General features: G+C 41.9%; 2 protein-coding genes and 2 long non-coding RNA genes across 8 annotated transcripts in view; 2 read left to right on the top strand and 2 right to left on the bottom strand.

The window, feature by feature from the left end:
* Window positions 1-13,369, bottom strand: part of LOC132101184 (ubiquitin-conjugating enzyme E2 Q2-like) — a 16,923-nt gene extending 3,554 nt beyond the window's left edge. Inside the window, exons 1-6 of one of the 4 annotated variants that reach the window (XM_059505903.1) lie at window positions 12,915-13,369; window positions 11,117-11,221; window positions 9,660-9,782; window positions 8,547-8,603; window positions 8,298-8,450; window positions 890-974 (exon numbers count right to left, since the gene is read on the bottom strand). In XM_059505903.1, coding sequence (XP_059361886.1) covers window positions 890-974; window positions 8,298-8,450; window positions 8,547-8,603; window positions 9,660-9,782; window positions 11,117-11,221; window positions 12,915-13,070 — 679 coding nt within the window. In that variant the 5' untranslated portion in view covers window positions 13,071-13,369. The remainder of the gene's footprint in view (window positions 1-889; window positions 975-8,297; window positions 8,451-8,546; window positions 8,604-9,659; window positions 9,783-11,116; window positions 11,222-12,914) is intronic. The other 3 variants (XM_059505905.1, XM_059505904.1, XM_059505906.1) reach the window with 3 other exon arrangements.
* Window positions 13,370-40,694: 27,325 nt separating this feature from the next.
* Window positions 40,695-41,268, bottom strand: LOC132101843 (uncharacterized). Its single transcript, XR_009423216.1, has 4 exons — window positions 41,180-41,268; window positions 41,016-41,098; window positions 40,865-40,956; window positions 40,695-40,779 (listed from the first exon to the last, which is right to left on the bottom strand). It is a non-coding gene; the product is annotated as an uncharacterized LOC132101843 (long non-coding RNA).
* A 1,821-nt stretch (window positions 41,269-43,089) lies between these two features.
* LOC132101842 (uncharacterized) lies at window positions 43,090-44,545 on the top strand. Of its 2 annotated transcripts, XR_009423215.1 has the most exons (6): window positions 43,090-43,208; window positions 43,242-43,512; window positions 43,589-43,776; window positions 43,850-44,112; window positions 44,186-44,380; window positions 44,473-44,545. It is a non-coding gene; the product is annotated as an uncharacterized LOC132101842 (long non-coding RNA). The 2 variants fall into 2 exon arrangements; XR_009423214.1 differs by having other exon boundaries at window positions 43,109-43,512.
* Window positions 44,546-52,250: 7,705 nt separating this feature from the next.
* Window positions 52,251-67,198, top strand: LOC132101841 (neuronal acetylcholine receptor subunit beta-4-like). Its single transcript, XM_059507057.1, has 6 exons — window positions 52,251-52,368; window positions 63,696-63,841; window positions 64,304-64,348; window positions 64,552-64,661; window positions 65,214-66,228; window positions 67,017-67,198. Exons 1-6 carry the CDS (start codon window positions 52,275-52,277, stop codon window positions 67,161-67,163), a joined length of 1,557 nt encoding a protein of 518 aa, XP_059363040.1. The 5' UTR covers window positions 52,251-52,274; the 3' UTR covers window positions 67,164-67,198.
* Window positions 67,199-72,089: the final 4,891 nt, after the last annotated feature.

The following is a 72,089-nucleotide window of genomic DNA, read 5'->3' as shown; positions in this document are numbered from 1 at the left end:
ATCCACTCCAAAACACCGGTAAATTCTGTGACGTCAATAACCTCTAAACATCTGCGCTCGTATTTTAAACATGGAGGGTAATACGTGTTCAGTATTTCTTTTGATGGTTTCATTTTTGTTTCAAACTTTAGTATTCATGCAACTGCTTTTGTTACAGAGACATCGTAATAGACGACGGGTTTAAATAATTATACTCACCATTAATAAAACACCTGATGCTGTCGGGAGCTGACCAATTCAGTGAAAATCGTCTTGAAAGGAGTAACAGCACAATGAAGGTGCGACTGTAAATTGCAGTCTGTAAGATGCACACATCTTGCACTCTCCGCACAAAATATTCGATATAGCGCACATGTATCTGTGTTTAACGTTAAAACATTGTTACATGCTTGAACTGTTTTATATCTTTAGATTTTATTTTAGACAATTCGTGATGATTTGAGAAGGCTAAACTGATCAAACATAGATCAACTCTCTCTCTCTGTGCTGGCCGCTTGTTGCTTTAAAAACAAAACTTATAGGCCTTTAATGATCAAAAACTGCTCAAACATACAAAACTGAACTATTTTAATAGCTGAAACAGTAGTATAAGCTGTTTTGGGAGAATTGGGAAAAAAGACGGGCTGAACATCTTCAAGTGAGTTGCGGGGCAAACCGAAAGTTGATGCCACTTCTCCACTGCTCCGACTTCTCGTTTGTACCCTATGTGGTTTTCCCTAGTTAAAAACTAAAATAAGTTGAAAAACGTAGTTATTTCTTTTTCTCATACCGCTAAATTGCCGGAACGAATTTACCGGTATTTTTGAAAAGATCCTGCTCACAGTCCTGAACTCGTTACGGCAATTTACCGGTAATTTTCCGGAAAGTCTGTAAGTGTGAAAGGGCTCACCGTTCTTATAGCTCTGAGAGCGGTAGATCTCCCGGAGCTCCTTCATGAGGCGATCTGACGCCTGAACAGATCCAGACACAGCGCCCTACAGGACCCGACAGAACACACCCCGTCAGTCACAACACACAACTCTACATATAAATAAAACACACAATGTGTGAACATGCATTTCAATAAAACCCCTCACAGTTCCTCATTCTCGTCTGAAACACTGTTTCAAATCATTAATAATCGTGTTCCCCGTCAAAATTGACTTGCCTTTTAAAAACTGCTCTCATTATGCCATATTTTCACCAAATCTGTTCTTTAATCATCTGATCAACTTTGATCTGAGCTTACACACTTCAGTTTTTAGTGAAAAAGCATTTCACAAGCTAGGACCACGCCACAAACAAACTAAGGAACTGGGGAAGAGTAGAAAGAGGATGAAGGGGTCGAGGGAATGGGATGATGGTCAGGTTGATCAGGGCATCTTGAATTGAGGGCTCAGAGAGACTCAGGGTGGGGGTACCGTCTCTAGCGTACATTTAGGCCAGACAATGAGGACCCCCAAAGATGGGAAGATCTTAGTCAAGCGTGAGCTCAGAATGCCCGATCATACAGAGAGGACACAGAGGCTGATTAGTTCAGGCGTTAAATGGTTAACGCGGGTTCTTGTTTACGTAAGCCTTTAGAAGTATGAATGTGTGAGAATGAGAGAAGCTGGGCAAATCGCAGCCAGAGGTTATTCGAAGGAATAGATGATCCCCCAAGTAGGTTTAAATGCACATGGGGATCTGAAGAAGGAATGACTGTAAGATGTTAAGTTGTAGATGGACGGTGGGTCAGTTGATGGGAAAAGAAGCTTTGGGACAGATCCAGGCGGAGTGGTATCCTGGAGATCATGCTTGGAGCAAGGCAATTAAGAATGGCTTCTTGGAAAGCCTATTTGGTGTTTGGTATGTGGTGTGACCGGCGAGAGACGCATTTATTCCGGAGCCAAGTCTAACTTCTGAAATGGGAAATGAGACGAAGAGCCGGTTTAGGAGATTAAGGAGTCGTGGTATAGGATTGCTTGGAGGAGGAATTGTTGTTGAGTAGATTAAGTGGCCTAAGCATGAATTGGATAACTGCCAAACATAGTCATCCCTTGTTTATGGTTTCAATTTCTACTGCATAGTCTAAGCGGATGAGCAGATTCGGACTATTCATACCCCCAAATATGGCTGTTATGACTATGGGATACATTTCATAATGCTGTGGCAACTGCTCTTGACTGTGGATTGTAGAAACTGAATTCTGGATGCTCTTCAGAATCGACCCGGCAGCCACCATATTTACTGCTGCTAGCGCCGGTGGGCTGCTGTTGTAGCTGTATGATCGTTTCGCCTGAGGCGCCGGTGGCAGCGCTGTTGTAGCTGTATGATCGTTTCACCCGAGGCGCCGGTGGTGGTGCTGTTGTAGCTGTATGATCGTTTCGCCTGAGGCGCCGGTGGCGGTGCTGTTGTAGCCGTATGATCGTTTCGCCTGAGGCGCTGGTGGCGGTGCTGTTGTAGCCGTATGATCGTTTCACCTGAGGCGCCGGTGGCGGTGCTGTTGTAGCCGTGTGATCGTTTCACCTGAGGCGCCGGTGGCGGTGCTGTTGTAGCTGTATGATCGTTTCACCTGAGGCGCCGGTGGTGGTGCTGTTGTAGCTGTGTGATCGTTTCACCTGAGGCGCCGGTGGCGGTGCTGTTGTAGCTGTATGATCGTTTCACCTGAGGCGCCGGTGGTGGTGCTGTTGTAGCTGTGTGATCGTTTCACCTGAGGCGCCGGTGGCGGTGCTGTTGTAGCCGTGTGATCGTTTCACCTGAGGCGCCGGTGGCGGTGCTGTTGTAGCTGTATGATCGTTTCACCTGAGGCGCCGGTGGTGGTGCTGTTGTAGCTGTGTGATCGTTTCACCCGAGGCGCCGGTGGTGGTGCTGTTGTAGCTGTATGATCGTTTCACCCGAGGCGCCGGTGGTGGTGCTGTTGTAGCTGTGTGATCGTTTCACCTGAGGCGCCGGTGGCGGTGCTGTTGTAGCCGTGTGATCGTTTCACCTGAGGCGCCGGTGGCGGTGCTGTTGTAGCTGTATGATCGTTTCACCTGAGGCGCCGGTGGTGGTGCTGTTGTAGCTGTGTGATCGTTTCACCTGAGGCGCCGGTGGCGGTGCTGTTGTAGCCGTGTGATCGTTTCACCTGAGGCGCCGGTGGCGGTGCTGTTGTAGCTGTATGATCGTTTCACCTGAGGCGCCGGTGGTGGTGCTGTTGTAGCTGTGTGATCGTTTCACCCGAGGCGCCGGTGGTGGTGCTGTTGTAGCTGTATGATCGTTTCACCCGAGGCGCCGGTGGTGGTGCTGTTGTAGCCGTGTGATCGTTTCACCTGAGGCGCCGGTGGCGGTGCTGTTGTAGCCGTGTGATCGTTTCACCTGAGGCGCCGGTGGCGGTGCTGTTGTAGCCGTGTGATCGTTTCACCTGAGGCGCCGGTGGCGGCGCTGTTGTAGCCGTGTGATCGTTTCACCTGAGGCGCCGGTGGTGGTGCTGTTGTAGCCGTGTGATCGTTTCACCTGAGGCGCCGGTGGCGGTGCTGTTGTAGCCGTGTGATCGTTTCACCTGAGGCGCCGGTGGCGGCGCTGTTGTAGCCGTGTGATCGTTTCACCTGAGGCGCCGGTGGCGGCGCTGTTGTAGCCGTGTGATCGTTTCGCCTGAGGCGCCGGTGGCGGCGCTGTTGTAGCCGTGTGATCGTTTCACCTGAGGCGCCGGTGGTGGTGCTGTTGTAGCCGTGTGATCGTTTCACCTGAGGCGCCGGTGGCGGTGCTGTTGTAGCCGTGTGATCGTTTCACCTGAGGCGCCGGTGGCGGCGCTGTTGTAGCCGTGTGATCGTTTCACCTGAGGCGCCGGTGGCGGTGCTGTTGTAGCCGTGTGATCGTTTCGCCTGAGGCGCCGGTGGCGGTGCTGTTGTAGCCGTATGATCGTTTCGCCTGAGGCGCCGGTGGCGGTGCTGTTGTAGCCGTGTGATCGTTTCACCTGAGGCGCCGGTGGCGGTGCTGTTGTAGCCGTGTGATCGTTTCACCTGAGGCGCCGGTGGCGGTGCTGTTGTAGCCGTGTGATCGTTTCACCTGAGGCGCCGGTGGCGGTGCTGTTGTAGCCGTGTGATCGTTTCACCTGAGGCGCCGGTGGCGGTGCTGTTGTAGCCGTATGATCGTTTCGCCTGAGGCGCCGGTGGCGGTGCTGTTGTAGCCGTATGATCGTTTCGCCTGAGGCGCCGGTGGCGGTGCTGTTGTAGCCGTGTGATCGTTTCACCTGAGGCGCCGGTGGCGGTGCTGTTGTAGCTGTATGATCGTTTCACCTGAGGCGCCGGTGGCGGTGCTGTTGTAGCCGTATGATCGTTTCACCTGAGGCGCCGGTGGCGGTGCTGTTGTAGCTGTATGATCGTTTCACCTGAGGCGCCGGTGGCGGCGCTGTTGTAGCCGTGTGATCGTTTCACCTGAGGCGCCGGTGGCGGTGCTGTTGTAGCCGTGTGATCGTTTCACCTGAGGCGCCGGTGGCGGTGCTGTTGTAGCTGTATGATCGTTTCGCCTGAGGCGCCGGTGGCGGCGCTGTTGTAGCTGTATGATCGTTTCGCCTGAGGCGCCGGTGGCGGTGCTGTTGTAGCTGTGTGATCGTTTCACCTGAGGCGCCGGTGGCGGTGCTGTTGTAGCCATATGATCGTTTCACCTGAGGCGCCGGTGGCGGTGCTGTTGTAGCCGTGTGATCGTTTCGCCTGAGGCGCCGGTGGCGGTGCTGTTGTAGCTGTATGATCGTTTCGCCTGAGGCGCCGGTGGCGGTGCTGTTGTAGCCGTGTGATCGTTTCACCTGAGGCGCCGGTGGCGGTGCTGTTGTAGCCGTGTGATCGTTTCACCTGAGGCGCCGGTGGCGGTGCTGTTGTAGCCGTGTGATCGTTTCACCTGAGGCGCCGGTGGCGGTGCTGTTGTAGCCGTGTGATCGTTTCGCCTGAGGCGCTGGTGGCGGTGCTGTTGTAGCTGTATGGTCGTTTCACCTGAGGCGCCGGTGGCGGTGCTGTTGTAGCTGTGTGATCGTTTCACCTGAGGCGCCGGTGGCGGTGCTGTTGTAGCCGTATGATCGTTTCGCCTGAGGCGCCGGTGGCGGCGCTGTTGTAGCTGAATGATCGTTTCACCTGAGGCGCCGGTGGCGGTGCTGTTGTAGCTGTATGATCGTTTCGCCTGAGGCGCCGGTGGCGGCGCTGTTGTAGCTGTATGATCGTTTCGCCTGAGGCGCCGGTGGCGGCGCTGTTGTAGCTGAATGATCGTTTCGCCTGAGGCGCCGGTGGCGGTGCTGTTGTAGCCGTGTGATCGTTTCACTTGAGGCGCCGGTGGCGGTGCTGTTGTAGCTGAATGATCGTTTCGCCTGAGGCGCCGGTGGCGGTGCTGTTGTAGCTGAATGATCGTTTCACCTGAGGCGCCGGTGGCGGTGCTGTTGTAGCTGAATGATCGTTTCACCTGAGGCGCCGGTGCTGTTGTAGCTGTATGATCGTTTCGCCTGAGGCGCCGGTGGCGGCGCTGTTGTAGCTGTATGATCGTTTCACCTGAGGCGCCGGTGGCGGTGCTGTTGTAGCTGAATGATCGTTTCACCTGAGGCGCCGGTGGCGGTGCTGTTGTAGCTGAATGATCGTTTCACCTGAGGCGCCGGTGCTGTTGTAGCTGTATGATCGTTTCGCCTGAGGCGCCGGTGGCGGCGCTGTTGTAGCTGAATGATCGTTTCACCTGAGGCGCCGGTGCTGTTGTAGCTGTATGATCGTTTCGCCTGAGGCGCCGGTGGCGGCGCTGTTGTAGCTGTATGATCGTTTCGCCTGAGGCGCCGGTGGCGGTGCTGTTGTAGCTGAATGATCGTTTCACCTGAGGCGCCGGTGCTGTTGTAGCTGTATGATCGTTTCACCTGAGGCGCCGGTGGCGGCGCTGTTGTAGCTGTATGATCGTTTCGCCTGAGGCGCCGGTGGCGGCGCTGTTGTAGCTGTATGATCGTTTCACCTGAGGCGCCGGTGGCGGTGCTGTTGTAGCTGTATGATCGTTTCGCCTGAGGCGCCGGTGGCGGCGCTGTTGTAGCTGTATGATCGTTTCGCCTGAGGCGCCGGTGGCGGCGCTGTTGTAGCTGTATGATCGTTTCACCTGAGGCGCCGGTGGCGGTGCTGTTGTAGCCGTGTGATCGTTTCACTTGAGGCGCCGGTGGCGGTGCTGTTGTAGCCGTGTGATCGTTTCGCCTGAGGCGCCGGTGGCGGTGCTGTTGTAGCTGAATGATCGTTTCGCCTGAGGCGCTGGTGGCGGTTCTGTTGTAGCCGTGTGATCGTTTCACCTGAGGCACCGGTGCTGTTGTAGCCGTATGATCGTTTCGCCTGAGGCGCCGGTGGCGGTGCTGTTGTAGCCGTATGATCGTTTCGCCTGAGGCGCCGGTGGCGGTGCTGTTGTAGCTGTATGATCGTTTCGCCTGAGGCGCCGGTGCTGTTGTAGCCGTATGATCGTTTCACCTGAGGCGCCGGTGGCGGTGCTGTTGTAGCCGTATGATCGTTTCGCCTGAGGCGCCGGTGGCGGTGCTGTTGTAGCTGTATGATCGTTTCGCCTGAGGCGCCGGTGCTGTTGTAGCCGTATGATCGTTTCGCCTGAGGCGCCGGTGGCGGTGCTGTTGTAGCCGTATGATCGTTTCGCCTGAGGCGCCGGTGGCGGTGCTGTTGTAGCTGTATGATCGTTTCGCCTGAGGCGCCGGTGCTGTTGTAGCCGTATGATCGTGAATGGGCATCTGGAATTTAGAAGTAGCTGTAGAGAATTATTAGAAAACATGGAGCCGTATTGCTGATTGTTGTCTATTTACTTATTAAGCCATACCAGCATATGAGGCTATATGTCATGGCAAAAATCAGTTAATACATAAAATCAATCCGTGCACAAGTCTTTAATACATTCAAGTCAAGGGGGGAACAATTTAGACTGTTCAATTTGACCAGCCTGCGTGTCTTTGGGCTGTGAGCCGTATTGCTGTAATCAGCTGAAAGGAAGGGGATAGGAACATCATTGGATGTTGGAATGAAAGGATGTTTGTGAGTGGAGTTTTATGAACGAAATGTGAGCATAGAGAAGAGAGATCAGGTTGAATGAGTGCAGGTGGAATCACGTCTTGCCTGCCGCTAGGGGGCGCTGCGGTTTGATGCTTTGGAGGAGAATTCCCGTGACATCACGTGTGACGGAGAGTGGAGTTGCCGGAAGTGCTGAGCGCTCGAAGTTTTGCATGACAGAAGTTTTATTGAAACGAAATATATTTTAAATAACTGTTTGTCATCCGTGCAATTGAATTGGGTACCTTGGATTTAAGAGCGTGTTGAAGGCGACTCGTGGTTCAGTTGTCCTCGGCTCTGGATTCTAGAAGACGTGCAATGAGAGCCCTGAGGAAGCGTTAGAGAGCGGCCGTGACGGGAGCGAGAATTCAGTTCCTGCGTCCACCACGCAAATGATGGCGAACTCGGCCCGCGGATCTCACTGACGGAGAGCAAGGAGGTTGGGCTCAGAATCCGCCTGAGATGAGCCAGTGAGTGGGCGCTCGAGGCCCAGAAGGTGTGCGATCGAACGCGACCGCTCTGAAAGAGACTGTGATCGGGATGATGAGAGGTGATCGTCGAGTGTCGTCAGTGACATTGAATCAAACAGCGTGCCGTTCAGACCAGGCAAGTACACCTGTCCTGCGAGAGAACGAGACTAGCAGTGCGGTGGGACGTGGCCCGGTATATAATGAGGATCTTAGAAGTCAGGTGATTGTTTGGGCGTGCCCCAGCTTCGAACTTTAGTTAATACCAATTAACTCCATTTGTGGATAAATTTAGCAATGTTGACTCAAACACTGAGACACATGAGGCCTACGATCAATCAGCTCTAAAAACAAAGACATAACCTGCGCTAACTGAAAGAAAACAATTCATTAAAAAAGATCAAATCCAATATTTGGTGATAATATAGCACAATACGAGATAAACAAGCAATTTGTTGTGATTTTTGTCCCTAGGAAAATAGTTTTCATAATTGAATTTATTTAAAGAAAGAGCAATCTGTGCAGTAAACCACTTAAAAAAAAAGCAGCATTTTTAATGTTTATTTTCCCCCTGCTGTACCAGAACCACAACGAACCGTGACTTTAAAATCAAGGTATGTATTGAACCGTCAGGTTTTTTATGCATTTAATGTCCCTACAGAAAATTGTTATGCAACAAACAAACACTTTAGATTGAAAACAGCTAAATCCACCAGAAGTAGTCTGTATTCCTGAACACATCATTTCAAACTGAACCTCTGCACAATCCTCATCTCATCAGACCGAGACAAGCGCCTGTATCTGACCCCATCACACCCCAAACAGAAGGAAAGTCTCTTACCGAGTGAGCACTTACGTTCAAGTGGTCCTGCCGCTGGTTCCTGCGGATCTTCTCCAGGACGGCCAGGTTCTCCTTCTCAATCCCATCATCCTCAGACTTCTTCCCATCCACCGGCTCCTCCTTCATCTCGTAGTGCTCCAGATCGATGTCCTGCTGACACACACACACACACACACACACACACAGGTAAAGACAGACGCTCTGCAGCTCACAGAAGACATGAATGAGGTGAGGGGAACAGACACGCACCTCTCCCATCTCCTCTTCCTCCTCCTCCTCTGAAGTCACCTCGTCTGTCGTCCCATGCTACGAGAGAAAACATCAGTGTTAAACCACACACACACACACACACACACACACACACACACACACACACACACACACACACACACACAAGCCCACCCTGTTTACTGATGATACGTCACGCAAAAGAACAATGATGTATGACATTTAGCTTTGGTGCCAATATAAAGGATGCACATATGGAAACCTCACATCCTGACCCTGCTCCACATTTTACAGAATGCACTGTTTCATGTACTTACAGTGATTTCATTATGTGTGTGTGTGTGTGTGTGTGTGTGTGTGTGTGTGTGTGTGTGTTTGAGTGTGTGTGTTTGAGTGTGTGTGTGTGTGTGTTTGAGTGTGTGTGTGTGTGTGTGTGTTTGAGTGTGTGTGTGTGTGTGTGTGTTTGAGTGTTTGAGTGTGTGTTTGAGTGTGTGTGTGTGTGTGTGTGTGTGTGTGTTTGAGTGTGTGTGTGTGTGTTTGAGTGTGTGTTTGAGTGTTTGAGTGTGTGTGTTTGAGTGTGTGTGTGTGTGTGTGTGTGTGTTTGAGTGTGTGTGTGTGTGTGTGTGTGTGTGTTTGAGTGTGTGTGTGTGTGTGTGTGTGTGTTTGAGTGTGTGTGTGTGTGTGTGTTTGAGTGTGTGTGTGTGTGTGTGTGTTTGAGTGTTTGAGTGTGTGTTTGAGTGTGTGTGTTTGAGTGTGTGTTTGAGTGTTTGAGTGTGTGTGTTTGAGTGTGTGTGTGTTTGAGTGGCTGCAGCAACTAGTTTAGTACCAGTGCACAAACTTTATCCTACCATATATTCTGCAGTACAAGTGTTTTTAGTCATCTTGAATGTTAGGATGAGACCTAAATAATGCATTTAACATAAAGCATTTCATTTTTTATGTTTTTAAATGCTTTCACTTCAGCAATAATCTGCTCTTATGTGTCTTATTTAAAGAGACCAACCATAGGTCTGTTCTCCAAAGCGTTCATGAATTAAAACGGTGTTGTAACAAGCATTCATAAATAAGTGTTCTGTTTCCAGTTAATTCATTTATACCCCAAAAATAATCAAAAATGAAGTTGCAGCGGTTCACCTTCCTGTCCTGGTTGTGTGGTCCTGCAGGAAGAGGCTGGTCCAGCATCTCCACATCCGGGTGCTGAGGAAGATTATAGAGGCGACACAGATCACAGATCAGCCTCTTCAGCTGCTGCAGGAGCTGCACCACACACACACACACACACACACACACACCAGACCATTACACAGAGCAGGGGCTGATCAAATTCCACTTGCATGTGATGAACATCTGACAGAAAATGAAGAAGTCTTTAAGGGAAGAGTCAGTGGCTCTGACTGGATCCTGACATCTCTACTTAAATATACCCAATTAGATTTTATACTTTTATATTTATAATGTTAGTTAAGATTTCTGTTTCAAATAAATGCTGTTCTTTTGAACTTCCTGTTCATCTGTGAATCCTGAGAAATAAAATGCATCACCGTTTCCACAGAAATATCGAGCAGCACAACTGTGTTCAACACTGATAATAATCAGAAATGTTTCTTAAGCAGTAAAAAAAAAAGCTTGTTTTTAAAAAGAGAAACCTGGAGAACAGATGAAAAGATCTTGTTTGTTGACAATAAAACTCTAGAGAGTAGATCCCTTTTCGTTTAGGCCCCCTGTGAAACACACCTGATTTCCCCTAAATTCATTTTAATATTTTTTCTGAATTTGGGGATTCCTTATGATTTCATGCAAATTTGTATAAATGAATAAATATAACTTTCAAAATCTTTTAAATTGTAATTAAAATGTTAAATCACATGTGTGTGCGTGCCAAATAATTTCGGAATTAAAACATGGATAAAAAAAAAAAAGCCCAAGGTAGCATCATATTAATAAAAAATAAATAAATAACATTTTATATATATATATATATATATATATATATATATCATTTTGAGTAGCAGAAGTAGTATATTTTAGGCTATTACTATTTTCAAATGCAATGCAAACAAGTTACCATATTTTTCGGACTATAAGTCGCACCTGAGTATAAGTTGCATCAGTCCAAAAATACGTCATGACGAGGAAAAATAACATAAGTCGCATTTATTTAGAACCAAGAGAAAACATTACCGTCTCCAGCCGCGAGAGGGCGCTCTATGTCTTCAGTGTAGACTACAGGAGCACTGAGCAGCATAGAGCGCCCTCTGGTGGCTGGAGACGGTAATGTTTTCTCTTGATTCATGTCAAATTAATTTTGATAAATAAGTCGCACCTGACTATAAGTCGCAGGACCAGACAAACTATGAAAAAAAGTGTGACTTATAGTCCGGAAAATACGGTATATTACACAAGATTTCTTACATGAATACATATGATAAAAAAATTCTAAAACTTTCGCCGGAAAAGTGATACTTAACTCCTTAAGTGAGTTTTCTCCACACATAGAAATCCAACATGTTTGAGCTCATCATTGTGAGAACTATATCTCCGTGCTCCTCACTATAATGCGGTGTAAGGTGTTGAGGGTGAAGAAGAGTTACCAGTGTGCTGCCCCTCCTGACCTCCTCCAGCCGCTCCAGCACTGCGGTCAGACTCGGGTCATCAGACTCCACGAACCAGATGGGCGGCGTCAGCGGGTACGACTCCTGAAACACCAGAGATGACCCCTCAGTGACCTCAGAGCACCGGACCGGACCAATGGCCTCAAGACATGCTTAAAGTCACAGTCACCCAAACATGAAAAACTCCTCCACTTTCATCCTTCGTGAAGCATTCGCTATGTCTTCTTCAATGTGCTCTTACTGACATATTCAGATCTATACAAACTGATCTGATTCTGAGCTCCGGCCGGACTCTGGTCTGGAAGAACGTGTTAGGAAAGGGCTACTTACCACGGTCTGATGTTTAGTAGTATACTATATCAGAACAGAAGTAAATATGATTTTAAGTTTCAAGACTTGGTTTATTTGGAGTGTACATTCTCTGATCTTGTTCATAGCTGGCACACAAAAACTTGCATCATTAAAGAAACGCCAGTTCGCCCAAAAGTAGAAATTTGCTGGAAATGTAGGCCTGCCCGCCCTCAAAACAGATTTGGAGAAACGTAACATTTATTTAATTGCTCACCAATGGATCCTCTGCAGTGAATGGGTGCCAATAGAAAACATTATTATGTATTTCAGACAACGGCAACTGTTAGAAGTTAAAATCATCTTAATGCTGGATGTGTTTCATCTTTTATCTTCTCCAGATGTTAACTGATGGACTGGAGTGCTGTGGATTATTGTGATGTTTTTATCAGACTCTCATTCTGACGGCACCCATTCACTGCAGAGCATCCATTGATGAGACACATTTCTACAAACCTGATGAAGAAACAAACTCATTCTGATCTCTGATAATCTGAGAGAGGTGAACTGTTCGTTTAACTATTTGTTGTTAAATTGGACAGCATGCACGTCCAAAACCAAGTGTGCTTCAGTAACATATACATCACATTATATATAGTAATGTTATATAACATCAAATAAAGCAATACAATAATACATCTGACAGAAGGAAAATACAATATGCAACATAACTGAGACTTAACATTTTCCAAATTATACTTCACCTACAGAACTAGACTGAGAGACCATGTAAAGGCTTTGCAGGTGTTTTGAGTTAATTAGCTGATTAGAGTGTGGCACCAGGTGTCTTCAATATTGAACCTTTTCACATTATTCTAATTTTCTAAGATACTGAATTTGGGATTTTCCTTAGTTTTCAGTTATAAACATCAAAATTAATAGAAATGCACATTTGAAATATATCAGTCTGTGTGTACTGAATGAATATAATATACAAGTTTCACTTTTTGAATGGAATTAGTTAAATAAATCAACTTTTTGATGATATTCTAATTATATGACCAGCACCTGTACATCTGTTTTTAAAGTCTAAGCTGAGGGTCCCTGGATCGTATGCAGTCTAAATAGTGTGCACACTAGGTTTGCAATGTGACGTCAGCGTCGCTCTCACGCAACAGAAAATGGCATCCGGAAATTAAGACAACAAACACGAAACAAGACAACACAACTGGGTCAGTAATGGACACTACTGAGTGCGCACTACTTTATATCCAACTCACCCCCCACAGACTGACCCTGTCAGTGACATTAACTGTGAACAGATCGAGTCAGCTCAGAGATGAGTAACGTTAGTGATCAGGTGAACACTTCTCCTGCTGACTCCAAACCTAGTGTGCTGCCTAGTGAGGGACTGACACGCGGCCCGAGCGCAGGTGTGTATCAGACAGTCCTGTGTTTCGAGGGGCTCTTATGGGGTGTGTGTGTGTACCGTGAGGTTGCAGTGGATGATCAGCAGCTGGTCTCCGATGTTAAACTGGCAGCTCAGCTCGTCCGGTTTCCAGTCGAGGATCCTGAAGCGCTCGTGGTTCGGATCAAAAATAGACTCCAGAAACTTCAGCTCGGCCTTCAGTCCCGAAACCGACATCTTCCTCCACTCATCTCCGAGAGAAGAGAAACCGGAGAGAGAGAGATGGACAAAAGAAGAAGAATAAGAGGTGCGCACTTGCGATCTGTTCCTCTGTTTTCTGGATGTCAACGCAGAAATAAAGCTCTTAGTTTAGCGAACGCGGCTCCCGTGAGCTCCTCTGGTCTCTGCTGCACTGATATGTCGAGTCAAAGCGCAGATCTCGGGTTATTGTGTCATAAATGTGGATGTGAGCGCAGGATGTGCGTGTACGGCTGAGCGGAAGCTGTTTTTCTCTGGGGTTTAAAGATGGAGGCGCACGTGGAGGACCCGCTGTCCCAGCATGCACCTCGCCCGCGAGATCACGTCACACCGCATAGACTGTATAAAATTAGTGTCCGTGACGTTACGCATAGGTTTCCGAAGATAATTTTTGACATAGACATATAAACATAGATATATAAACCATAGACAGTAAAAGAAATGGACACAGCGACCCCATTGGAACTCAATTGAGACAAGTGAAGCCCATTTTTAGCATTTTTTAGCACTTCTGTTTCTGACGCGCAGACTCAAACTAAGCTTGATGACGTCAGCAACCTGTCTGACAGATGTAAATCTTCTAGTAGCTGTGCCTGAAAACTGCCATCGTTAATCTTGCAGAGACGGCGAGCTTGAGCGGGGAGTTCTTTGGCGCGAGTGAGCAGGAGTAATTATTCTGATTAATTATTTTGTATAGTATTTTAAAATGTAACGCCAGTACGCCATATTAAGTTAATTGCCTGCGAGCTTCTCCTCCTGTCTGTACGGTAATGCGAAAGAGAGTCGAGTGGTTATGACGCAATCGTTAGCCTATTTTTACAAAAACTGTTTCTACGGGGCCATAATGTAACATAAAAGGTAATGGAGCACTTTATACATTGTCGTGTCTCTTTAGAAATAAATAATGGACAAACGGAGTCTTTAAACGCCTCAGATGTAAAGTTATTCGCTGTCAAAGTGACGCCAAAATGAATGGGAGTCAATGGGAATGCTAACACAAGTGAAGTTCTGCTACAAGATGGCGGCACACTTCCGGTCGACTTCCTTGCCGCCTGATATAAACATAGACATATGGTTTTTTAAACCAAAAGTGGGCGGAGCGGGCCATCGCCATCTTGGCAGCACGTCACCGCACGGCGAAAAGGCGGGAGCTATTTGCTGAAGCCACGCCCACCTAGCGCGACGGCGGTGACAGCAGTGGCACTCCACCTGTCACTCAAGTGGCCACACCCTTAATTATGCAGAACTTTAAGGCTTAATATATTTTATATATATTATATATTGTTATAAAATAATTCAGCCCCCTCACAGTTGTCATGAAGGGTAAAATTAGCTATATAGACCAAAATAATTTTTGCACCAGGCTGTAAACATGTTTTTTCCTGCTGTAAAGTTGGGCATTTTAACATGGGGAGTCTATGGGATTGACTCCCTTTTGCAGCCAGCCTTAAGCGGCCAGTCGATGAATTGCAGTTTAAGTCACTTCCGTGTGGGCTGCAGACCTGGAGCCGGAGAGAGCGGGAGGTTGCCGCTCGGTCACATGCGAAGTTGAAACTTTAGGCTTGTTTGAGATGTGCCTTGCCTCGCCTGAAATGTAAGCGAGAGTAGGCGGCTGCAGTAAAGGGGTCAAAAAGACCTTTGAAGTCGGACATTTCCGTAACCTTGCTGTTTTGTCGCCTGCAAACGTCAGCAATGGAGAAGATCGCGTTCGCGTGTTTTATCGCAGACGAAGTGGATGTAATCGAAATACCACTGCTTTGTCATCATGTACATCAATTCCTTTGTTCTGCTAAACACAAAAGAGGAAATTTAGAAGAATGTTTGCAAACAAGCAGGTTTCTGCCACCATTCCACGTCCATAGTATTTTGTTAATTCACACAAACATACAATGGAATAAAGTGAAAATTACAACAATGAAGAATTCTAATTAAGAGAAAAATAAAATAAACACATGTCCTAATTCTTAACTTCACTTGACTTGTTTTGGTTTCGTTTAGTTCGCATGTAAATATAAATAAATAAATGGGTAATCTAATTCTTAGAATGAAGAGAACGTTCTCAGCCAATGAGCATGAGGCTGTGTCATCAGTCAGTCATTTCCCATCATGCTTTTGAATAGTGCAGTCGGTGGAGAGCAGCTGCGCTCGACTGCTCAATCCGACACAGCTTTGAATCGACATATCAGATTTGGCACTAAGTGCTTCCAAACACACTGCCCCAGCAGCGGACCGTTCTATGACGCTAATCTCGCCGACATTACAGAAAACCTGAGTTAGACGGCAAAAGCCTCTCGTCATCAATCCCCTAACAACACTTCTGCTGTTCGTCAGGGACTGTGCCTTCCACCAGAGAGTGCTGTTGGACCGCTATTGCACATCCAACCCTCTCACTGCAGTACCCACGCTCTAACATTGACTGTCCCGCCGTGAGCTTTCTGGACATTATAATGCACATTAAAATGGGAACGCTGCAGCCGCAGGCGGAGGCTTTGAAACCACGAACGTTTTCTGGGCCGCAGGGGAGCACTTGCCTGGCATTTTCACTATGGGTTTACGCACAATTCATCACGGATACACCATTCAGTCTCGAAAAGGCCCGCGTCTTTGCCCTGGAAATCTTCCCACGGTTGTTAACCAAAGGAAATCACGGTGCTGCGGCAGGAGATGTCATCTATGCTGGGAAAAGGGGCTATAGAAGTACACCCCTCTCAGATGGAGTCAGGTATATTCTATTCTGTCTCAGATTCAACCAAACAACTGGTTTGTCACGATCAAGCTGAAGGATGCATATTTTCATATTCAGATCATCAAGAGACACAGGAAGTTCCTCAGATTCGCTTTAGAGGGCAAAGCATATCAATACCTTGTTCTTCCCTTCGGCTTATCCTTGGCTCCTCAAACATTATTGAAATGCATGGACGCAGTTCTGGCTCCGTTGTGGCTCCAGGGCGTTCGTGTTTTGAATTACTTTGACGATTGGCTGGTGTTAGCACAATCGCAGACTCAAGCACACTCTCACTGGTATCTTGTGCTGAATCATTTAAACAGCCTGGGCTTATGCACAAATTTCCAGAAGACTGTTTTAATTCCCTCTCAACAGATAACCTTTCTGGGAATAGGCTTGGGATTCTCGCGCGATGATCTCTCCCACGTGTTCAGTCTCTCTCGTAATGCCTGCGCCTATGCGACTATGAGTTTGTGCTTCAGACTTTTGGGTCTAACGGCAGCAGCATCCCCTGTAATCCATCTGGGCTTGCTTCACATGCGCCCATTTCATGCACACAATTACTATTGCGTTCCCTGGATTTGCTAAATTGTGCGCACGATTTATAAATCGAGTGAACGAAATAGTAAACCCTGAATCAACAAACAGAACTAACAAATATTGCTACAAGTGTGACTGCATCATATAATAATTGCTGTTAATAATGTTCATCGTCTGGCTGAATACGTTTTGTATTAATTTTTCTGAAAAATCCTGTCATATGCACACAAACTGACAGTCACCACTTATAAGCTACAACTAAATATTGTAGAAACGTAATTTTCTGTAAAGTTGCTTTGTAATGATTTGTATAGTAATCGTGTGCACATTTTAGTACAGTGAGGGAACGCATTAGTAAATCGTGCACACAATTTAGCCTACTATTTTTTTCCTTCATGTCATGTGTGGGGCTCTGTACAGCGGCGCTGACTGTTAATGCATTTAGAGATCAAAGACCGAGGTTAAATTATATAATTTTTTTTTTTGAGTGCACAAGAGGACTGTGAATGGAAGTTTTTAAATTGTTTATACAGTTAAATCTGCAGGTGAGGTTAGATTTGAATAAACCGGTCTGTGAGAGCCACACACATCCTGTGAGCAGACAAGCACAAGTATGTGTGTGTGAGTGTGTGTGTGTGTGTGTGTGTGTGTGTGAGTGTGAGTGTGAGTGAGTGTGTGTGTGTGTGTGTGTGTGTGTGTGTGTGAGTGTGAGTGAGTGAGTGAGTGTGTGTGTGTGTGTGTGTGTGAGTGAGTGTGAGTGAGTGAGTGAGTGTGAGTGTGAGTGTCTGTGTGTGTGTGTGTGTGTGTTTGTGAGTGTGAGTGTCTGTGTGTGTGTGTGTGTGTGTCTGTGTGTCTGTGTGTGTGTGTGTGTGTGTGTGTGTGTCTGTGTGTGTGTGTGTGTGTGTGTGTGTCTGTGTGTGTGTGTGTGTGTGTGTGTGTGTGTGTGTGTGTGTGTGTGTGTGAGTGTGAGTGAGTGTGAGTGAGTGTTTGTGTGTGTGTGTGTGTGTGTGTGTGTGTGAGTGTGAGTGAGTGTGAGTGAGTGTTTGTGTGTGCGTAGCACCAAACTCTCTGGTGACCACCTAAGTTTAGCTTTATAAATAATTACAATGAAATAATAACAAATATCTCAGCACGGTTCATCGCTGATATTTTGGAGATCATTTGATGTCAGTTCTAAAATGTTCCACTAGCTGGTGCTAGACACCACATCAACCATTTTTCAGCACTATCAGAGTCACTTAGCTGCAAAAATATTGTAAACTCATAAATAAATTAAATAAACTGTCCTTTAAATTAAATTAGCAATAAATAAACAATTCTGGTGGTGTGACTGTAGACAAGACAGAAAACTACACACCTTAATACATAGATAGATAGATAGATAGATAGATGGATAGATGGATAGATAGATAGATCAATCATTTGCTCCAACGCACTCGTTCAAAACACCGATTTGTTCAGAAATGAGTGAATTCAGCATTTGTCCATCTGTCTCTGTCAGTCACAGCTTAAGCATCAGACTACACACACTCACAGAGCAGGTGCTGCTGAGGACCACAGACACTGAGGCATGCTGTCACAATATGCAGTTAGTTGTCACAATGTGAATTTACAATTCATAAGCATTTTATAAGGTTTCAGAATCAGAATAATAATATTGGTAATACTTTATTTTAAGGTGTCCTTGTTACACGTTACATGTTCTTACTATTATAATACAGAGGTGTAAAAAGTACTCAAAATTTTGTGAAGTGAAAGTACAAATATCTGGTCAAAAACATACTTGAGTAAAAGTAAAAAAGTACAATTTTAAATTGTACTCAAGTATTAAAAAAGTAGAAGTACTTTTTTTTCTGACAGACAATACAGAAGAATGGTTAAAAGGAGAGAATTAAAAAATGCAATGGCACAGGTCAAACATGTATATTTAGTTCAACAACAACAATCAAAATGAAACCCAGCGGAACACCAAAAAAAATCCTCATGCCATCCTATATGACTTTCATTTATCAGATGAACACATATGTTTTAGAAAAAAAAAATCTTTATATAATGAAAGTGTATGGGACATCCAAAAATGACACTTCAAAAGCTATACACAAAGAGAATATGACAGTAACTCATGCAACCCCTGTTAATGAATCACTGTCTTCATAAGTGAAACAAATACCGATTATTTCTTCTTAAGTGAAGAAAAATTCAAATACCAATATTTTAATCTTGACCATCATGTTCACTTTGTGTGGTTTCTGAAGTGGTCCTGTCCCCTTGCATTATATGGACTAAAAATCTTTGCTTGTGTTCATGTGAAGAAAGAAAGTCATAAACATCTGGGATGACCGAGCTTCAGTAAATGGTGAGACAATTTCCCTCTGAAGAGCAAGATGTGATGGAGAGGCTAGAAATACATTCCAGACAGAATACAAGAATGTGTTGAATTAATGAGGAGAATCTTAGAATTAAAACATGCAACGTCAACGTTTTTAAAGGCCACTTTATTTGTGTTGTCTATTCAACGTCACTGTCTAAAAGAACAATACTATTTTAAATGTTTATTTGTTAAGAGTTTTTTTCTTAGCAAATATTGATAAATAATTTTGTGACTAATTAGATTAATTAATAAGAAAATAATGCAATTATTAAGATTAAAAAAATATTCACTGACACTCCTAATTCCTACTTAATGTTTCATATAATGACATATTGCAAATACAATACAACCCCCCCAAGCGTCATCCTGGTCCTATGGTAATGGTAATTGGTAATATGAGAGAAGAAATACGGGGTGGGTGGGGAGTGACCCTTGACAGATCTGTGAACGCTGCCCAGATCCAAGAAAGGTCGTCAGCGTTGACGTTCGCTGCTCCAGCCCGATGATGAACAATGAAGTGGAGGTCCTGGAGTGCAAAGAACCAAGGGGTCACCCTGGCATTGGTGTCCTTAGTGCGATCCATCCAATGAAGGGATGCGTGGTCAGTGACCAGGGTGCACTTCTGGCCAAGGAGGTAGTAGCCCAGCTCTAGGACTACCCACTTAATGGCCTGGGCCTCCTTTTCCACCACGGCATAGTTTCTCTCGGCCGGGGTCAGCTTCCTGCTAATATAAATGACAGGATCTTCCTCATCTTCCTGGATCTGTGACAGGACGGCTCCCAGTCCCATGTTGGAGGCATCGGTCTGCAGCAAGAAGGGGCAGCTAAAGTCCGGGGCTCTGAGGTGAGGGCCCTCTTCAACCTCTGGAAGGCTTCTTCCGCTCCTGGTGTCTACTGTATCTTTTCTGGCTGCCCCTTCCTAGTCAGGTCTGTGTGGGAGGCGGCTAAAGAGAAGAAGTCATCCCTAAAGAGGGAGGAAGCAGCGATAGTATGTCGGCAACCCTAAAAAGACACGTACCGCCTCCACCATGTTCTCCTGTGGGCAAATGAGAACCGGTCCAACTTGGAAACCCATGAACTTTGCCTCTGAGAGTGCAAGGTGGCATTTGCGAGGGTTGGCGGTGAGTCCAGCCCTCCGGACCTCCATGCTGCAGGATGGTGGTCTGCCCAGGAAGAGAGGACAACACATCTGAGAACAGACCGACCAGGTGCTACAGCTCCCCCTTCTGGGCAGCCGAGAGGTGGGGGTTGACGTTCCAACCAAGTGATCAGAGGTAGCGATGGCTCTGAGCTGGTCTCTAGTCCCAACCCACTTCTGCAAAAGGTTGATGTGGTAGAGCTGCTCGGCTCTCCTCCTTCCTGGCTGACGCACATGGTAAGTCACCAGCCCAATCTTTTCCAGCACCTTGTAGGGACTTACCAAGTGGCCAGGAACTTGCACACAGCATTGGGGACTAGGACCATGACTCGATCTCCAGACTGGAACTCCCTGAGTTGGGCTGCTCAGTTGTAGTGGCGCTGTTTAGCCTGCTGTGCTTTACTTAAGTGTTCCCGGACTAACAGCATGACAGCATTTGATAATACCTAGAATATCAAAATCAACTGCGGGTGGCAGATCCTTTTCCTATTTAGCTCCTAAACTCTGGAATAACCTACCTAACATTGTTCGGGAGGCAGACACACTCTTGCAGTTTAAATCTAGATTAAAGACCCATCTCTTTAACCTGGCTTACACATAACATACTAATATGCTTTTAATATCCAAATCTGTTAAAGGATTTTTAGGCTGCATTAATTAGGTAAACTGGAACCGGGAACACTTCCCATAACACCCTATGTACTTGCTACATCATTAGAAGAATGGCATCTACGCTAATAATAGTCTGTTTCTCTCTTGTTCCGAGGTCACCGTGGCCACCAGATCCAGTCTGTGTCCAGATCAGAGGGTCACTGCAGTCACCCGGATCCAGTACGTATCCAGACCAGATGGTGGATCAGCACCTAGAAAGCACCTCTACATCCCTGAAAGACAGCGGAGACCAGGACAACTAGAGCCCCAGATACAGATCCCCTGTAAAGACCTTGTCTCAGAGGAGCACCATGACAAGACCACAGGAAACAGATGATTCTTCTGCACAATCTGACTTTGCTGCAGCCTGGAATTGAACTACTGGTTTCGTCTGGTCAGAGGAGAACTGGCCCCCCAACTGAGCCTGGTTTCTCCCAAGGTTTTTTTCTCCATTCTGTCACCGATGGAGTTTCGGTTCCTTGCCGCTGTCGCCTCTGGCTTGCTTAGTTGGGGTCACTTCATCTACAGCGATATCGTTGACTTGATTGCAAATAAATGCACAGACACTATTTAACTGAACAGAGATGACATCACTGAATTCAATGATGAACTGCCTTTAACTATCATTTTGCATTATTGACACTGTTTTCCTAATGAATGTTGTTCAGTTGCTTTGACGCAATGTATTTTGTTTAAAGCGCTATATAAATAAAGGTGACTTGACTTGACTTGACCCGTTCGATCCTTTCACTCATTTGCTTCACGTGTTCAATCACCGACCGATGGGCTGCTGGCCTCCCCCACATCCAGGAGGTCGCAGGGTTGCCGGCCAAAGAGGAGCTTGAAGGGGGTGAAGCCAGTTGAGGCCTGGGGAACTTCGTGGATCGCAAAGAGGACGTAGGGCATCAGAAGGTCCCAGTCGTGTTTGTCCTCCGCAAACACCCATCTCAGCATCTGCTTCAGAGTCTGAATCTGAAACTCGTCTGGAGAGCAGGAAGAGTTCCTTGGGATCTGCCTCTGGGTACTGGGTGGAATACTCGCTGGAGAAAACTGAAGATAAATAGTCTATTAATTGTGTAGTATAATTTATAGTCAAATTTTTAGTAGAATTAATATAGTCCAGTTATTCCTTACACGTCCAGCACAAAAAAACAAAAGGTTTCAGCGAGTGAGGCTCATTTTGCATAATAAAAAGAAAAGCAATAGCGAGTCTGTCTGTGTGCTGTATAAAACAGAATAATGTCTATTCACTTCCAAGAAGAACATGGGCTGTCATCACATGCATACATATATATATATACATGAAGATCACATATGTATATATGTACATACAATATATACATATGCATTTGACAAGGAATAAGACAGACATTATTTGCACATTTACTGTATGTTTGTTGAAACTTTTTCTTACTCTTGAGCACTGTTGCAATGGTGAAATGGAAATCGGTCACAGATTATTGTTGTACTTCACAGGCTACAAGAGCTGCTACATTAATTCATATATTCTAGTGTTTGGGTTTGGTTTGGACACATTGTGCATTTTGGTGACATTTAAAGGAGCCAAGACCTTCCAGAGTTTTGGACGCTGATGAAATTGGTTCTTCAGACCTCAATGAAGTATAATATGAAGGTTGACCTTCTTTGATATTATTCTCCCATTCTCCATTCTCACTGACCTCACGTCTCTTTTATATATGTGTTGTATGTATATAAGTTATAAAAACATTCCTGGGACTCTTGTGGTTCAAATGTCACATGCTTTTCTAATGAATTTGACATGAAGCCCTGTGCATTTGAATGTTCTGTTCATGATCCACCAACACGTCTCGGCTCCATGATTGTGCAGTCTCAAAACCCTTGGTGATTATATATCAATATGGCTTTAAAATAGAAATATTGATATATAATATAATCATATTTTTATAATCAATATTGTTAATCCTAGAATTTAATTATTATTATTATTATTTTTTACTTTTATTTGTAAAAGCTAGTATTTGTAATGATTATATTTTAGAGTACAGCTGTAAAATTACAATATGTATATATTTATGGATGTCTTAATTTCTTTATTAAATATAAAATTTAACTTTTATTTTGGGGGGAAACTGCATGAAGCAGCCTTTTTGCAATTTGATTATTTTTGTATTGCAATGTAGATTTATTCTTAATTTATAGATAATTTAGTTTAATTTAAATTCACTGTGTGTGTGTGTGTGTGTGTGTGTGTGTGTGTTTTGTGTCTGTTTTTTAAGCAACCCAGTAGAATGAGGGGAATCATTTAGCAGAGGATTAGACGAATGAGCTTCTTGAGCGAAATGTTCGAAGCAGTTTGACCTTGACCTTTAGGGAATGATGTCATGACCTCTTCAAAAGAACACAGGGCAGTTTAATTCCATATACACGTGACATTTCACATGGCTGATAACTGTGTACGGTGCAATCTCACATCATTTAAAAGATCCCAGTCATTATGATATTAAGGTTCACTTTTGCGTGCTGATTTGCAGAAGTGCAGCAAAGTGAACGAAGCGCTAAAGCAACACAGAAAGTGTGAGAGAAAAGAGCATGCAACTCAAAAGACACGTCCTGGCGTACAGAAAGAGCATCTTCTTTACGATGTCAGCTGAATATATGGCATCTCCTTTAATAAAGAGGCAGATTGGATTGCCGTCAGTGAGTTATGTGTGATTGTGGCATCCTCCGACCGTTCAGACAGCATGGGTAATTAAAACACAGCCTTGCAGCCTCATTCATCCTACAGCCTTTGATGATCACACTTTTGAAGAAGTCTGAAGATTACTGGAATGTTTTATTAGTTTTTCTACTTCTAAATTTTAAAGTTCATTCATTGTGTTACTTTTTGTGAAATTTACTTGCAATATATGTGTAAAATATTTTACAGTCCTTCTACTGCACAATCACACTTAATTAGAATTTATTTGCAATTATTTTACTAGCAATTTCAAAGTGAAATTTGTTTCTACATCAATGTTTTTTTCCTCAGAATACTCAATATTTTTCTGTACACATTTTCTGGTATTATATTTCCATCATCATTATCTTCGGATGATCATCCTGATGCAGTGTTTTCACTGACGTCTCACAGACTGATTTGTCAGTGATGAACGAGTGATGTATTTCAGTCTTTATTATCTCAGCTAAAAGTCTTTCTGAAATGAACTTCTAATATCTTGCAGCTGTGCAGTACTTTGTCATATTTTTAGTAATCTCTCTTGCAGACTCAGTTTTTTCATTGCTGTTTGTCATTCTGGAAACAACCATTCCCAATAACACTACAAGAACGATCCAGTTTTTTGCTATTTATTTACAAAAATTTACATTTTAGTAATCTGTGTTAATATGATTTCTGAGGTTAGCTTTAAAAATAAAGAAACTAGAAATTTGCTTAGCTGTAAAAACTGATATAATCAGTAACTCACGGCATGTTTTTGCATTAAACACATCAATGTTTTAAGTTAAGCAATTTCAGCCTTTTATAAGTTATATGAAATTCAACTGGATTTTTTTTGAAGGGAGTTTACAGCTTTTTGCAACTGCTTACATTTTCAAAACTTTGCTTTAGACACAAATCCAAGAATTGCACACAAAATGCAAAATGTCTCACATCTCTTGCAAAAATGAAAATATCCCAAACACATCTCAAAAGCAAACGTTTGCAAACACCTTTGCCATACTATTACAGTTTTTTACGATTGCTTACACACTCAAATTTAAAATAACACACAGCTAGTGAAACCTTACACTTGAGGAGCAAAACCTCAGCCCAGATCTGCACAACTATAAGCACATTCTCAGACTCACACTTTTTTGCAAAACACTAAACACACTTCTCTACATTAGACACAGAAATCTAACATAATGTCACTTCTTTGCCATTTCAAGAAACTACTTTCCAAAATACAACACATATGAACCTATTGATCTATAAAGGTAAATCAGTAGCTAAACTCGAGAGGTTGAAGATCTGAATGTGAGAACTTGTCATATTAATATTTGTATTTGTAAGTTAAAATTTACACTCACAGCTCTGATGTGAAAAGCTGAATCTTTCAATTTGCACACACAGACAATGATCAAAACACCCGTGTTTTGAATTGGAAGTTGTAGATTAATAGTCACAAATGTGTAGAATGACATTCACACAAAGAAAATGACATACACACATGTTTACGACATATTTACTTTTGCACTTTACTTCAGTTTCGCTGCACAACGTCAAGTCGGCACTTACAACCTCTCAGATCTGGAAGTACAAGTTCAAATCCTAGCACTCTGACTTTTGCTACTCTTTTTGCGGTATTCTGTTGCAAAACTCACTTGTGCACTTGTATATGCAGATGTGAGAGAGCAGAGCTGGGGGCGGGGCTTTGGTGCGAATGAAGACATTTTATTGGTCGATGCCCGACCAATGAACAACGCCAATTGTTTTCACTGAATATCCTTAGCTTTGACAGGATTTTAAGACATTGCATTCATTTTGCCATTCAGGTATTATCTAGTAGACAAATAATGCAACATATTTTATATGTATATCCCACTGCATATCACTCTACCAGAGTTGCAATATAATGCTGTTTTTATTATTTTTATGTTTTATAAAAATAATTTTAACATCTTCATTGGGTTAAATTCCTAATTTGCTTGTCAGTAATGAATCTTTTTAAATGCAACATTATTATTATTAATTTTTTTTAAAAATAAAAATCGAGTGTTTAATGATGTCTAAATGTACATTAAACAGTAAAACCTAAAAAATAAGCACTTATGACCAGAAATACTGTTTTGAGCAACTAGTAAAGCTAAATACATGTATTTATTAAACATCAACAAGGCCATCTAGTGTTTAAGCAATGGAATTGCATATGAATATTATCTTTCTGGCCACCAAATGCCTCTAATTTAAAGCGTGCCTCTTTGCACTGGAATTTAAACCTAAATACTACAGTTATTGTAGTATAAATAATAACCATATTACAAAATGTTATATTTCAAATGGTCATTCATGGATCATAATTATTGCGCATATTATTTAGTACCATGATCTCTTCAAATTAACTAAACAGGACTGAGTTAACATGTAGTACAGTTATTTTATTGGTTAAAAGTTACACTTAATTGTTTAGTCACATTTAACTGCCAAGGAGGAGTATGAGAACATAATGCTGTTCCATTTTCCAGTATAAATTGCTATTATAACGCATAGTCATGAGTCAACGTAGTTATCCATGTATAATCAATGCACTTTATGTGTTACAAATTACTAGAAATCGCTGCAAATATAATGAAACTGCTGTCTGTCCCAATTAATACATTTCAAGCATATTGACAAAACGTTTAGTTTAGTACTATTGATAGCTCCATGAACCACGTGACCGCGTGGCGGTGAGATTAAAGCATGTTCTGGTACAGCGAGTTTACTCTGCAATATGCAGTGCAGTGGGATATACATATAAAATATGTTGCATTATTTGTCTACTAGATAATACCTGAATGGCAAAATGAATGCAGTGTCTTAAAATCCTGTCAAAGCTAAGGATATTCAGTGAAAACAATTGGCGTTGTTCATTGGTCGGGCATCGACCAATAAAATGTCTTCACTCGCACCAAAGCCCCGCCCCCAGCTCTGCTCTCTCACATCTGCATATACAAGTGCACAAGTGAGTTTTGCAACAGAATACGGCAAAAAGAGTAGCAAAAGTCAGAGCGCTAGGGTTTGAACTTGTACTTCCAGATCTGAGAGGTTGTAAGTGCCGACTTGACGTTGTGCAGCGAAACTGAAGTAAAGTGCAAAAGTAAATATGTCATAAACATGTGTGTATGTCATTTTCTTTGTGTGAATGTCATTCTACACATTTGTGACTATTAATCTACAACTTCCAATTCAAAACACGGGTGTTTTGATCATTGTCTGTGTGTGCAAATTGAAAGATTCAGCTTTTCACATCAGAGCCATGAGTGTAAATTTCAACTTACAAATACAAATATTAATATGACAAGTTCTCACATTCAGATCTTCAACCTCTCGAGTTTAGCTACTGATTTACCTCCATATTGATCAGACACGGCCATCAGGTATGCAGACACAATAATTTAAACATTTGAAAAGAAACTAAAAATAAAATATGGAGTTTTATTATGCAATTAAATCAAATATTAAAATAATAATGCAATTACAATCACAATGATCAAAAGAGAATATGCAACATTGAATTGAATTGAATTGAATTAATCTTTATTTCGAACAATTCATAAAATTATAATAATAAAAAAAAAATTGACAGCAATTCATAAGAAATATCCATATAAATAAACAAACATGTATAACATAATAATATAATAATCAACCTGTTCGAAAAGGGATAGTTAGAAGCCCTAGGATTATCAAGACCTACCCCCAGTAACTACCCAAACCAATTCACAATCTAACAAGAAAAATCAACATAACATTTTAAATAATACAACAAAAAAATCTTAATATTAAGATGAAGAAAAAAGCATATACAAAAACCATTATCAAGCATTCTTTCCCACCATAATGAATTATCATTCACCCTCTCCATTTCTATACTTATCAAGCATAAAACTTTTGTACCTTTTTCTAAATTGCAACATATTAACACTTTGTTTGATTGAACTGCTCAGACCATTCCACAAAAGCACCCCACAAATCGAAACACACATACTTTTGAGTTTTGTCCGAGTCCTATGTTGACTCAAATTTAAATCCCCTCTCAAGTTATAACCCCCAACCCTATCTGTAAATAACTGTTGTATGTTTTTAGGTAACTGTTTATTTATTGCTTTATAGATTAATTGAGCAGTCTTAAGTTTAACGAGATCTTTTAACTTTAAAGTGTGCAATTTTAAATATAGTAAATTAGTATGCTCAAGATAACCTACCTTGTTTACTATTCTAATTGCTCTTTTTTGTAATGTACTTAATGTTTGTAAGGTGGTTTTGTAGGTGTTACCCCATACTTCAACACAATAATTTAAATAAGGCAACACAAGTGAACAATACAAAATAAAAAGTGCTTTTTTACTCAATACATGCCTTGCTTTCCCCATTACTCTAATACTCTGCGCTACTTTTGTTCTAACATATTTGATGTGTGGTTTCCAACAAATTTTATGATCAAGAATCACACCCACAAATTTGTTTTCATAGACTCTTTCTATTTTATCATTATTAATCATAACTTTTACTTGTGTGTCAGTTTTACGATTACCAAAAAGCATAAATTTGGTTTTATCTAGATTTAACGATAATTTGTTTAAGTCAAACCATATTTTTAATTTATTAATTTCTGATGTGACCCCCTCCAAAAGCTGCTTCAGATTTTGCCCTGAACAGAAAATATTAGTGTCATCAGCAAAAATCACAAATTTTAAACTGTTAGTCACACTACATATGTCATTTATGTACATAATAAATAATTTTGGACCCAATATTGACCCCTGTGGTACTCCACAGGTGATACCCAAACAATCTGATCTGAACTCCCCCATTTGAACAAATTGTAGTCTGTTACTTATGTAACTTTTCATCCAATCTAATGCAATTCCTCTGATACCATACTTTTCCAGTTTATTGATTAACAAACTATGATCAATTGTATCGAAAGCTTTTTTTAAATCAATAAATACTCCCCCTGCATATTGTTTGTTATCTATAGCACTGGTAATGTCTTCAATTAACTCCATAATTGCCATTGATGTAGATCTGTTTGACCTGAATCCATATTGACTATCAACCAATAATTCATGCTTCTCAATAAAATTATCCAATCTGATTACATACAATTTTTCTAATATTTTGGAGAACTGAGAGAGTAAAGACAATGGCCTATAATTTGTGAATTTATTTTTCACTCCAGATTTATGAAGTGGAATGATTTTAGCAATTTTCATTTTGCTTGGGAATACACCTGTTTTGAAAGACAAATTATAAATATGAGTTAACGGTTTAACAATTGCACCAATGATTTCCTTAATTAAAACCATATCAATATCGTTCACGTCTGTTGACTTTTTATTCTTACAATTATTTACAATATCAATAATCTCAATTTCCTCAGCTGGTTTCAAAAACATAGAGTAAGGGTTACTGTCTAAATAATCCACTGCCTTCACCTCACCTTCAGTCAGTGGATTTTTTATTACATCGGCCAGTTTTGCTCCCACACATACAAAGAAATTGTTAAACCCATTGGCCGCATCTTTCATATTGTTTAAAGTCCTCTCATTATCTATAAAATACGGAGGGTATTTATTATTCATTGGTCCATTCCTTATGATATTATTTAGCACTTTCCATATACCCTTGATATCATTTTTATTATCATTTAATATTTTATTATAATAATCTTTCTTCCCCTCCTTGAACTGCCACCTTAACGTGGTGGAGGGGTTTGAGTACCCGAATGACCCTAGGAGCTATGTTGTCCGGGGCTATATGCCCCTGGTAGGGTCTCCCAAGGCAAACAGGTCCTAGGCGACGGGTCAGACTAAGAGCAGTTCAGAACCCCCTTATGAGAAGACTAAATCTAAGGACCGTGACGTCGCCCGGTATGGCGCAGCCGGGGCCCCACCCTGGAGCCAGGCCCGGGGTTGGGGCTCGTATGCGAGCGCCTGGTGGCCGGGCCTCTCCCCACGGGGTCCGGCCGGGCTCAGCCTGAAGGAGCGACGTGGGGCCGCCTTCCCGTGGGCTCACCACCTACAGGAGGGACCGTAAGGGGCCGGTGCTTAGACAATCGGGCGGCAGTCGAAGGTGGGGGCCTCGACAGCCCGATCCCTGGACACGGAAACTAGCTCTAGGGACGTGGAACGTCACCTCACTGGCGGGGAAGGAGCCCGAGATTGTGCGTGAGGTTGAGAGGTTCCGACTAGCGATAGTCGGGCTCACCTCTACGCACAGCTTGGGCTCTGGAACCACACTCCTCGAGAGAGGATGGACTCTTCACCACTCTGGAGTTGCCCATGGTGAGAGGCGGTGGGCTGGTGTGGGTTTGCTTATAGCCCCCCAGCTCAGCTGCCATGTGTTGGAGTTTACCCCGGTGAACGAGAGGGTCGCTTCCCTGCGCCTTCGGGTCGGGGATAGGTCTCTCACTGTCGTTTGTGCCTACGGGCCGAACGGCAGTGCAGAGTACCCGGCCTTCTTGGAGTCTCTGGGAGGGGTGCTGGAAAGTGCTCCGACTGGGGACTCCGTCGTTTTACTGGGGGACTTCAACGCCCACGTGGGCAACGACAGTGACACCTGGAGGGGCGTGATTGGGAGGAACGGCCCCTCTGATCTGAACCCGAGCGGTGTTCAGTTATTGGACTTCTGTGCTAGTTACAGCTTGTCCATAACGAACACCATGTTCAAGCATAAGGGTGTCCATCAGTACACGTGGCACCAGGACACCCTAGGCCGTAGGTCGATGATCGACTTTGTGGTCGTTTCATCCGACCTCCGGCCGTATGTCTTGGACACTCGGGTGAAGAGAGGGGCGGAGCTGTCAACCGATCACCACCTGGTGGTGAGTTGGATCCGATGGCGGGGGAGGAAGCTGGACAGACTCGGCAGACCCAAACGTACTGTGAGGGTCTGCTGGGAACGTTTGGCCGAGTCTCCTGTCAGAGAGATCTTCAACTCCCACCTCCGGCAGAGCTTCGACCGGATCCCGAGGGAGGCTGGAGATATTGAGTCCGAGTGGACCATGTTCTCCACCTCCATTGTCGAAGCGGCCGCTCGGAGCTGTGGCCGTAAGGTTTCCGGTGCCTGTCGAGGTGGCAATCCCCGAACCCGGTGGTGGACACCGGAAGTAAGGGATGCCGTCAAGCTGAAGAAGGAGTCCTATCGGGCCTGGTTGGCTTGTGGGACTCCTGAGGCAGCTGACAGGTACCGGCAGGCCAAGCGGACTACAGCCCGGGTGGTTGTGGAGGCAAAAACTCGGGCCTGGGAGGAGTTCGGTGAGGCCATGGAGAAGGACTATCGGTCCGCCTCGAAGAGATTCTGGCAGACCGTCCGGCGCCTCAGGAGAGGGAAGCAGTGCCCTACCAATGCTGTTTACAGTAAAGGTGGGGAGCTGTTGACCTCAACTGGGGATGTCGTTGGACGGTGGAAGGAATACTTCGAGGATCTCCTCAATCCCGCTGTCACGTCTTCCATTGAGGAAGCAGAGGCTGAGGGCTCAGATGTGGACTCGTCCATCACCCAAGCTGAAGTCACCGAGGTAGTCAAGAAACTCCCCGGTGGCAAGGCACCGGGGGTGGATGAGATCCGCCCTGAGTACCTCAAGTCTCTGGATGTTGTGGGGCTGTCTTGGCTGACACGCCTCTGCAGCATCGCGTGGCAGTCGGGGACGGTGCCTCTGGAATGGCAGACCGGGGTGGTGGTCCCTCTTTTTAAGAAGGGGGACCGGAGGGTGTGTTCCAACTACAGGGGGATCACACTTCTCAGCCTCCCTGGGAAAGTCTATGCCAGGGTACTGGAGAGGAGAATCCGGCCGATAGTAGAACCTCGGATTCAGGAGGAACAGTGTGGTTTTCGTCCAGGCCGTGGAACACTGGACCAGCTCTATACCCTCTACAGGGTGCTGGAGGGTTCATGGGAGTTTGCCCAACCAGTCCACATGTGCTTTGTGGATTTGGAGAAGGCATTCGACTGTGTCCCTTGCGGCGGCCTGTGGAGGGTGCTCCGGGAGTATGGGGTCCGGGGCCCTTTGCTAAGGGCTATCCGGTCCCTGTACGACCGGAGCAGGAGCTTGGTTCGTATTGCCAGCAGTAAGTCAGACTTGTTCCCGGTGCGTGTTGGACTCCGGCAGGGCTGCCCTTTGTTGCCGGTTCTGTTCATGATTTTTATGGACAGAATTTCTAGGCGCAGCCAGGGGCCGGAGGGGGTCAGGTTTGGTGACGACACGATTTCGTCTCTGCTCTTTGCGGATGATGTTGTCGTGTTGGCCTCATCAAGCCAGGACCTTCAGCATGCACTGGGACGGTTTGCAGCCGAGTGTGAAGCGGCTGGGATGAGAATCAGCACCTCCAAATCCGAGGCCATGGTCCTCAGTCGGAAAAGGGTGGCTTGCCCACTCCAGGTTGGTGGAGAGTTCCTGCCTCAAGTGGAGGAGTTTAAGTATCTTGGGGTCTTGTTCACCAGTGAGGGAAGGATGGAACGGGAGATTGACAGACGGATCGGTGCAGCTTCTGCAGTAATGCGGTCGATGTACCGGTCTGTCGTGGTGAAGAAAGAGCTGAGCCGCAAGGCGAAGCTCTCGATTTACCGGTCAATCTACGTTCCTACTCTCACCTATGGTCATGAGCTTTGGGTCATGACCGAAAGGACAAGATCCCGGATACAGGCGACCGAAATGAGCTTTCTCCGCAGGGTGGCTGGGCGATCCCTTAGAGATAGGGTGAGAAGCTCAGTCACCCGGGAGGAGCTCAGAGTAGAGCCGCTGCTCCTCCACATCGAGAGGGGTCAGCTGAGGTGGCTCGGGCATCTGTTCCGGATGCCTCCTGGACGCCTTCCCGGGAAGGTGTTCCGGGCGCGTCCCACTGGGAGGAGACCCCGGGGAAGACCTAGGACACGCTGGAGAGACTATGTCTCCCGGCTGGCCTGGGAACGCCTCGGTGTCCCCCCAGAAGAGCTGGAGGAAGTGTCTAGGGAGAGGGAAGTCTGGGGTTCTCTGCTTAGACTGCTGCCCCCGCGACCCGGCCCCGGATAAGCGGAAGAAGATGGATGGATCTTTCTTACTTAACCTCATGATACTGGTCAATTTATTTTTATATCTTTTGTATTTATTCTCAGCTTCTTTGGTTCTGTGTTTTATAAATTCTTTGTACAAGGTGTTCTTTTTTTTGCAAGCATTTTTTAATCCCTTTGTCATCCATGGTCTCTCTTTAAATTTGTGCTTCATGGTAAATTGTTTTATCGGACAGTGTTCATCATATAATGATTTAAAAGTAGACAGAAATGTTGCGTATGCATTATTGGTATCAGTCTCATCATACAATTTTTTCCAATTATATGCAAGTAATTCTCTTCTGAGTGTATTTATTGATTCAACAGTTCTGATTCTCCTGTAACTAATCACCTTAACTTCCTTATACTTCACATGATCACAAACACACATCACAAAAACTGGCAAATGATCACTTATGTCATTTAGTAACAACCCACTCATTAGACTATTGTCCATTCGGTTTGTGAATATATTGTCTATTAGAGTTGCACAGTGTGATGATATTCTGCTTGGTTTTGTTATAAGTGGGAAAAGACTCATGCTAAACATTAAATCGATAAATTCATCTGTCAGTTTATGCTTACTGGGATTTAAAAGATCTATATTAAAATCCCCACAAATGAACACCGTTTTTTGCTCATTCTTAGTAAATAGACTTTCCATACTGTTCATGAACATTTCGATATTTGAACCAGGGGCTCTGTATACACAGCTTACAATTACATTTTTCTTTTTTTCCAAATTAATTTCGACCGTTATTATCTCCATCACATCATCAATGATAGGTGACATATTTTTCACAATTTTATATTTTAATCTTCTATCTACATACAATGCTACTCCACCTCCTTTTTTATTCTCTCTATTAACATAATTCAATTCATATCCATCCAACTCATGATCAACACCCTTCTCAGAATTAAGCCAGGTCTCAGATATGGCTATCACCTGGAATGGTTTTTTTAAATGACTTAAGAATTTTTTGATGTAAAGAAAATTTCCATATAAGCTTCTGCTATTAAAATGAACAATTGACAATCCATAATCAGATTTTATAATCTTGTTGAATTGATCATCAGAGTAATAACAACAGTTGTTGTTTATGTTGTTAAGAAAATTGTTTTCTGGGTCAAGATCTTGTTCAAAACTATGTAGATTATGATCAGTGAATTTGAAAGTTTTTAAGTTCCAACCTTCATTGTCATCATTGTCACTCTCATTTTCACCTGTTGTTAAGTTTAAACAGTCAAGCTCTTCAAAAGAGTCCATAGCCATTATAATTCAAATAAGTCACACACATTGATACATATTGAACCCCTTACTAAGTTACATGATCATGATTCACTGGTACTTGTCCAGCTCCTCAATGAATCCAACAGTCAGTACTCTGGCTTCTTCAGGTGACCCGTTAAGTTTAATGAACACCTTGCAGTTAGTTGTCCAGGTTGACTGGATTTTCCTCTGCTTCCTTAGGAAGCGTGCCCTTCTAGCTATGTCTGCATTTTTTTTCGTCAGGTGCTCGTTCACATAAACATCAGTCCCTCTAAGCTTTTTACCTTGCCTGAGCAAAGCATTTTTGTTTTTTCTGTTCGTAAAGCGAATTATTATTGCAGGTTTGTCATTCTTGTTTTTCCGGGGTAAGGGATGACAAGCCTCAATATCGGTTTGTGATATTGATAAGCCTTTGCTGTGAAAAAAAGCAATCACCTGTTGCTCAACGGGGTCCATGTCTGGATCGATGAGCTCCCCATTTCCTGTCGTTGTCACCGCCCTGGCGTAAGAACGCGGCCTGGTCTCCAATCCGCTGACAACAATATCGTTCATGCGGGAATGAATACATCATTAAGGGTTTGTTTGACGAAGCGTTTGGAGTCTGCTCTTCATGAGCACCGCTGTTCGGCCCATCAGTGTGTTTCAGCAGCAATCTTTAAAACCCGTTAAAGGCCTCATGGATCCATCCATCTCAGATGCAGATGAGAGCTTTAATCATGATCAGACAGGTGAGAAGATATAGCAAATTAACACCATAATAGAGCAGAGAGTGCTGGACTTTAAGAAATATGAAGTACACTTCAGTGTTTTCACTTTCAGAGAGAGTTATTAAGAGACTAACCTCATTTACTTTGTGTCTCTGGAACAGGTTACACCTTAAATGCAGATTTCAAAGACTGTTCTCTGTTCCCTAGACACAAAAACATAAAAATATATATAACAGCATGAACCTTAAGGGTTAAATAACGTGTACAATCTTTGCACTTTTTTCTGACAGTGTTGGGTTGTGATGTAAAAAAAATAAATAATAATAATAATAATAGTGCTGTAAAACAATTAATCGCATCCAAAATAAAAGTTTTTGTTTACATAATATATGTGAGTATACTGTGTATATTTATGTATAGTTAAATACAGACACATGCATGCATAATTAAAAAAAAAATGTTGTTTATATGTTAAATATATTCATATATAATATAAAATATAAGATAAGATTATATATAATCTAAAATATTTTCAAATTATATACTGTATGTGTGTGTGTGTGTATTTATATATGCATAATATACACAGTAAATATACAAATAATGTAAACAAAAACCTTTATTTTGGATGTGATTAATTGAGAATAATTGTTTGACAGCACTAGCAAAAATAAATAAATAAATAAATACAAAAAACAAACAAACACCCTTTTCTATCAAAGGCAACACCAGACTTCATTAACTTTCTTCATTAAGTACACAACGACACAAAAATGAACAGGATGCATCACAAGGCTAAAAAGAAAACCAATTAATATGATTTCCATCTTACATTTAATAACCCAGCTATAAATAAAAGCTATAAATGAAAGACAGTCAAAGATCTTGAGGGCTGTTTGGGAAGGAGAAGGTGCTCATCTGTGCTCATGAATTATACAATCATATCATTAACTTGCTTGCAAGAGTTACCTCTGTACTTCTGAATAACATGTCAGACAGTCCATACATTATTTGTTCAACAGCTGAATGAATCGTCATCACCTCACATGATTATCACTGCTGCTGTACATTCATTACTGTAATCACACACACACACACAGTATGTACAGTACAGTGTCTTTATTAGTCACATAATCTATTTTAAGTTCATAAACCCACAGAGACACGTGTTCATCCCATCACATTCTGTACGTGTGGATTTTCCTTCTCTGGCTATAATCCATATCTCTGTATTTACTGCGCTTTCTGCTATAGGAGCCAAGCACTCGAGGTAATGAACTGCCCATTTGATATATCTCGCTCTGCTACAGCAGCAGTTCTCGGATTACTCTTCCATCACTCTCCGGCAACACACACACACACACACACACACACACACACACACACACGCGCGGACACTTTTGTCTGTTTTTTTTTTTTCATAAATTATTTTTATGAGGTTTTTAATTTAGTTTTTGTGGCTTTTGGTCTACGTCTGTTAGCATTCAGGTCATGTATATGCTCATGCACTCTTAGCTTCTCAGTTGTGTAGGTCCAAAATACATCAGCATAGAACAGAAATTCATCTATGAGCAAAAAGAGAGAATCTAAAAAGTTGAGGGTACTGTACACTTTTAATGAAAAATAAAGGTTCTTAAAGTGGATTTTGCATTATGATACCAAGTATAGAAGAACAGATTTGGATTCCCAAAATAAACTTTCAGTGAAAAGAATCATGTTTTACGCGATTTTCACAATAAAGAACCTTTATTGCAATGTAGACATTCCATAGATGTTAAAGGTTTTTGATGGAACCAACATTGGCAATAAAGAACGTCACTGGGTTATGTATGTAACCCTAGTTCCCAGAGGGAATGAGGAACACCTCTGTGTGGCCACGCTCTGAAACACGTGTGAAATCCGTCCAAGGGAATCCCAGGTGATGTCACCAGAGAGGATGACGTAATGACCAGGAAGTGTAAAAGCACAGGCGGTGGAGACAGCAGCAGCTTCTGGTTTGAGAAGTAAGCAGGAGGCATGGCTACGAGATGCAGCGTTCCTCTGGGAACTAGGGTTACATACGTAGCCTAGTGACGTTCCCCTTCAGAAACTCTTTGGGAATGAGTATGCCCACATCCCCAGACTGACCAATCACTGACCACCGTGGATCGCCACAGCTAGGTCGAGAGAACTGAGGACCTACCTGTAAGCTCAAACATGTAAATAAAAATATTAAAAACATATTTAAGTGTATTAAAAATGATGTAGGATATGATTTTAGATACATAATAAAGCTAAAGCCACAAGTCTACCAATACTGCATTCACACTCACAAAGTGTGAATTTTATGAAACCTTTTCTAAGACCAAGTCATGTGTTTTTTAGAGAAGCCTCATGAAAGGCTAATAAAATTAGTTTATGACTCCTGGAAAACTATTAGCCTTTGTTCTAGTATTTCAAGGTTTACCAAGCCACATCACTTCAATTCCAGTATACATTTAACCCACTATTATCAAAAAAAAAAATTTTTTTTTTACAACCTTTGACAAAATTTGGACAAAATGCATTATGAAGAAGAACTGCACCTGCTATGTAGCTGCATTAGAGCTAACGTTAGCATTAAGCTACATAAGACTATTTATGAAATTATTAGTACACTTTTACTCAAAACTCACTTTATACCCTGACCGAGTGTTTGTAATAACCTCCTTTTGCGATCACATGTGGAATTTGGTCGTTTACTGTTGTAAAAATATGCTATTTATAGCCTTTTACGTCGCTGAACAAGTTAGCATTTCAGGTGTACATTTTTAATATTGTTATAAAAATGCCCCAAATCTCAAGAAAATCACATACCATCCATTAACTAACGTAATCGTGTGTTTATTATTTGGATATTTTGTGGGTACAGAGGTTTCTCTGTGTTGTTGTGGTCAGACATCAACACAGAAGTGTACAGGAAATGCATCATGGGTAAGATGGAGTGGGATATGATGCACGGTTATGATGGACAAGACACGGGCGAGTCAGGTCTCTGTCAGCACGCAATCGGAGACAGGGCTGGGAGACGATCATTATCATCAGATCGCTTAAATCAGTGGAAAATTTATAGAAATGATTCGGTCTATAGAATTATTTAGTAAACATCAATAAATATATCTCTGTGTATATGCAACTTTTGACTATAAACCCTATTTGACGCTTTTCAGTGAATCTATGGGAACACAAACCACTGCAGACGTGACTGAATATGAATGCTTGGTGAATTTCTATTCTAAAAATGACACATACATATTTATTTTGCCCTCCTGACATAAATTACTAAATAACGTTCACTGCAACAATGTTTTATCAAAACACTTGTCAAATATTGAAGCTAGAGTCTTTAAACTTTCCATCAGAGCCAGACAGTAACGGAGTACATTTACTTGAGTACAGTACTTAAGTAAATTTTGAGGTATCTGTACTTTACTCTAGTATCATTTTTGGGGAGTACTCATGACTTTATTCAAGTACATTTGAGAGGCAAATATTGTACTCTTTACTCTGCTACATTTCTATCCATAACCGTAAGTACCCGTTACTTCTTACTCCCCATCCACACGGACAGCTTACCCTACCCAATCTTTTTTTCCCCTCGTCTCAAGAAATATCCGCGTCCACACGAAAACACAAAACGATGTAGTATACATGCCAGACCAGCATGTGGCGCTGTAATTCTGCCACAGAGATACACTAAAAACGGAGAATAGACATGGACTTGCTCATAAACCTTGCGCGTAGTACACAAACGAATATGGAACAATAAATTTATTAATGTGTTAATGTTGGTTAATAAAAAGACAATCGTTCCGTGTTTGTTCATGTTTTTGTTGCTGTTAAGCGACGTAGCAGTGTCTGATTAGGGGCGAGATGTGGGGTGATGACGTCATCATTTCCAAAAATATACGGATTCGCCGTCCAGACGAAAACACAAAGGCGGTGTCCTCAAATTTATCCATTCCGGGACCCGGTTAAAAAAAAAAAAAACATCAGTTTCACTCTTCCAAAACACCGGATTCCGTGTGAACGAAACGCCTATATGATAAAAAAATGTGTGCGTATTCACAGAAATGCATGTGGATGGAAAAAAGGGAAAAAAGAAACATCTCAGAAACCCTCAATTTGTTGTTTCCCTCTCAAACGTGATTGGATTGTGCAGGCACCTCTGATTGGGACAGCCTATCAGCAATCACCTTCAGCTTTCAGCCAAAGACTTAATGACATTTGATTGAATCGAAATACAGTACACACACACACATACAGAATTGTCATACATAGATCGTGTGTGTGTGTGTGTATGTGAGAATGGTGTTATTCAGCTAAGAGTATTTTCTCCTGCCTTTGCCTGTATGTCAATGTTAGAGGAAGGGGCTTAATACTGTCACTCAAATGAGCTGAATTAATTTTTTCCTTCTTTGTATGCTGATCTAAACACAGCTGATTATCTGATTTTCTTTAATCATTATTTTCTCTTCTATGCTGCGTGTATAACATGGTCAGGTTCAGAGGTGTGTCAGAACATTGCTATATTGCCTTCTTTGCTGGTTTAGGTTTATTGGTTTGATTGATGAAAAAACTGAGAAACTCACATGTACACACAATTGTTAGCTGAATTTTCTTTTCTGATATCACACATAAATGTAAGCTGACCATTTGCTTTGATGTTCTTGAGTATGCGGTGTGTTTACACAGGTTCAAATGTTGGTGCAAAAAATCCATTAAAAATCTAGCAGAGGTTTGTCAGAGCATTGGCATTGTACTTTTAAGTGAGAAATGTTAAATAAAGCAACATGGTAAAAAAAATGAAAATGACTTTACAATTTAATTTTCAATTCCTTTTACATTCTCCAAGGTTTTAACAGTAACATTTATCATAACTCCATGTAGGACGTTTCTGTGCATAAATGTAAGCACTGTGGCAGTAGTAATGTAATATTTAGAAAATGTACTCTTGATACTCAAGTACTTTTAAAAATAAGTACTTCAGTAATTTTACTTAAGTAGACATCTGACTGTAGTACTTTTACTTGTACTTGAGTTAAATTTAGCAAGGGATATCTGTACTTTTACTCAAGTAATGAAGCTGTGTACTCTATCCGCCTCTGCTTTCAACTGATGCGCAGTTTCTCCAGGTCAAGTAAGAGAGTGATGTTTAACGTGCTGTGAAAGTGAAACAATCTGGGGCCGGTGTCCATCTTTGACAGCAATGGGGTTAAAGATATTTTGGATGAAAACCGGGAGGCCTGTGACCATCCCATATACTGCCAAGTAAAACACTCGGTCAAGGTCCAGAAAAGTATGAAAAGCACAGTCAGAATTGCCCATCTGCCATCAGTGGCTCAACCGTAATGTTAGGAAGCAATGAGAACACTGTACACAAATGAAACCAACTTAATTCAACAGATGGTCGCCTCTAGCTCTCCCCACATCACCCTAGTGCCATTAAAAAAAAAAAAACACTACATGCAAATTGTAGATGCTATTGTCAGTGGCAAGAAGGATGCATGGTTCTTTCAAATCAAAGCATAAATTTTAGTAAACATATGCTTGTGGCACGGCTGAAACAGAAGAACGTACACAGTCTAACTACTCCAAGGATGCTTTTCTGGACCTTGACAGTGCCTCCTGGTTTTCATCCAAAGTCAGTTGTGTTCCGAAGATGAACGCAGCTCTTGTGTGTTCAGAACCACATGGGTAAGTGATTATTTTCATTTTGGGGTGGAGTATCCTTTTATTATTGAAACCGTGCTAGAAACAAACTGCCCAAGCTGTTGCACAAGTGACAACCCAACAGTTTTCAAAAGAGGTCATTCACTGAGAGTTCAAACACTAGTTCCTTTGAAATTATTTCAATGATTTTTCAAAATTTTAACTGATCTGCTACTGCACACAAAAAAAAAAGAAAAAGAAAAATAAGCCTATAAATAAGCCATCTGAAGGTGGAAAATACTGTGCCAGTGTTGATATTGGGAGTGCACGTTTATTGTACGTGTATTTTAAAAGCATGAGAGATAAACAAGGAGCATCATGAAACAAATTTAACTGATCAAACCTATTTGGGGGATGCAAGGAGTAAATTAAACTGCTCATTTGAAGTTACCAACATGAAATGAAGTTCACTGCAGAAGATGCACACAAAATCTGCAATGCTTCAATGGAGTGGACGTTCACGCACAACTCTTTTGGCACAGGTGCCAATTAACAACATTCCCTTTACAGCATCATGAGCAATGTATTCCACCTTTATAGTACTCGTCAAAAGGGAGCTCACAGCAGGTCCCTTCAAAAGGGTTATTAACATCGCTAACGAGAAAAGGGAGCCTTTCCTTCTGGCAGGAGAACAGGTACAGTAGGACTAACCACTTCCTCGCTAAAGTCAATTGCTTAAACTACACAAGGAACCGAAACAAGAATAAAGTTTGCTCCCACACATTTATCGAAGACCAGCTAAAGTCTTGTGCTCTTGAACCACTACAGGATCGAGCGAGGCCTCCCCTTCACAATGAAGGCCTAGAAAAAGCGGACACCACAGTTAAGTGCTTGAAGGGTCAAAAACCAAGATTAAAAAAAAAGAAAAAAAGGGGCACCTTCCTACCTCCAAAAGGAGAAGCAGCAGTTCCATCATCGGGAATTCAGGTTGAGTCACAGCAACAACAAACCTGGTGGTTCCCATCAGCAGCAAGCCATCTGCAATACGAAAAATTAGACATGGTACCTTAATGTATTCATAAGTGGCCTAAACTTACCCATTGGCAAAGGAACAGGATTTGTGAAGCACGTCACTAGGTGCAGAAGCAAGAGTGGCCTTCAGAACAAACGTTAAGTAGATCTGCAAGAGACACCATGGGTAAAGAGTCACAAGCCAAAGCAAATGGGAGAGGTCATTCTCCCCAACATTCATAGTACATACAGAAAGACTGGATCTGCCCTGGAACACGAAGGCCTCCAGCTGGAACCAGATTTCCTCTTCCTGGGATCGAGACATTAAGCGCGAGTTGGCATCCACAAGACATCTAAAAGGAGAAAAAATATATAAATAAGTTGTCAGGGACAAAGCAGTTACAAGGAGCAAACTCAAAATAAACTCTGCAGAATCTGGTGACATCAGCACACCCATGATTCTCAGTGAACAAATCTCAGAAGGTCATTCACATCAGTTACTTGGGTGGCCACACAGCGGTCCACAAACACACGCAAAGGGACGTGGTTCCTTGGTCATCTATAGGAGACTGAGGTTACGGAGGGCGCGCCAAAAAAAATCCATTGCAAAAGGCATCTTAGCAAGTCATGCTTGGTTACCCGAGTGAGCGGTTATTAAACGTTTTTAATAACCGTTGATACCAAACCCGGCTATGTGTAAATGTGGCATTATTCACATTTTTACAATTAGTGTTTGACAGCGTGTCTATGATAGACAATGAATGTCATTAAAAAAGCCCCTGATATGACTCATGCCACATTTACACATAGCCGGGTATTTAGAGAAACGAATATTTCCCCCCCTCCGTTTTCAAAAATAACATCGTGCACACAACATCGTTTTCAAAAAAGTTGTCGTTAACATCAACCCGCATAAATATGCCGTCGAGCGCCATCATAACTATGCCAAACCTATGGGCGGCAGTGTAGGGAGAAGGATAAAGCCATGCAAGCCAATCAGAATCCTCAAAATCTCCAAAAACTCCTTCGCCTCTGCTCCTCGATATAATACAGCAGTTGTGTTTGCAAATGCAAACAGACCAAAAGTGTTTGCACAAACGTAAAAAGAGTACCACCTTAACAGCATCCATGATCAAACAGTAACGTTACCCAAACAAACTCTAAACATAGGGCGCTCACATGACGTTAAGCATTTTCTGGCGCATAATGTGACGTTTGAGAACCTAAAAACCCCGTTTTCAGAAATCTCCACTTTGGCCGGAGTTTTTAGAAATAATAGTTTTCAGGGATAAAAACGCCGTTTTCGTGTAAATGACAGGCCAAAACGCAGGGAAATATCTGCGTTTTCCCATCGTGTAAACGGGGCCTTAAATAATAGGGAATATTCATTTTAAAAAATATTTTTTTTTTAAAGAGTTTTCAATTCATCATTGGAAAAGATTTGTAAAAATGTAGAATTACATCACTTGCTGCCCAATGAATCCTCTGCAGTGAATGGGTGGCATCAGAACGGAAGCCCAAAGAGCTGATATAAATATCAAAATAATCCACAAATAATTCACATCAATTATGGTTTTGTTAAGGGAAAGGCTGTGTGTTTATAAGAAACAAATCCATCGTTAAGAAATTCAAATTCAGATTCAAACTATTGCTTCCAGCAAAAAAATATGAGTTCATAATCCCAGTTAGGCTAAAAGTGCCATAGAAAGCATTGATACAATATTTTAAATTATATCTACATAGAAGGTACGTGGCTTGGGTATGGGCAAAAATTCTCCAGAAATGGTTTTACATGTCCATTGTCCATATGAACAATAATGTTGAGCTCTGCTTTGATTGGCGGTTTCACAGCACGGATCTCTTCTGTCCAGCGTGAACGATGAAGATATTAGGCATCCAACCAGATATGTTTAAACTAGTATCAGACAAAGATAAAGATTTGGAAAATTTGTTTTGCATTTTCAAAGTTTTGCATCTGAGTGAATAAGACTTGAGAGAGTTGTCAGTGAAGATGTGGTCGCAGCCTCTGTGTTGCCTTTTTTTAAGCGTTCAATAAGAATTTAATCTTGAGATCCAATGAGAATCACCCAGTTGTTAATGAAGAGGGAGGGACTATCATTAATTAGCTGATATCTGTAGAATACAAAAAGACTAAAGGGCAGTATCTCCACTTTGTGTTTAGCTGTTGAGCAATGGCTGGAAGTTGGTGTTTGGTTCAGGTTTTGGTAGTCTGTGCTTTCTGTCATGCTGTTCCACAGTGGAGTAAATTGCTTCAGGATGTTCAGGCTCTGATGATTCAGCAAACTAACCAGCAGTTTCAAGTTCAGAAGCCAGTTCAACAGCTATCTAACCAGCAGTTTCCAGTTCAGAAGCCAGTTCAACAACTAACTAGCTAGCAGTTCCCGATTCAGAAGCCAGTTAAACCGCAGTTTCAGAAGCCAGTAGTGCAGGCAGAGCCCCTTGATAAATGTGCTGTAGCTGATTCTGAGCAGATCCAATGTGGTCTACCTGGGATCAGTGGTGCTGCGTGTCAAGCTATCAACTGCTGCTTTAACGGACAGCAGTGTTTCTATTGGAGGGCAGGTAAGTGTTCTCAATCTTATTCTGTTCGTGTTAAACTGATTCTCTGCATTTAACCTGCTCTTGTACCTCGTTCTAGTGACTGTCCAGTTTATTAGAGATGGTCAGTTTGTGTTAGTGGTGTCTAGAGACGTTACTCTGCCTTGACTGAGTCTGGATTCGGTTCATCTACTGGGTGGAAGTGACCCACCTTGTGCTCCTGTGGGGCCTACACCTTCCTTTGCTATATACCAGTTCCCTGTGACCACATGTGGCACGAGCGTGATGGTGAGCAGCTGCTACTGGTTTTATTCTGCATTGCTTATGATGGACTGGATGCTGACACTGTTCCTATTCACAGGAGGACGGCAGATCTGTGGTGTATGAAAACCGAATGACTTCATCGAATGAAGTGGGGATTGGACCATATGGTTCCATCACAAGGGACCGTCATTTTGAGTAGGTGATCCATGACTTATAGTGATATTGAGATCTTCAGGAACTTCTGTGGAAGCTCTGGTTGTGGAAGTCAACTCTGTTCCTCCACCTCCACCAGTAGCTGCTCCTGGACCTCTCAGGGTGGAGCTCAGACTGGCCAATGTGTCACCAAAGGCTGTGCTGAAGGTAAGGTCTTGTTCTGTGTCTGCCTAAAGCCTTTCAAACTGTAGTCTGGTTAAGCCCCAGTGTTGTTCCTCAGGGGATGAGGCCTACACGTCCTACTACAGTTACACTGATTATCCCATCACAAAAGTCCTGCGAGAGCCTGCGTATGTTGAGGTGCACATTTATGGAGAGGACTGACCCCAACATTGTCCTGATGCTGGGACATTGTTGGGCGACTTCAACCCCCCAGTCCACTCCGTCTCCCCCAGTGGGACCTTCTGAGCGACGGGTGAGTGTACAGCCAGTCTTTATCCGTTAGTCTGCTGGGAGACCTTTCCTAATTTTTTTTTTTTTTTTTTTTTTTTTTTTTTTTGTCTTCAGATGCCCTTACCAGGATGATCGCTATCTGACCACACTGGTTCCAGTGACTGGATCGTCTGGTCTTCAATTCCCATTTCTAGTGGAGAAGTTACTCTGGTCATGTAAGGTTGTGTTTTATTTATAAACTTTGCAGAACCCAGAGGTATCTTTGTCTATAGGTGTTGTATTTAGAGCTTAAGATCTTTGCCCGAACCCGATGGGACCCGACGGGTTCGGGCTTAATTTATATCATCTTACGTGGGCTCTGCTCGGGTTTCGCTCCGGTTTGTGAGGTAAATGAGCGGTCATGTGATGTTTCGATAAGCGCAAGAAACATGCGAAAATGGATGCTGAGAAGGTGTAACGGAGGCTTGCGTCTGGCAATTACGTTTTGATTGCACCAGCAACTAAAGCAAAGTCTGAGGTGTGGAAAGGTTTTGACCATGTTTATAATTGGAATAATGAGTGAATAATGACTCCTCATCCAAGTGAGCGCAGGAGCGTGCTGAAACCATCTACAGTAGATTCAATCATTTTCTAAAAACATGTAGGCTTAGCCTAATCGCAGTGAGTTTAAAAAAAAAAGAAAACTAAATATTCACAGAGTCTTAAATGCATAATCCGGAGCCTTTATCTTAATTTCATTATTGCCAAATACCCATCTTAATTTTAAAATTTTTCTTAATTTAATTCGTCAAAAAAGACTCGTTTTTATTGGTGCGTTGGTCTATTTATAGGCTAAAGGAGCCTATGTCTATTTAGAGTGCTGAGATGTTAAGATGTCACAGGACTTATTTTATTTCGTTATTCCAACTTCGTTCTACAACCTTTTTGTAAGGTTGTGCATTCCTTTTATCCATCCTCCAGTTGCTAACCAGCACAAGGTTCCCTTTTTTTTTTTTTTTTAATTTGCCTTCCAAACAGTAGTTTGGTTCCTGATATTCACAATGTAAAGTTATCTGGATCAGTGGCACCCCCAGAAATTTTAATAGGGATTGCCAGGTGAGGCCATGGTAATTCTTGGGGTTGCACACCAAAATAAAGAAATTAAAGGTTTGCAATATTAAATTGGCTGTTACAAAGCAAATGCAATCAGTACCAACAATTGATCTTGCAATGTAGAGAAAACAGAAGCTGCATCTAAAGTGCCAGTAGGTGGCAATGAGTCACTGTTAATAAGTGAGTCATTGTGGTCATGTTACTCAGATTCAAAATGGTGGCTGTGTTTTAAATGATTTTTGTTTTTAGAAATAGAGTAAAAACCAGTAATATGTTGTCTAAAACCGAAGTCTCTTGATATTAAAGGGTACATAACATAGTTTCACCTAATCTCATGTTAATCTTGAGTACCTATAGAGTAGTACTGCTTCCTTCATATATAGAAAAGTCTTTAGTTTTATCATAATTGTAAAAGAAAAATACAGCTTTCTGATTCTTTCCAGAAAAAGCTGAGCTACTGGAGGCGTGCTGTGAGCGGAGTTATAATACTGATGTTTCGTGTTTCCATTAACGTTCACTTATGTGCTGACTTCCAACAAAATACAGGAATCTGATGCAATTGTACTTACATGAATGGGGTCTTTTATCACCGGGTACTACTCCATGTTTTAATAGCAAACGATGTGCAAATCCAGGGTCGATTTGGGCCTTGTTTATAAAACATTCGTCACTCAAATGACAAAGGCACTTGCTACACTGTTGCTGCCACGGAAAAACAAACTGCATCCACTGTTCATGTAACACTGGGTTCTTGGGGAAGCTGAACACTGTAAACTTTCCCTCACATCCAAAAACACACTTATTTGGAGGCATTCTCGAACAAATCCTATGCAGCTCTGCCGATGAAGTGCGTTGATGTGCCTGGTCTCGCTCTCCTCTGGTCTATGTGTGCACGGGCGTGCTTTTCTGACAGAAATGCTCATATTAGGAGTTCCACTCTTGTCTACGTCATTAGATCCACAATCTAAAAAAAAAAAACCAGAACTTGTACCAACCCGGAAGTAAGATTTTCGGCACAGAAATTCTCATTCATTCTTCAAAATTAAAAAACTTTGGCCATGTTTAGCAGGAGAATCCATCTTTTTAACACTGTGAACAACTCCGAATACACGAAACACCATTGTACCCCCCCTTTTACCTCTTGTTTATTGAACTGTTGTATAAAATCAATATCACATTTGTAATTATGCTGACTTTCGGAGAAAAACCTAACTCTTCGTGTGATGGTAACGATATGAAACTACATAAATTATATAGATCTATAAATTTTCTGTCCCATATCTTGAAAAATGTGATCATTCTAAATTTCCAGTGACAGAATGCAATTTAAATGCATATGCGAACTAATCTAGAGCATCACGTGATGTATGCATGCACTCTGTGTTTTGTTTGGACATTGGAGGGTGAGGGGGAAGGGCAGCTCCTCTGGTGGAACCAATCGGCACTCTTTTTTGGTGCTACAGCTAGTGCAGCTTTTTTTTTAATAACTTGTGAATTTACATTCTTCATTTTTAGTACCCACCGCAAATCATCCTAGGGGTGGCCACAGGGGCAGCCAGAGTTTATACAGTAGTGGCCGTGGCTGCCCCTTGGGGGAGGCCCTGATTTGGATTACTTGCAGATTTTGTTTTAAATACAACTCAAATTGCTGAGCTCAAATTTTAAATGGAAATCAATTCTCGAAGCAAAGGCGAAACGGTGTCAATTGTCCTCAACTCAAAGTAATGATATTAAAGGGATACTCCACCCCAAAATGAAAATTTGTTTCACTAATCACTTACCACCATGTTATTCCAAACCTGTAAAAACTTTTTGTCTTTGGAACACAATTTAACCCCCAATTTTCAGCATGGAGACACATTTGACATACTGTTATGTGGGAGTGTTTTAATCTGTTTCATTGCAGTTTCCCTGGTAGCTTTCCTGCAATTAACAGGTTAATTGGATCCACCTGAAGGGAGCCACTTTAAATCTAGGACACATGCTCTCACACTCTCTCGTCTTGCAGCTAGCACTGCAGTAGCAGTGTTTCTGCTTCTTCAGTCCCCTTTTTTCCTTTTGTTATTAAATTTTGATTGGCATACTTTTGTTTTGTGTCCTTTTATGTTGCATCCCTAGAGCCAGGGTTGTAACACATACCCAAATTTAAAAGGTTGCTGCTTAGGAGTCTTTCTAACTAGATAGATAATCAACATATGTTCACAAAACTGACACTTCTAAGTTTACTGTTCAGGAACCAGAATTACTCTGACTGTTATAATAGAGATATACACTTACCTAAAGGATTATTAGGAACACCTGTTCAATTTCTCATTAATGCAATTATCTAATCAAACAATCACATGGCAGTTGCTTCAATGCATTTAGGGGTGTAGCCCTGGTCAAGACAATCTCCTGAACTCCAAACTGAATGTCAGAATGGGAAAGAAAGGTGATTTAAGCAATTTTGAGCGTGGCATGGTTGTTGGTGCCAGACGGGCCGGTCTGAGTATTTCACAATCTGCTCAGTTACTGGGATTTTCACGCACAACCATTTCTAGGGTTTACAAAGAATGGTGTGAAAAGGGAAAAACATCCAGTATGTGGCAGTCCTGTGGGCGAAAATGCCTTGTTGATGCTAGAGGTCAGAGGAGAATGGGCTGCCTGATTCAAGCTGATAGAAGAGCAACTTTGAGTGAAATAACCTCGTTACAACAGAGGTATGCAGCAAAGCATTTGTGAAACCACAACACACACAACCTTGAGGTGGATGGAATACGACAGCAGAAGACCCCCCCGGGTACCACTCATCTCCACTACAAATAGGAAAAAGAAGCTACAATTTGCACGAGCTCACAAAAATTGGACAGTTAAAGACTGAAAAAATGTTGCCTGGTCTGATGAGTCTCGATTTCTGTTGAGACATTCAGATGGTAGAGTCAGAATTTGGTGTAAACAGAATGAGAACATGGATCCATCATGCCTTGTTACCACTGTGCAGGCTGCTGGTGCTGGCTTGGCACACTTTAGGCCCCCATTGTTAAATCAATGCCACATAGAATTAAGGCAGTTCTGAAGGTGAAAGGGGGTCAAACACAGTATTAGTATGGTGTTCCTAATAATCCTTTAGGTGAGTGTATACTGTAGGAGCAGCATGAAAGTCAAGGCTAAAACCTGCTGAAGGTCAGAGGGGTGGACCATCCTGCACCATCACAAATTTTGTGATTTGAAACAGCGGACGAGATCCCAAGCAGGTACTCTAGGGAGTACTGGAGGCCATAGCCTCTGGGTTCCCTTGAGGAAATGTGTTAATAGCGGGTTTCTCCCCAAAGACTGTTAGCCCAGAAGGGCATGGTATGAAGTAATTTCAAAGTGGAAAAGGATAATCCTGTGGCAAAACGATCTTGTAGAAATCGGGTCTATATGACAGTTATCACACCATGAAGTGAAAAGATGCCACTTAGCAGTATATGTTTTCCCAATGGAGGGAGCTCTGGATTAGATTATGGTCTCCACTACCTAAGTAGAGAGACCGGAAGTTATGAATTGTACCTACTCAGGGGCCACACTTTCAGCTTTCAAAACTCCGGACGGAGGTCAACATTGATGGCCCCTGCCTGTGAGAGTTTCAGCCGTGCTTGTGCTTTGTATATAGGCTACCACAAACCATGAATGGCCTCGCCAGTATGGGGCTACTAATAGGAGATGAACCCCATCTCTGGGTTAGTGATGGAAGACCAGAGGGGACAGTGCAAGTCTATTGAGTCCCAAACAGATCCACTTGTCCTCTGTAAAACTTCCTCCATATCTGCTCCACCACTTCTCAACAGGATGTCTGCTTACTAGTTAGTGTACATCCCAGGGGATGTAAACTGCCCTCAGTGAGAACCGTTTGGCCTGGTTCCACAGAAGGAACAGGCACTCTAGCCCGTACAGGGGGCGCGAATGCAGACCCCCCTGCCAATTTATATAGGAGACCACCGATGTGTTGTCTGTGCGAACTAGCACAAGTTGGCAGGTCTGGGAGAAAATGCTTCAATGCTAGAAACACGGCCAGCATCTCCAGACAATTTATGTGACACATGAGATTGGGACCTGCCCACAGAGCCTGGGCAGAGCGGCCACTCATGACCACTCTCCAGATCGTGAGGAAGACATCCATCGTTAGCATTACACAACGACACAGAGACCCTAACATGGGGCCTTGTGACAGGAACATGAGATAGTATCAATCAATCGTCGATATTATTGAGTATGCGGATGCCCTGGCGTCTCAGTGGAGCCAGAGCAGCATCCACACACTTGGTAAATGTGCAGGGTGAGAGTGTGAGGCCGAATGGAAGAACTCGATATTGGTATGATTTGATCCCAAAAGCAAACCTCAGGAACTTCTTGTGTTAAGGAAGGATGGATATGTGGAAATATGCGTCCTTCAGATCTATCATCACAAACCAGTCGTCGGACCTGATCTGAGAAAAGACTTATTTGAGTATGAGCTTTTTGAACGTGAGTCACATGACTGAGCGGTTCCACAGATAGAGATCTAAAATGGGACACAACCCTCTATCCTTCTTCAGAAGGATGAAGTACCACTGGGGAGAACCCAAACTGAATTTTGTAACCTCTTTCTACAGTGCGCAGGAACCATTGTGACACATTTTTCAGAAGCTTCCACATTGCCAGATAGTCTACTAAGGGAATCAGTCTATCGAGACTGACCTCTGGTGTAATAAGACCAACTAAATCTTCCAGATGACTGGCAGGGAATGGCCAATCTAACTGCTCTAGAGACCTTCCTGAAGGTATTGAGCCTCCCAGAACTGCTACATTCCTGGGTGGAAGCTGAGAGCTACGCTTGCTGGAGACCGCTTTGCCCTGAAACACAGGGGGTGGCAGGGTTAACCAGATGAGCTCCTGAAGGCACTGAGAAGAAACTGTATGCTGAGGTTTACACCAGCCCTCATAAGATCTAAAGTTTTTTTGTCAGGACTTTTTGACCGAAGCCTTCCTGCTGTTAATGACAGTCATCAGATCCATCACATCTCTAGAAGACTTCAGCCTGGAGCGCCACCGTATGAGTGGCGACGCTCAGTTTTTTGTACTTTCCTGTATGAGGAGCTTGTACATGGCTGGGGCTGGTTCCGCCTACCAGACCCATGAGAGCGTTAAGGGTGCTGCCAAACAAACCTGAAGGTGCTAGTAGGGCGTCCATAAGAATTGCCTTGTCCTTCTACTTGATATTGTCAGATTTAGCTACAGATGCTTTTTTGTGGCCACCAAGGCACCAAGATCTCCTTGGTGGCCTGAAGTGAAAGATCTGTTGCCTGATGCAGCTCTGAATGTCGTAATTCTTAATATTTTCTCCCTCGTCCATCTCTTTCAGCAGGTCAGCTTGATACACCTGCTACACTGACATGGGGTGTAGGCAAGCACCAGCCTGACAGCCTGTCATCTACTTTTTAACCACCAAAGGCGAAGAAGTCCTGAGCAGCTTGGTGGGTAACACTGGGGCCATGAGGGATGATGAGGAACCGGCTAATAGATAACTCACAAGCGTTTCTTCATCCCGAGGCATCGTTCCATAACCATGCTCTTTAAGTCCCACCACGTTGTCATAGTGAGAAGCACTGGGACTAAAGATGTAAAATATTATATATATATTTTTTTTTTTTTTTTTTTTTTTTTTTTACAGAGAGCTATTAAAAACATTGAGAAATTGATTTGTTTTTAAAGACTTAAATTTCCAACCATTTATTTATAAAAATGTGAACAAACTGTGCAGTACTCTAATTTGTTTATTTGTATGTTTGTCTGTCAATTTTTCTTATTTTCAAATAACTTTTTTTGTAAACAAACAGGTTCAACAGGCAATGAAGGTCAGGTTTAATCTGTGGCATTACTATTGGTCAGTCGTCTGCTGACTGAATTCACAGCATTGCATGTTTCCAGAAATAAAAATCACAAAATACATTGCTAGATCAGATAAAAATTTTAAAAAACAGCAGATGAGGTGAGCAAAGTGTTGATGATAATTTAATAATGTGAAGTATCAATAAAAACTAGAATTTATCATCTTACTCCAGTATTTGTGTGTGCAATATATTTTAATTGCACCTTTATCGACCTGTTCCTGTCTAACTCAGCATGTCCCATTGATTCAGCAGAGCATCTGAGAAATAAATCAGCATGGGAGAGATTGGATGACTGGGCATCTGCGGTGTAAATCTCTCTGCTCCACAAACACAGAGCAGACCTTAAGAATGTTTTGGCCTGAACTCTGACCCTGTGAATGACCAAGACAAGTTGGATCATGTGAAGAGGTCTAATGTCTAAATGACAGATTGACAAAAGTATTTATCTTCTTTCTGGTCTATTTGTAAAATGCAAAATATGACTTATTACACCATACACATTTATACATTAATAAATTAATTTGCATTCTGGGCATGTTTTCTTCTATACAATTTTATCTACAAATATTAAAAGTTACATTTGTATTTTTGCCAAACATATGATTCACGCCACTTATTACAAGTTTCTTTGCCACTAAAATGTTTGAGTACTTTTATTTTAAAAGTGTCTGGTTCAAAATTTTACTTTACAAAATTTGGTTTTCAAAACTTTCAAACTCAACCTAAAAATTGTAACTAGCCCCACGGTGTGCTGTGAGAGGAAGGGAGGCGCGGAGTGTGTGTGTGTGTGTGTGTGTTGGTGGAACAGAAGCGAGCCCTGTATGTTCCGCTGCTGCTCGTGCTGTGGCTGTGGGCTCTATCATCCTCCTCCTCATCCCCAGCTGTATCATCATTATCAGTGCTGTTCGCTCTTGTGAAGTTCTGCGCTTCTGTATGAGGCGGAATGGCAATGAAGAACAGCGAAATACACTCTGGACCATGACGCGCGCGCTCTCCGTCATCATTTGCATGTTTACCCTCACCCGAAGTAAGTAAAAAAAAAAAAAAACTCAATCTGCCATCAGTGGTTTAGCTTTGATTCAGCTTCTCAGTTACAGAAGTTAAACCCTGTTGCTTTTCCTTTAGATATGCTTTAGAGTCGTTTTTATTGGTTCCAGATTTATTGCTGTTAATATTGTGAGATAGTTGCTTTAGTGGGATGCCAAGTGAATGCAAATAAATGCTCGTATTTAACAAATGCTTCCTTCTGCTTAAAAACACGACATTCTCTCTTTGTTCTGTTTGACTGCATGTTTTATAATTATTTCATTTATATAGCGCTTTTCGGGGTACTCAAAGCTCTTTACATGAATTTTACATGGATTTTGATTAATAAATCCTCTTACACAGCTGAACTATTTACGTTTATTTGTTTGTTTATTTATTTATTTATTTTTGCTAAATAAAAACAAAATTGGTGGCAATTTTGAGTAGTATCATTAAAGTGATGTATATCTATGTACTGTATATGTGAGATGAAGACGTAGTTTTAGTTTAGTATAAGGCTGTTTTTATTCTACGTGAAGCAGGTTCATAATAATAGATTTATATGATTCAACACATGCAGCTAGTGCATAAGGGATTTTGCAAAGCATATATATATATATATATATATATATATATATATATATATATATATATATATATATATATATATATATATATAAGAGTGAAGAGGGCGTTCCCGCGCAGAGTTTGTCGAAAATATAAATGTTGTGACAATGAAACCGCCTTGTTCTGTTTCAATAAACATGCATTACATGCAGAGCTTTCTTAGCCCTCACACTTTTGCAGAGCGGAAGCTCAGGGAAACCCAAAGAGGTGGCTATGTATGTTCCCGTGCAAGAAGCCACGGATGAGTCACCTGCCAATCATGTAGTGGTCAATGCTTCCCCGGTGGCTGGCACGCAGCCCTCACTGCAGCATGCATAAATGCCCCCTGTATCGAGCCATCTGAGTGTGTGGTCGACGCTCCCGGCGGCATCTTATTGGGTGATCAACACGATAAAATGCTCCAGTTCACTCGTAAACCACCCCGCTTCGGCGGTGTGATTATGACAGAGGTATCAGAACAGAGTGCCCCACTGCTACGGGCAGAAATCTCCTCTCTCCTGGCCAAACAAGCAGTAGAGATAGTACCCGAGGAGCGGAGAAATTCCAGGTTCTACAGCCGTTATTTTCTTGTTCCGAAAAAGGACGAATAATGCATGTTTAAGATGATAACTGTGAAGCAGATCCTCGCGCACATTCAGCCCTACGATTACTTCATTGCAGTGGATCTGAAAGATGCGTACTTCCAAATCCAGATAGCCCCACATCACAAACGCTTCCTCCATTTTGCATTCGAGGGTGTGGCATACCAGTTCTCCAGGAAGCTAGGCGGCTTAATCCACCCGCCTTCGTCAGCTGCCGGTCTGGGACCTGTTAATGCTTAGAGCGCTGTCCGATCCAACTTTTGAACCAGCCGAGTCTAGCGACCTTAAAGGGCTCTCATTTAAGACGGCGCTACTGCTCGCGCTAGCTTGCGGGAAACAAGTGTGAGACTTTCATGCCCTGTCAGTGAACAGCGCCTGTATGCAGTTTGGACCGGACGATTGTATGGTCAGACTTTTACCCAAACACGGCTATTTGCCTAAAGTGCACTCAACACCGTTAAGAGCTCAGATAGTTACAATTCAAGCATTTTGCCCCGAGGAGGACAGTAATTCAGTGTCTCAGAAGTGCGCTTTGTGCCCCGTGTTTGACCTGCGTGCTTATGTGAACAGAACTAGCCAGTTTCGAACTTCAGACGCGGGTTCCAAAAAAGGCAGCGCGCTGTCGAAGCAGAGGCTATCACACTGGATAGTGGAGGCTGTGCGACTGCTTATGCTTCCAGAGGAACCGCTTGCCCAATCGGTACCCGACTAGACCTAGCGCGGTGTAAGAATTAGTGCTTGTGCTCTACTGGGGCTCAATGCGAGCTGGACCGGATAGTTTTTCCCTCACGGCGGGGATTTTATTGTTCCCCATATGTAATGTCGTGAGACCGACTCGATAAGGGAACATCTCCGGTTACAGACGTAACCTTAGTTCACTGAGAGGAGGGAACGAGACATTATGTAACCGGCCGTGTGGAAAACCTCTCAGCCTCATAGCTCTCATTCAGTTAGGGTTAGCGCTTTTTTACTTGTTTTTTTCAACTAAATTTAACACTTAATAAAGAAAGTTAATAAAGTAGGAAGTTGTGGTTTAGGGTCAGCGATAATTTAATCTTATCTAATTTCCAAAATATTTGAAATAATTTCGATTTATTTTATTTATTAATAGGTTTTTGTTTATTTTAATAGCAACATCTGGCAACATTACATCACAAGTGCAAATAGCAGCATTAGATATATGCTATTTACACCAAGTGCAAATATCTATAGATTATATTTATACTATGTTAAAATAGCAGGATTTTCTGCTATTTATACTGCTTACTGCAAATAGTGGCAATTATCTGCACCTCAGTATTGTAGTACATTATAAAACAGTATGCAATAATAACTTATTGAGTCTAATTTCATGAATGCCACCTTATTGAGACAATAAAGCCCTCCCTACACTTACCCTTAACTTATTGATTATTTACTTGTGATTTGAAAAGGCGAATTCGAACCCGAGTCGATCACGTCAAAATATGTATGACACACGTTTGACCTTCTGCACCACCAGAGCTGACTGTCAGGTATTGTCTTTTGTAATCTTGACTATCCGAAAATAACATGTTTGGTGGGCAATATGTATGTTTGCATGAATGATAAACAACTGATAAAATTATCCTCCCCATAAATTTAGAAAAATATTAACAAACTTTGATAGGGTATGAATAGGGTATGATTTAAAAATGAGCATTCCCAAAAACATCTACATTTCTGTCTCTTTTCAAGTGTTAGAGTATATAATTAATTGTATTTATAGGGGTTATTATAGCACAATTATATAATAAGGGGGTTATTATAGAAACCCCCTGGACCTCACAAATTTTCAAAGCCTGGTTACGGCCATGTCGTCCTTTTGTGGGCTGTGCACTGGCAGGAATCTAATATTTTGAGGTGAATGTGTGGATACTGTACTTCACAATCACAGATTATATTCTACATCTTGGAATATATGACCCAAATAAGAATTTTCACGGGAGATTGTCATCTGAACAATTAAGTAACAAGTCTGCCACTTTTGTTCTGACCAATTCAGCAAAACAAGCATAATAATAAATCAATCTACCAATGGTGATTAAATCCAATGATCACTTAGCTCATATCACATCAAACCGTGCATATTATTATTGTTTAACAATTTGAGAAAAAAAGTATATGTTACCAAGATCAGCATTGCAAAAATATGTGTATTAGTGTGTATATTTCAATTTCTGTACAGTCTAATATCTTACTGTCATACCATTTGAATTTCATATACAACCCGAATTCCGGAAAAGTTGGGACGTTTTTTAAATTTTAATAAAATGAAAACTAAAGGAATTTCAAATCACATGAGCCAATATTTTATTCACAATAGAACATAGATAACGTAGCAAATGTTTAAACTGAGAAATTTTACACTTTTATCCACTTAATTAGCTCATTTACAATTTAATGCCTGCTACAGGTCTCAAAATAGTTGGCACGGGGGCAACAAATGGCTAAAAAAGCAAGCAGTTTTGAAAAGATTCAGCTGGGAGAACATCTAGTGATTAATTAAGTTAATTGATATCAGGTCTGTAACATGATTAGCTATAAAAGCTTTGTCTTAGAGAAGCAGAGTCTCTCAGAAGTAAAGATGAGCAGAGGCTCTCCAATCTGTGAAAGACTGCGTAAAAAATTTTGTGGAAAACTTTAAAAACAATGTTCCTCAACGTCAAATTGCAATGGCTTTGCAAATCTCATCATCTACAGTGCATAACATCATCAAAAGATTCAGAGAAACTGGAGAAATCTCTGTGCGTAAGGGACAAGGCCGGAGACCTTTATTGGATGCCCGTGGTCTTCGGGCTCTCAGACAACACTGCATCACTCATCGGCATGATTGTGTCAATGACATTACTAAATGGGCCCAGGAATACTTTCAGAAACCACTGTTGGTAAACACAATCCGCCGTGCCATCAGCAGATGCCAACTAAAGCTCTATCATGCAAAAAGGAAGCCATATGTGAACATGGTCCAGAAGCGCCGTCGTGTCCTGTGGGCCAAGGCTCATTTAAAATGGACTATTTCAAAGTGGAATAGTGTTTTATGGTCAGACGAGTCCAAATTTGACCTTCTTGTTGGAAATCACGGACGCCGTGTCCTCCGGCCTAAAGAGGAGGGAGACCTTCCAGCATGTTATCAGCATTCAGTTCAAAAGCCAGCATCTCTGATGGTATGGGGGTGCATAAGTGCATACGGTATGGGCAGCTTGCATGTTTTGGAAGGCTCTGTGAATGCTGAAAGGTATATAAAGGTTTTAGAGCAACATATGCTTCCCTCCAAACAACGTCTATTTCAGGGAAGGCCTTGTTTATTTCAGCAGAACAATGCAAAACCACATACTGCAGCTATAACAACAGCATGGCTTCGTCGTAGAAGAGTCCGGGTGCTAACCTGGCCTGCCTGCAGTCCAGATCTTTCACCTATAGAGAACATTTGGCGCATCATTAAACGAAAAATACGTCAAAGACGACCACGAACTCTTCAGCAGCTGGAAATCTATATAAGGCAAGAATGGGACCAAATTCCAACAGCAAAACTCCAGCAACTCATAGCCTCAATGCCCAGACGTCTTCAAACTGTTTTGAAAAGAAAAGGAGATGCTACACCATGGTAAACATGCCCTGTCCCAACTATTTTGAGACCTGTAGCAGAAATCAAAATTGAAATGAGCTCATTTTGTGCATAAAATTGTAAACTTTCTCAGTTTAAACATTTGCTATGTTATCTATGTTCTATTGTGAATAAAATATTGGCTCATGTGATTTGAAAGTCTTTTAGTTTTCATTTTATTAAAATTTAAAAAACGTCCCAACTTTTCCGGAATTCGGGTTGTATATATATATGTATATATATATATAATCCAAAAAGCTAATTTTTCTTTATTCGAACTGGTTGTCTTTAAAATACAAATCATGTGTAATCCCAAACTATCTGTAATAAGATGTGCAATTAAAACTGGAATATAATCTAATTTCAGTCACATGTGTTTCATAAACACATAATCCTATCTGGATTAGAGTCTGTTTAATTATTCCAGCTGCTGTGAGAAAAGGTTATAAACAATTGTCCACCTGCAGGATCCTCAAATGTGATATAGTCTACTATCCTGGACTTTTTCTTAATGTTTTCAGATGTGTTGCTTGAATTTCCAGCAAATTCTTTTTAGGACAGCTCAAATTAAAGAACTTAAATATTAACTAATTGTAGTGAATCAGGCTAAAGTAAAGCGAGAGTTTCAAACACTGGTTGATTATATACTTGCTCAAATATTGATTTCGGTTTTTGCTGGTTCTTCACACAATCACTTTAAATCAGAGATGTGTTTGTGCTGAAGTTTTGTCACGGTGCCTGGTCTGTGTTTCCCTTGGTGTCCACTAGTGGTCTCACTTCCCCATAGGCACCTCACCGCAGGCACTACATTTCCTACAAAGCCTTATACCCCTCATCAAGGTAATTGCACACCTGTTAATTGCACTCAGGTGTCTTCACTTTCTTTGTCATTACCCTCTCTATTTAAACCGGTCTGTTTTCTGTCTGTTTTATGGAGTCCTTATTTTCCGTCACCTGGTTTCCTCGCGTTCCTTGTCTTTGCTTTGTGTTTCTTGTTTCCTGTTTGTTTGTTTCTGGACTGATTTTTGTTAATGACTAGGGATGGGCGATACCACATTTTTTCCATGCGATATGATACCGATACTTTTGTTACAATTTTAACAATACCGGTATCGATACTGCTAATAATTTTTAAAGTGTATGTGATTTTTAAAAATAATCTTAATTTAATATATATATATATATATTATAATTAATTTGCAGTTACCATGGCTACAAGAACGATGATTTGTGGTGTTATTGTTAAAACCATGGTTAATTTTCGTAAGGGAACCTGAAAACAAAAACAAAAAAACTTTCACTGGAATGTGCCTGAAAGTGATAAACAGGCCTCGTTTTTACCTAAATGATTTATAATTTATTTTAATATATATTAAAAATGTAAAAGGTGTGCATTGTAGCTGACACCTAAATGAACACATTACAATTGTTTTATGACTGCAAGTCTTTCTCCTCAAATGCTATTGAGCTTCAAATTTGCGTTTGAGCCCATGTGAAAAAGTAGCATAATTTACATATGATTTACAGTTTATTTTAATAAATATCAAACATTCAATTCAATTGTGCATTATAGCTGACACCTAGATGAACAATTACAGTTGTTTTTATGACTGTAAGTCATTCTCCTCAAATGCTACTGACGTTAGAAAAGTGTATACCAATATCGCATGTAACTTTAGAGACAGTCCCTAAATTTGAGACTCTCGAACATCCAACGTCAAGCCAACTTCATGCCTTTTTTTTTTTAACTTTCTTTAGTTTTCTTTTCTCTTCCCCGTATTGCTGATGTCCTTTACCCGGGCATAGATGTCCATCCATCAATTATGAACGTTCAGCCGCAAACATGAGGTGCGAGCGGTCGTGAGCGCAGATGGGAGAATGGTGCATGTTTTTTTTTAGTGTTTTTTTTTTAGAAACTGGGATGGTGCCCCCTCTGGGAGTTGGTGCCCTACGCAGACTGCGTATTCTGCGTAAATGATCGGCGGTACTGCTGTCATCTTTTGCGCAAGTCGCGACCGTGCATGCCATGTTGTGATGGTGAATGGTACATTGCACTGCGCGCACACACTGCACACACTGTTTAAAACATTTAGTTATAAATAAATTATAAATATAATTAAGTATCGATACTTTGCAGAAAATATCGATACCAAAATAGAAGCTTCTGAGTATCGATGTATAGATACTGCAGCATCGATGTGCATATCCCTAGTTATGACCCCCTGCTTGTTTTGATTCTGATTTTTGGATTACCCATTAAACACACACTGCTCTTGGATCTCTTGTCTCCTGTGTCCCGATCCGATCAGATCCAGCGGTGTGGGATTTTGTCTGCGTTCCCCAGCCAGCATGGAGGAGCGGAGGAGAAGATTCATTAAATTAACCACCCTCCGTCAAAGGGGGAATGAGATGGGATGGCCGACTCTAGACCGGGGTCTACAGACAAGAGGACCGCCAGCCCTGCACAACTGCACAATATGGCCACCAGCCCAGCGCCACGGCGCAAGATGGCCGCTAGCCCAGCGCCAATGCACAAGATGGCCGCCAGCCCAGCACCACAGCACAAGATGGCCGCCGGCCCAGCGCCATGGCACAAGATGGCCGCCAGTCCAGCGCCTCTGCACAAGATGACAGCCACAGGTGACCCTCCAGAGTCGAGTCAGGTTCCCGTTGACCCTCCAGAGTTGAGTCAGGTTCCTGTTGACCCTCCAGAGTCAGATCAGGTTAAGTTAAGCACTACCACAGTTAGACCTCAGGAGTCAAGTCAAGTCACCAGTGTTCTTCATGGGCAAAGTCAAGTCACCGACTATATTCATTGGCAAAGGCAAGTCACCATTGATTTTCATGAGCAAATGCAAGTCACCATTGATCTTCATGAGCAAAGTCAAGTCACCAATGACCTTCATGAGCAATGTCAGGTCACCAATGATCTTCATGAGCAAAGTCAGGTCACCAATGATCTTCATGAGCAAAGTCAGGTCACCAATGATCTTCATGAGCAATGTCAGGTCACCAATGATCTTCATGAGCAAAGTCAGGTCACCAATGATCTTCATGAGCAAAGTCAAGTCACAAATGATCTTCATGAGCAGAGTCAAGTCACCGTTGATCTTCCTGAATCCAGTCAAAACACCACGGATCTACAAGAGTCTCTCCACGTCTCTGCTGAACTACCAGAGCCTCTCCACGTCTCTGCTGAACTACCAGAGCCTCTCCACGTCTCTGCTGAACTACCAGAGCCTCTCCATGTCTCTGCTGAACTACCAGAGCTTCTCCACGTCTCTGCTGAACTACCAGAGCCTCTCCATGTCTCTGCTGAACTACCAGAGCCTCTCCACGTCTCTGCTGAACAACCAGAGCCTCTCCACGTCTCTGCTGAACTACCAGAGCCTCTCCACGTCTCTGCTGAACTACCAGAGCCTCTCCACGTCTCTGCTGAACAACCAGAGCCTCTCCACGTCTGTGGTGAACTACCAGAGCCTCTCCACGTCTCTGCTGAACTACCAGAGCCTCTCCACGTCTCTGCTGAACTACCAGAGCCTCTCCACGTCTCTGCTGAACTACCAGAGCCTCTCCACGTCTCTCCGGAACTTCCAGAGCCTCGTCACGTCTCAGCCGAACTCTCTGAGCGCTCGACTTATCCTGTCGTGGCCACGGAGGCCACCCTTAACCTGTTCATGTTCTCGGTTTCAGACTTGTCTTCTTCGGTCTTCTGCGCTGCCCTGGTGGGCTTATGTCTCGACTGCACGGTTGTGATGGTCTTCTGCGCCACACTGGTGGGCTTCTGTCTCGACAGCACGGCTGTGGTTGTCTTCTGCACCGCCCTGGTGGGCTTATGCCTCGACCGCACGGCTGTGATGGTCTTCTGCGCCGCCCTGGTGGGCTTCTGTCTCGACCGCACGGCTGTGGTGGTCTTCTGCACCGCCCTGGTGGGCTTCTGTCTCGACCGCACGGCTCCAGTTCCACCTGATCCACCCGGGATACTTCCCTCCTGGTCTTGTTTTTGTTTTTTGCACTTCCTGTCACTGTTTCCCTCTGTTGCCTGGCCCTCATCCCTTCCCCTGATCCTCTGCCGGTCCCTCTCCCTCCTGGTCTCCTTGTTTTTGTTTTTTGCACTTCCTGTCTCTGTTTCCCTCTATTACCTGGCCCTCCGTCCCTTCCCCTGATCCTCCGCCGGTCCCTCTCCCTTCTGGTTTCCTTGTTTTTGTTTTTTTTCCACTTCCTGTCTCTGTTTCCCTCTATTACCTGGCCCTTCGTCCCTCCGCCGGTCCACCTCCCTCTTGGTCTCTGTGTTCCTTGGTTTGTTCTTGTGTTCGGGTGGAGCATCTGGTAGCTGCTCCGTAGAGGAGGGGGTAATGTCACGGTGTCTGGTCTGTGTTTCCCTGGGTGTCCACTAGTGGTCTCACTTCCCCATAGGCACCTCACCGCAGGCACTACATTTTCCACAAAGCCTTGTCCCTTCATCACGGCAATTGCACACCTGTTAATTGCACTAAGGTGTCTTCACTTTCATCGTCATTATCCTGTCTATTTAAACCGGTCTGTTTTCTGTCTGTTTCATGGAGTCCTTATTTTCCGTCACCTGGCTTCTTCGCGTTCCTTGTGTTTCAAGTTTCTTGTTTCCTGTTTGTTTGTTTCTGGACTGATTTTTGGTTATGACCCCCTACTTGTTTTGATTCTGATTTTTAGATTACCCATTAAACACACACTGCTCTTGGAGCTCTCGTCTCCTGTGTCCCGATCGTTACAAGTTGTCCTTTCTCCATTTGTTCCTGTGGGTCTGCTGTTCATTTCTTGTGTTTTGTGATTCTTCTATCTGCATTACAAAGTGAGTGCTTACAGTGTAGCTCTGGGTGTCTCTAATTATCACTGATCACTGCTCATTAATATTAATTAATCCCAATTAAAGCTGCAGGTCTCAGTGGTGTGTCCATGTTTTTTTTTACTGCATTAAAGTGTTAGTTTACCCAAAAATGAAAATTTGAAAATAAGGACTTCTTCTTCATTCAGATAAATCCAGTCGGAGTTATATTCAAAACTGTGTTTGATCTTTCAAGCTGTTTAAAGGCACTCAGAAGGGGTTGCATTGCTTCAATCCAAATTAGTATATAGTAAATAAAATAAAATAAAAGTAAATAAAGTAAATAGTAAATAAAAAGTGCCCATCCAAAAAAAAGTGTCTCACATGGTCCCGGTGGGTGAACAAAGGCCTTCTGTTGCGAATCAATGCGTTTTTGTAAGAAAAATATCCATATTCAAAACGTAATATTTACTTTAATCTAGCTTGTGCTCACAGTTATATTATAATATATATTATTATTTGGATATAATTCTGGCAAGGTTCTCTCAACATTTTGTTCTTCTAGTAATGTTAATAGAATTTCAGAATGATTTGATCTTAAATAATGTTCTCAAAACGTTACACAGTTGTGGAGAAATATATACATACACTTTGCAGAATCTGCAAAATGTTTATTATTCTACCAAAATAACAGAGATTGTACAAATGTGTGTCATTTTTTATTTCATATTGTCCTGAATAAGGTTCTTCAGAGAAATCCACCAGCTCCTGCACATGATTTGGTTTTCCAGCATCCTTTGAACCCTTTCCAGCAATCTTTTCACACTGAGGAAAACATATGATTGAGAGCTTGGGGGTGAAAACTTTTGAATGGGATGAGGATGTGTACAGTTTTCTTATTTAGGACCCTGCCTGTGAAAACCCAGCTAAAGTAATTTTTTGTGATTTACTGTTTTCTACATAAAATCATCTTTCATAAATATATATATTACATTCTGTGAAAATATAATCTTTAAATATTTAATATTGACTGAGTAAGGCCATGTCAAAGATTGAAATCATAGTGAAATCAATGGTTGAAATCAAACTTTAATGCTTGTTATCTCATAATTAGATCGAGACTTTATTCTGGATTTCACAGACAGGGTCATATTTTTTTTTTTAAATATCACATTTATCATCTAGTACTGCCTTTGACATTATCAGGAGAAACTTACTTGTTTCCCAGAAGACAAAATATGTACAATTTCCTCTGATCTTCAAATTCAGAATTTGCATTTTGTATGATCCTTCTTATTTTGGTATAGCAGGTATGTGTAATTTTTTAACCACATCTGCATATTTGTTATTTATAAATCATTCATGGAATTCTTTTTTAATTTTTAGTTTGATGTTAATCTAACGCTTGTTAAATGTTACTGTTTCTTTTAGAACATTCAGAGAACATTCACAACTATTGTTCCATTAATGATTGTAAAATTATAAAGTGGAACTTTACCTTAGTTTGTATAATCAACATTCAACATATAGTCACCATGTACAAGAAATGCATTCGACTGAAAATCATACTGCAGTATTTCTGTAGGATATTGTGACCATCTTTGTGCTCTATGAACTAAACGAGCTCCTAGAGCAACAGTTTCACACATGAGTCTGTGGTCCTCTGGTCTGAGGTGTTCTCTGGCGGTCTGCAGGTGGACTCTGTGCAGACTCAGAGGAGCGTTTGATGAACTGGCTGCTGGGTAAAGAGCGCTATAATAAACTGATCCGGCCGGCGGTGAACCGGGCAGAGAGAGTGACCGTCCTCCTGCAGGTGTCTCTGGCGCAGCTCATCAGTGTGGTGAGTCAAAGCCTGACCTCCACAGCATTCAGTAAATCATTACCAGTGCTGCTGTAGTGTATTTCAGCAGCCAAAAACTTTGAGAGTTGCATCAGATTTCAAAATGCATTTTAATCAGTTGTGAGGCTTAAACAGACAGAGATATTGATACATTCATTCACATATGATTTCACATCCAGCCACTAAAAACAATGATGTATCATGAATGTCCCATTAAATACCATATTGTGTGTGCTGGGCAACATATATATTTTTTTTAAATCACGATTTATTATGAACAAAATTAAATAATGACTTCAAAAGTAGTGTATTGTCCACTTTTTTCATTTAAAAATAAAAATATAATACATCTACATAATTTAAAAACATGCAATCTCTGCAAGTTTCCATTTTTGTGAAATAGTTTCAAAAGTCAGTATCATCTGTGTGTTTGTGTTATTATTTGTATTTCTGTGCTTCCAGAACGAGATAAAGCAGATCATGACGACGAACGTCTGGATCACTCAGGTCAGTGTCAGTGTTAATTATTAATCAATTAATACTCAATTAAAGCATCATCAGCTCTGCTTGAATTCACCTGTTGTGAGTCCTGTCCAATAGTCAGTGCACTCCTGTCCATTCATCATGCTGCTAATTGAGTCTGAAATTGTTTTCATCTGACCGAGGGAAAGTTTATTTATGTAATAAGACAGTTGTGATATTATCTGCAGAACTGGAATGATTATCGGCTGTCGTGGGACCCGGCGGAGTACGAGGGAATCGACAAGCTCCGGATCCCCTCCAGACACATCTGGCTGCCTGACATAGTGCTGTACAACAAGTGAGTTTCTGAGGAGAGAAACCCAGATGCTGAAGGAGATAATGACCGGAAACTGAATCCTGCAAGGAATGAGCCACCAACATCCTCCAGTGTTCCTCTGAGCAAGCACCCAGCTGATAGTTACATGAACTCCAAACAGCCGTATTATCTGAAACTGAAATAAAATTAAATATTAAACAACTGATTTTACTTTGTTGCCAAGGCAGCATCCATAATTATATTTAGTATAAGTTTAAAAAAGTATTAAAACTACTAATTGAGGGGGGGGGGGGGCAGAAAACAGGCTATAAAATAAAAGCTAATTAAATTTTTTTTATACAATATTCTTTGAAAAATGTTTAAAAAATACACTGACTCTACGTTAAAGAAAAGTAAACTGATATTTCCTACTGACACACTACAGCAAAAGATAGAATAAACTGACTTAAAACCATGTTTAGCTGCTGAAAATACTAATGCTCTAATCATTCTGGCCAGCACTGTACAGTATAAAGCCTAAAATGCCCTAGTCACATATCCCACATGCGTTATATTCTTCTGTTGGCTCCACAGTGCCGATGGGACGTATGAGGTGACGGTCTTCACCAACGCCATCGTCCTGTTCAATGGCAGCATCGCTTGGCTTCCTCCCGCCATTTACAAGAGCGCCTGCAAGATCGAGGTCAAGCACTTCCCCTTCGACCAGCAGAACTGCACGCTCAAGTTCCGCTCCTGGACCTACGACCACACCGAGATCGACCTGCTGCTGAAGTCCGACGCGGCCAGCATGGATGACTTCACTCCCAGCGGCGAGTGGGACATCCTGGCTCTACCAGGCCGGAGGACGGTCAGTGCTCTGGACCCCACCTACGTGGATCTGACCTACGACTTTATCATCAAGCGCAAGCCACTCTTCTACACCATCAACCTGATCATCCCCTGTGTGCTCATCACCTGGCTGGCCATCCTGGTCTTCTACCTGCCTTCGGGCTGTGGCGAGAAGATAACGCTGTGCATCTCTGTCCTGCTGGCGCTGATCGTCTTCCTCCTGCTGATCTCCAAGATCGTGCCGCCCACATCGCTGGACGTTCCTCTAATAGGGAAGTACCTGATGTTCACCATGGTGCTGGTGACCTTCTCCATCATCACCAGTGTGTGTGTGCTGAACGTGCACCATCGCTCTCCGAGCACACACAGCATGCCGGACTGGGTCAAGCTGGTGTTCCTGGTCAGACTCCCAGCGCTGCTGTTCATGCAGAGACCGCGGGGAAACTCAGCCCGTCGCCGGGATCCCGGATCAACATTGCAGGGCTTCAGCAATCCTCACAAATCCGCCATGTCCTCGTCAGCCTCCTCGCTTTTGGCTGCATCCTCTGCGCTCTCATTGCCTGGACACTTTTACAGCGGAGCACCTCAGGTCCAGAAAGTAGATCATCGGCACGCTGGGTTCCTGCCCGATGCACACAGCTCCACACAGGACCTGAGAGAGAGCAGGCCAGCTCCAGACTGGGGATCTGAGATCCAGGAGGCCGTGGATGGTGTTAGCTACGTAGCGGATCACATGATGGGAAATGACAACGATCAAAGTGTGAGTGACTTTATCGCTTCTCAGATACTCTTTCAAATGTGCAACCATTCTGCTCAACAAGGCTGCATTTATTTGGTCAAAAATACAGTAGAAAAATTCCTGTGATCAAAGTTGAATTTTCAGCATCATAACTCATTTGGGGAAAAAAAAAATACAGAATTATGTATTGCACCAAGAAGGTTGTCTGTTAGTTCACACAAGCACGAACTGATTGGCAACTGCCTTTAACAATTACCTGCATTAATCAAAGTGATCGGCACGGTCATCTGTGAGTGATATCACCTCCCAATAAAAACACGCCCCCTAGTATAGTTCCACCCCTCACAATGATTGACAGCTTTCCGTGTAGACATCAGAAATTCAAATACAAAAGGAATTGCGATTCCGTTTGAGTTTTGGCAGGTTATCCTACACACAGCATTGTTACTTAAATACGACAGGCTCATAACTCAGAAGACATGGGAAAAACAGTTGCAAATGGACTTTCCTTTTAAAAAATCCTTTTAAAAATTTCCCTGAATATTCTTCCGTACCAAACATTTGAACAGTAATAAATGTTGAGCTCATATGATCAGTAATTCCATATCATCCCAAGAACTCTTTAGTGGAAATGATGAACTTTGATGGTTTCACTTGTAAATCACAGTTGAGGGCCATAATTGCCCTCCTATATCAACCTAAAACAAAGTTTTTGTTGAAATGTTCAATTTGTCAGACAGTTTGTGAGTCTTGAGTGCACCTAACGAGTCAATAGGGTTATTAACAAGCGGGTCTCTGTGCATCCACAGGTCATCGAGGACTGGAAGTACGTGGCCATGGTGGTGGACCGCCTGTTTCTGTGGATCTTTGTGATTGTGTGTGTGGTGGGAACACTGGGTCTGTTCCTCCAGCCGCTCTTCCAGAGCCAGACCACCGCCAGACCAGACGGGGTGTGAGCTGGAGATCTCAATCAACTCATGCTTTATATATGTACAGTATATACAGTGCTGGCCAAAATGATTAGAGCATTAGTATTATCAGCAGCTAAAATGGTTTTAAGTCAGTTATTTCTATCTTTTGCTGTAGTGTGTCAGTAGGAAATATCAGTTAATATGCATTTACAAACATTGATTTGGTCATTAAGTGAGATGTGTGTGCTGCACACAGAGATGTGATCTGATCATCATCAGTCTGTCTGGAGTCACATGAAGAAACAGAACACACTGAGACAGACTCAATCCAGAAGAACTGTGTCTCCCCGACGCTTCAAGAGACTCCTGCAAAGCTACAGTGCTGTGAAAAGTGTTAGGCACTTGTGTTAAAATGCTGTAAAATATGAATGCTGTCAAACATAATGTCATAAACAGATTTTCTTTATTAACTGACTTCTATTAAAGCATCAGTCCATAACTTTTGCCTCTTTGTCGCCATTTCTGTTTGCAATTGCAGTTATTTGCTCAATTATCTTCCTTTTGTGGGCTGTGCACCGGCAGGAATCTAATATTTTGAGGTGAATGTGTGGATACTGTACTTCACAATCACAGATTATACTCTACATCTTGGAATATATGACCCAAATAAGAATTTTCACGGGAGATTGTCATCTGAACAATTAAGTAACAAGTCTGCCACTTTTGTTCTGACCAATTCAGCAAAACAAGCATTATAATAAATCAATCTACCAATGGTGATTAAATCCAATGATCACTTAGCTCATATCACATCAAACCGTGCATATTATTATTGTTTAACAATTTGAGAAAAAAAGTATATGTTACCAAGATCAGCATTGCAAAAATAGCGTCGATAAACGATTTTCCACCTGCAGGATCCTCACATGTGATATAGTCTACTATCCAGGACTCTTTCTTTATGTTTTCAGATGCGATGTAATGATGCTGCGGCATGCTAGAATTTCCAGCAAATTCCTTCCGGTACCACTTAAATTAAAGAACATTATTATTAACTAATTGTTTTGAACACTGCCTGGTAATGTACTTGCTCAAATATTGATTTGGGTTTATTTGGAATACTTGGCCTGTAGATGGAGTATCAGAGGCTTGTGCCACTCAAGTGTTGTCTTAAAGCAATAGTCCACTCTAAAAATGGACATTTATAATTTTTTTATGTTTTTTTTGTATCTCAAAGAGTGTATTCCATGTTTCATAGATCACAGTAAAATCCAAAATGACTTAGAAACACCATAAAAGTAATCTGTACAAACATGTTCTGCTCGCTGATGATAATCTTCCCTTTCTAGTCTATGAGTGATATCAGTGTATTCAGTTCATAAAAGACTTGTTCTTGTAATATGTGAAGATTCTTCAGAAGGTCTGCTTTTGTGTTTCAGAGAAATCTATCAGCATGCAGACTTGGACTGATGAATAACGATGGGGTCTTTATTTCTGAATGCTATTCCTTCAGATCTGTCTGTAACTCACATGCCTTCATCAGATACGGCTGCCGTTTGTCACGTTGGTCATTTTGTTACATTGAAACTTCCCAGACACGGTTTTAAAACACAGACTTTGGCAAAGTCACCATGTCCTTGTATGAGTGTTGTAAGAGCTTACAGTCAGGTGAACAGCGCCACCTGGTGGATCCTCGGCGCAGGTTTGATTCTGAGAACATTCGGTGTCATTTAAGGAATGGGTCTCCAAAACAATCAAATGTATAATGTAAAACCTTGATGCACATTTTTAACCTTTGAAGGAATCCTACACATAAAGAAAGACTGAAAACTACGAGGATCTTCTGTTGGTTGGCTCTAATGGAGAAAACTATGACATGAATAAATTAGTAAATGATTTCAATAATTATTTTGTAAATGTTGGCCCTGATTTAGCAGCCCATATTCCAAACCAAGAACTGGAGCTGAATTCTGAAAGAAATGAAACCATACTATTTTCCTCTCTTCTGTCAGTGAATATTGTTCAAAAATCAAAAAACAAGTTATCTACAGACTGTCACTCATTCAATATGGTACTAATAAAAAAAGACAATTAAAAGTATCATAAAGCCTCTAACACATATCTGTAAACTGTTGCTTAAAAACGGCTGTGTGCCAAGAAAAATAAAAACTGCTAAGGTCATACCATTGTTCAAAAACGGAAATAGGAATCACTTCACTAATTACAGACCCATTTCACTCCTTCCCCAATTTTCAAACATCCTCGAAAAGGTTTTCGACAAATGGTTAGAAATCTTCATACATAAGCATAAGCTAATTAATTAACGACAATATGGGTTCAGACGCAATAGATCCACTTCAATGGCTATGACTGATGCCACAGAAGAAATATCAAAGGCATTAACAAATAAAAAACATGCAATAGGAATTTTTATTGATCTCAAAAAAGCGTTTGACACCGTCAACCAGTTTTTCTATGTCTGTATGTGGGATTTTCATTACTTAAAGATTTGACTGACATCACTGGTTTATGAAGAGCACTAAAGGGAAGACCAACTAAGTCACATCAAATATACTGATGCACTTAGTGTTGAAGGAGAGGTTTCTTTCAGGCTTTGACCGAGCTGAGTGTAGTATCTTCAGACTACATAAACACTGCAAAAAAGATCTTCTTCCTTAGTATTTTTGGTCTTTTTTTCTAGTATACATATCAACACATTATTGTGTTAAGATGCACTTACTTGAAAAGAAAAATGATTTAAGGTATTATGTCTTGTTTTTTGAAAGGGTTGTCCAAATTTTAAAATATTTGTCAATGGGGTACGAAAAATAATCACTCAAAGGCTAAACAAGATAATTTTGGGCAGATATGTTAACTTGTTTTTAGCAAAAATAAAACTAAATTTGAATAGTGTTTTCAGAAATCAAGACAAAATATTTTAAGTCATTTTACTTGTCAAGTAAAGGCATCCTGATTCAGGAATGTTTAGATATTTATACTAGCAAACAAGACACAAATACTAAGCTAGATTTATTATGGTTATTATTATTAAAGTGAAATGAATTTAGTTGAATGAGGTTAATTACTCAAGCACAGGCATTCCTGTAATAAACACCAGGCTAATTCTTTCAGTTGTGACGTACAAGACTATACTATGCAAATGGAAAAGCAAATGGATTATTTACTAAATTGAACAACCGAAATGTAACTATATATTACATTGATATTCTTTTTCTAGAAAATCAATGTAATATATTTTTGTTCCATAATATTTTTTTTAATTTTATTTTGTGTTTTGAGAGAATTTCATGGTGCAAATTGATATTTATGTAATAATTATGGTCATTTTTTCATGGCAGCATTTCATGTTAAAATAGAGACAATGCCTTTAAAATCCAGTTCTTGAAGTCAGATTAGTGCCATCTGGTCGGAGAAGACAAAAAGCACATCAGCAATTCCATGGTTTAGCCACTAGATTCCGCTAGAGCTCCATGTAAAAGGCTTATAAACTCTTATAAAAGACTTATTTTTAGTAAGTTGTGTATCTGGATATATATTTAGACATTCTCAAAGTGAGAGTGTGTGTGTGTGTGTGTGTGTGTGTGTGTGTGTGTGTGTGTGTGTGTGTGTGTGTGTGTGTGTGTGTGTGTGTGTGTGTGTGTGTGTGTGTGTGTTTTGTACTCTTGATGTTTTAATGTGTTACCCCTTCTTTGGTGTCTGTTTTGACTGCGTTTTTGGATTAATTATTGATTTTATTTCATGCATTGCAGAAACGTTCTTTGTGTTACAGTCACATTAGTTCATATATATATGTGTGTGTGTGTGCGGGGGGGGGGGGGGGGGGGTATGTCACCCCTTTTTTCTGCATCATGAATGATTTGTAGATCAATAATTATCTATATTTTCATTTTATTTTTGTATTTTTGCATATTTCCCATTAATTTTCAACACAAGTGTAAACATTTTTTATGCACATTTAATGTTTTTTTTTTTTTTGTTTTTTTTTGTCACATAGCGACTGCCATAAAAGTCACCAAGTTTCGTAACATTGCGCTGAAGTAGTGATTTTTTACATTTGGAAAATAAATTTCAGGTATAAAAATGTCCGAACAACTCGAGAGGGTTCACATTTAAAAGTCATAAGTTCAAAGTCTGCCAGAAGACTTCAGCTTTCATCAGCTCTTGGTTTTGTCCTCACTGCTCTATGTTTTGGGTCACTATTCTTACACAGATGCTATGTCACCATACAGATATATAGACATCAGTAATGCATTTTATATTTGGAAGAAGGTTCTACTTTGAATCAAAAGCAAACTGAAATTGAATCGCAATGTGAGGAGATTTTAAGAGAAGCTGATGGTCCTGTGACTCTTTTCAGCAAACTGTCCTTAAAGTAAACCTTGAGATCTACAGAGAAAACAACAAGATATCACTTAGTTAGTTTTATAAATATATTTCACAATCAGTATATCTCAAAAAATATATATTTAAATGTTGTTTTTTTCTTCTTTCTTTCATAACTGGCCACAAGGTGGATCTATTTCTGCAGTGTTCAGTGAACATTGATCACATTCACATCAAAAACAAAAGATTGTCTAATTAGATCATAAAAATAGTTTTGCTGATATAAATTAATGTATATAGATTGGTTCAGTGATATTAAATGATATCAGTTAATTTCTATGTTACTGTCTGTTTTAGTGCAATGAATTAAATCTTACCCTTCTTAAGGACAGTCCTAAAGAAACACAAGTTAATGATCTGTCCTGCTTCTAACCCCCCCACACATCTCAGAGCTGTGTAAACTATAAATATATGCTTGTAAAGTTATGTCACGCTTCTGTCCGCTCTCAGTCTGTTTTCATATCCTGCAGCATAAAACAGTATCTAAAAGCAAACAATGTTGGGCCAAGGTTCAAGGTTCGAGTCTTGCCCTGTGTAAGAAGAGTTTATTATCCTGGAGTTACAGTG

Source organism: Carassius carassius, chromosome 23, assembly GCF_963082965.1.
Source record: "Carassius carassius chromosome 23, fCarCar2.1, whole genome shotgun sequence".
NCBI lineage: Eukaryota > Metazoa > Chordata > Actinopteri > Cypriniformes > Cyprinidae > Carassius > Carassius carassius.
The sequence above is the reverse complement of the archived record's forward strand: the minus strand, read 5'-3'. Positions and strand labels throughout refer to the sequence as shown.

Coding starts and splice junctions, on each gene's coding strand:
- LOC132101841 (XM_059507057.1), top strand. CDS start 52,275: ATGAGGCGGAATGGCAATGAAGAACAGCGAAATACACTCTGGACCATG. Junction 64,349..64,551: donor CGAACGTCTGGATCACTCAG/GTCAGTGTCAGT, acceptor TATTATCTGCAG/AACTGGAATGATTATCGGCT. Junction 64,662..65,213: donor GACATAGTGCTGTACAACAA/GTGAGTTTCTGA, acceptor TTGGCTCCACAG/TGCCGATGGGACGTATGAGG.